At 40.0% G+C, this 72,089-nt stretch overlaps 1 long non-coding RNA gene across 1 annotated transcript; it reads left to right on the forward strand.

Annotated features, from left to right (window-relative positions):
- The first annotated feature begins 22,706 nt into the window (after positions 1-22,706).
- LOC139749695 (uncharacterized) lies at positions 22,707-49,576 on the forward strand. Its single transcript, XR_011713020.1, has 3 exons — positions 22,707-22,829; positions 29,044-29,087; positions 49,406-49,576. It is a non-coding gene; the product is annotated as an uncharacterized lncRNA (long non-coding RNA).
- Positions 49,577-72,089: the final 22,513 nt, after the last annotated feature.

The following is a 72,089-nucleotide window of genomic DNA, read 5'->3' on the forward strand; positions in this document are numbered from 1 at the left end:
CTCGTCTGTTTTCTTGCGCTACTTTTTTTTTTTTTTTTTTTTTTCCAAAAGAAGGAACAGAGAAGGGGGCCAGGTGAGGATGTTCCCTCAAAGGCCCAATCCTCTGTTCTTAACGCTACCTCGCTATCGCGGGAAATGGCGAATAGTATGAAAAAAAAAAAAAAAAAATATATATATATATATATATATATATATATATATATATATATATATATATATATATATATATATATATATATATATATATATATGTATATATATATATATATATATATATATATATATATATATATATATATATATATATATATATATATATATATATATATTTTTATTTTCTTTGCTTTGTCGCTGTCTCCCGCGTTTGCGAGGTAGCGCAAGGAAACAGACGAAAGAAATGGCCCAACCCACCCCCATACACATGTATATACATACGTCCACACACGCAAATATACATACCTACACAGCTTTCCATGGTTTACCCCAGACGCTTCACATGCCTTGATTCAATCCACTGACAGCACGTCAACCCCGGTATACCACATCGCTCCAATTCACTCTATTCCTTGCCCTCCTTTCACCCTCCTGCATGTTCAGGCCCCGATCACACAAAATCTTTTTCACTCCATCTTTCCACCTCCAATTTGGTCTCCCTCTTCTCCTCGTTCCCTCCACCTCCGACACATATATCATCTTGGTCAATCTTTCCTCACTCATTCTCTCCATGTGCCCAAACCATTTCAGAACACCCTCTTCTGCTCTCTCAACCACGCTCTTTTTATTTCTACACATCTCTCTTACCCTTACGTTACTTACTCGATCAAACCACCTCACACCATATATTGTCCTCAAACATCTCATTTCCAGCACATCCATCCTCCTGCGCACAACTCTATCCATAGCCCACGTCTCGCAACCATACAACATTGTTGGAACCACTATTCCTTCAAACATACCCATTTTTGCTTTCCGAGATAATGTTCTCGACTTCCACACATTCTTCAAGGCTCCCAGAATTTTCGCCCCCTCCCCCACCCTATGATCCACTTCCGCTTCCATGGTTCCATCCGCTGCCAGATCCACTCCCAGATATCTAAAACACTTCACTTCCTCCAGTTTTTCTCCATTCAAACTCACCTCCCAATTGACTTGACCCTCAACCCTACTGTACCTAATAAACTTGCTCTTATTCACATTTACTCTTAACTTTCTTCTTTCACACACTTTACCAAACTCAGTCACCAGCTTCTGCAGTTTCTCACATGAATCAGCCACCAGCGCTGTATCATCAGCGAACAACAACTGACTCACTTCCCAAGCTCTCTCATCCCCAACACACTTCATACTTGCCCCTCTTTCCAAAACTCTTGCATTCACCTCCTAACAACCCCATCCATAAACAAATTAAACAACCATGGAGACATCACGCACCCCTGCCGCAAACCTACATTCACTGAGAACCAATCACTTTCCTCTCTACCTACACGTACACATGCCTTACATTCTCGATAAAAAATTTTCACTGCTTCTAACAACTTGCCTCCCACACCATATATTCTAAATACCTTCCACAGAGCATCTCTATCAACTCTATCATATGCCTTCTCCAGATCCATAAATGCTACATACAAATCCATTTGCTTTTCTAAGTATTTCTCACATACATTCTTCAAAGCAAACACTTGATCCACACATCCTCTACCACTTCTGAAACCACATTGCTCTTCCCCAATCTGATGCTCTGTACATGCCTTCACCCTCTCAATCAATATCCTCCCATATAATTTACCAGGAATACTCAACAAACTTATACCTCTGTAATTTGAGCACTCACTCTTATCCCCTTTGCCTTTGTACAATGGCACTATGTACGCATTCCGCCAATCCTCAGGCACCTCACCATGAGTCATACATACATTAAATAACCTTACCAACCAGTCAACAATACAGTCACACCCTTTTTTAATAAATTCCACTGCAATACCATCCAAGCCTGCTGCCTTGCCGGCTTTCATCTTCCGCAAAGCTTTTACTACCTCTTCTCTGTTTACCAAATCATCTTCCCTAACCCTCTCACTTTGCACACCACCTCGACCAAAACACCCTATATATGCCACTCTATCATCAAACACATTCAACAAACCTTCAAAACACTCACTCCATCTCCTTCTCACATCACCACTACTTGTTATCACCTCCCCATTTGCGCCCTTCACTGAAGTTCCCATTTGCTCCCTTGTCTTACGCACTTTATTTACCTCCTTCCAGAACATCTTTTTATTCTCCCTAAAATTTAATGATACTCTCTCACCCCAACTCTCATTTCCCCTATTTTTCACCTCTTGCACCTTTATCTTGACCTCCTGTCTCTTTCTTTTATACATCTCCCACTCAATTTCATTTTTTCCCTGCAAAAATCGTCCAAATGCCTCTCTCTTCTCTTTCACTAATACTCTTACTTCTTCATCCCACCACTCACTACCCTTTCTAATCAACCCACCTCCCACTCTTCTCATGCCACAAGCATCTTTTGCGCAATCCATCACTGATTCCCTAAATACATCCCATTCCTCCCCCACTCCCCTTACTTCCATTGTTCTCACCTTTTTCCATTCTGTACTCAGTCTCTCCTGGTACTTCCTCACACAAGTCTCCTTCCCAAGCTCACTTACTCTCACCACCCTCTTCACCCCAACATTCACTCTTCTTTTCTGAAAACCCATACAAAACTTCACCTTAGCCTCCACAAGATAATGATCAGACATCCCTCCAGTTGCACCTCTCAAAACATTAACATCCAAAAGTCTCTCTTTCGCGCACCTGTCAATTAACACGTAATCCAATAACGCTCTCTGGCCATCTCTCCTACTTACATAAGTATACTTATGTATATCTCGCTTTTTAAACCAGGTATTCCCAATCATCAGTCCTTTTTCAGCATATAAATCTACAAGCTCTTCACCATTTCCATTTACAACACTGAACACCCCATGTATACCAATTATTCCCTCAACTGCCACATTACTCACCTTTGCATTCAAATCACCCATCACTATAACCCGGTCTCGTGCATCAAAACCACTAACACACTCATTCAGCTGCTCCCAAAACACTTGCCTCTCATGATCTTTCTTCTCATGCCCAGGTGCATATGCACCAATAATCACCCATCTCTCTCCATCAACTTTCAGTTTTACCCATATTAATCGAGAATTTACTTTCTTACATTCTATCACATACTCCCACAACTCCTGTTTCAGGAGTATTGCTACTCCTTCCCTTGCTCTTGTCTTCTCACTAACCCCTGACTTTACTCCCAAGACATTCCCAAACCACTCTTCCCCTTTACCCTTGAGCTTCGTTTCACTCAGAGCCAAAACATCCAGGTTCCTTTCCTCAAACATACTACCTATCTCTCCTTTTTTCACATCTTGGTTACATCCACACACATTTAGGCACCCCAATCTGAGCCTTCGAGGAGGATGAGCACTGCCCGCGTAACTCCTTCTTCTGTTTCCCATTTTAGAAAGTTAAAAAAAAAAATACAAGGAGAAGAGGATTTCTGGCCCCCCGCTCCCGTCCCCTCTAGTCGCTTTCTACGACACGCGAGGAATGCGTGGGAAGTATTCTTTCACCCCTATCCCCAGGGATAATATATATATATATATATATATATATATATATATATATATATATATATATATATATATATATATATATATATATATATATATATATATACACACACACACACACACACACATACACACACACACACATACATATATATACATATGAAAAATGTAAGAAACAATTTAGAAAACTGAAACTTCTAGCTTGAAATGAAATGAAAAAAATGGATGTCACATAATGGTTCAACCTCTGGCTATGGAAAAAGGAAATGTATAATTTGTTTACACAAACGTCAATAGTAGTTCTCATCAATTTGACCACTGTGTCAATAAGCTTCAATGTCTAAGCTACATTTTTTCCAATTTCACTATTTTCTTGTCAAAGCACCATGTATGAAAACTACCACTCCAGTAACACAACTATACACACTTACTTCCCCTTTATTTATCTATTATTGTTTAATAATGTTTTATCACAGTTAATTCAAAGAATATTTATATATATTCATATCAATATATATATATATATATATATATGAGAGTTGGGGTGAGGGAGTATCATTAAATTTTAGGGAGAATAAAAAGATGTTCTGGAAGGAGGTAAATAAAGTGCGTAAGACAAGGGAGCAAATGGGAACTTCAGTGAAGGGCGCAAATGGGGAGGTGATAACAAGTAGTGGTGATGTGAGAAGGAGATGGAGTGAGTATTTTAAAGGTTTGTTGAATGTGTTTGATGATAGAGTGGCAGATATAGGGTGTTTTGGTCGAGGTGGTGTGCAAAGTGAGAGGGTTATGGAAAATGATTTGGTAAACAGAGAAGAGGTAGTGAAAGCTTTGCGGAAGATGAAAGCCGGCAAGGCAGCAGGTTTGGATGGTATTGCAGTGGAATTTATTAAAAAAGGGTGTGACTGTATTGTTGACTGGTTGGTAAGGTTATTTAATGTATGTATGACTCATGGTGAGGTGCCTGAGGATTGGCGGAATGCGTGCATAGTGCCATTGTACAAAGGCAAAGGGGATAAGAGTGAGTGCTCAAATTACAGAGGTATAAGTTTGTTGAGTATTCCTGGTAAATTATATGGGAGGGTATTGATTGAGAGGGTGAAGGCATGTACAGAGCATCAGATTGGGGAAGAGCAGTGTGGTTTCAGAAGTGGTAGAGGATGTGTGGATCAGGTGTTTGCTTTGAAGAATGTGTGTGAGAAATACTTAGAAAAGAAATGGATTTGTATGTAGCATTAATGGATCTGGAGAAGGCATATGATAGAGTTGATAGAGATGCTCTGTGGAAGGTATTAACAATATATGGTGTGGGAGGAAAGTTGTTAGAAGCAGTGAAAAGTTTTTATCGAGGATGTAAGGCATGTGTACGTGTAGGAAGAGAGGAAAGTGATTGGTTCTCAGTGAATGTAGTTTTGCGGCAGGGGTGTGTGATGTCTCCATGGTTGTTTAATTTGTTTATGGATGGGGTTGTTAGGGAGGTAAATGCAAGAGTTCTGGAAAGAGGGGCAAGTATGAAGTCTGTTGGGGATGAGAGAGCTTGGGAAGTGAGTCAGTTGTTGTTCGCTGATGATACAGCGCTGGTGGCTGATTCATGTGAGAAACTGCAGAAGCTGGTGACTGAGTTTGGTAAAGTGTGTGGAAGAAGAAAGTTAAGAGTAAATGTGAATAAGAGCAAGGTTATTATGTACAGTAGGGTTGAGGGTGAAGTCAATTGGGAGGTGAGTTTGAATGGAGAAAAACTGGAGGAAGTGAAGTGTTTTAGATATCTGGGAGTGGATCTGGCAGCGGATGGAACCATGGAAGCGGAAGTGGATCATAGGGTGGGGGAGGGGGCGAAAATTCTGGGGGCCTTGAAGAATGTGTGGAAGTCGAGAACATTATCTCGGAAAGCAAAAATGGGTATGTTTGAAGGAATAGTGGTTCCAACAATGTTGTATGGTTGCGAGGCGTGGGCTATGGATAGAGTTGTGCGCAGGAGGGTGGATGTGCTGGAAATGAGATGTTTGAGGACAATGTGTGGTGTGAGGTGGTTTGATCGAGTGAGTAACGTAAGGGTAAGAGAGATGTGTGGAAATAAAAAGAGCGTGGTTGAGAGAGCAGAAGAGGGTGTTTTGAAGTGGTTTGGGCACATGGAGAGGATGAGTGAGGAAAGATTGACCAAGAGGATATATGTGTCGTAGGTGGAGGGAGCAAGAAGAAGAGGGAGACCAAATTGGAGGTGGAAAGATGGAGTGAAAAAGATTTTGTGTGATCGGGGCCTGAACATGCAGGAGGGTGAAAGGAGGGCAAGGAACAGAGTGAATTGGAGCGATGTGGTATACCGGGGCTGACGTGCTGTCAGTGGATTGAATCAAGGCATGTGAAGCGTCTGGGGTAAACCATGGAAAGCTGTGTAGGTATGTATATTTGCGTGTGTGGACGTATGTATATACATGTGTATGGGGGGGGGGGGTTTGGGCCATTTCTTTCGTCTGTTTCCTTGCGCTACCTCGCAAACGCGGGAGACAGCGACAAAGTATAAAAAAAAAAATATATATATATGGGAGGGTATTGATTGAGAGGGTGAAGGCATGTACAGAGCATCAGATTGGGGAAGAGCAGTGTAGTTTCAGAAGTGGTAGAGGATGTGTGGATCAGGTGTTTGCTTTGAAGAATGTATGTGAGAAATACTTTGAAAAGCAAATGGATTTGTATGTAGCATATCTGGATCTGGAGAAGGCATATGATAGAGTTGACAGAGATGATCTGTGGAAGGTATTAAGAATATATGGTGTGGGAGGCAAGTTGTTAGAAACAATGAAAAGTTTTTATCGAGGATGTAAGGCATGTGTACGTGTAGGAAGAGAGGAAAGTGATTGGTTCTCATGAATGTAGGTTCGCGGCAGGGGTGTGTGATGTCTCCATGGTTGTTTAATTTGTTTATGGATGGGGTTGTTAGGGAGGTAAATGCAAGAGTTTTGGAAAGAGGGGCAAGTATGAAGTCTGTTGGGGATGAGAGAGCTTGGGAAGTGAGTCAGTTGTTGTTCGCTGATGATACAGCGCTGGTGGCTGATTCATGTGAGAAACTGCAGAAGCTGGTGACTGAGTTTGGTAAAGTGTGTAAAAGAAGAAAGTTAAGAGTAAATGTGAATAAGAGCAAGGTAATTAGGTACAATAGGGTTGAGGGTCAAGTCAGTTGAGAGGTAAGTTTGAATGGAGAAAAACTGGAGGAAGTAAAGTGTTTTAGATATCTGGGAGTGGATCTGGCAGCGGATGGAACCATGGAAGCGGAAGTGTATCATAGGGTGGGGGAGGGGGCGAAAATCCTGGGAGCCTTGAAGAATGTGTGGAAGTCGAGAAGATTATCTCGGAAAGCAAAAATGGGTATGTTTGAAGGAATAGTGGTTCCAACAATGTTGTATGGTTGCGAGGCGTGGGCTATGGATAGAGTTGTGCGCAGGAGGATGGATGTGCTGGAAGTGAGATGTTTGACGACAAAGTGTGGTGTGAGGTAGTTTGATCGAGTAAGTAACGTAAGGGTAAGAGAGATGTGTGGAAATAAAAAGAGCGTGGTTGAGAGAGCAGAAGAGGGTGTTTTGAAATGTTTTGGGCGCATGGAGAGAATGAGTGAGGAAAGATTGACCAAGAGGATATATGTGTCGGAGGTGGAGGGAACGAGGAGAAGTGGGAGACCAAATTGGAGGTGGAAAGATGGAGTGAAAAAGATTTTGTGTGATCGGGGCCTGAACATGCAGGAGGGTGAAAGGAGGGCAAGGAATAGAGTGAATTGGATCGATGTGGTATACCGGGGTTGACGTGCTGTCAGTGGATTGAATCAAGGCATGTGAAGCGTCTGGGTAAACCATGGAAAGCTGTGTAGGTATGTATATTTGCGTGTGTGGACGTATGTATATACATGTGTATGGGGGTGGGTTTGGCCATTTCTTTCGTCTGTTTCCTTGCGCCACCTCGCAAACGTGGGAGACAGCGACAAAGCAAGAAAAAAAATATATATATGTATATATCTCTGGGGATAGGGGAGAAAGAATACTTCCCATGCATTCTCACGTGTCGTAGAAGGCGACTAAAGGGGACGGGAGCGAGGGGCCAGGAACCCTCCACTCCTTGTATTTTAACTTTCTAAAAGGGGAAACAGAAGGAGTCACGCGAGGAGTGCTCATCCTCCTCAAAGGCTCAGATTGGGGTGTCTAAATGTGTGTGGATGTAACCAAGATGAGAAAAAAGGAGAGATACGTAGCAAGTTTGAGGAAAGGAACCTGGATGTTTTGGGTCCGAGTGAAACGAACTTCAAGGGTAAAGGGGAAGAGTGGTTTGGGAATGTTTCGGGAGTAAAGTCAGGGGTTAGTGAGAGGACAAGAGCAAGGGAAGGAGTAGCAGTACTCCTGAAACAGGACTTGTAGGAGTATGTGACAGAGTGTAAGAAAGTAAATTCTAGATTGATATGGGTAAAACTGAAAGTTCATGGAGAGAGATGGGTGATTATTGGTGCATATGCACCTGGGCATGAGAAGAAAGATCATGAGAGGCAAGTGTTTTGGGAGCAGCTGAATGAGTGTGTTAGTGGTTCTGATGCACTAGGCCGGGTTATAGTGATGGGTGATTTAAATGCAATAGTGAATAATGTGGCAGTTGAGGGAATAATTGGTATACATGGAGTGTTCAGCGTTGTAAATGGAAATGGTGAAGAGCATGTAGATTTATGTGCTGAAAAAGGACTGGTGATTGGGAATACACGTCTAAAAAGCGAGATATACATAAGTATACGTATGTAAGTAGGAGAGATGGCCAGAGAGCGTTATTGGATTAAGTGTTAATTGATAGACGTACGAAAGAGAGACTTTTCTGATGTTAACGTGCTGAGAGGTGCAACTGGAGGGATATCTGATCATTATCTTGTGGAGGCTAAGGTGAAGATTTGTATGGGTTTTCAGAAAAGAAGAGGGAATGTTGGGGTGAAGAGAGTGATGAGAGTAAGTGAGCTTGGGAAGGAGGCTTGTGTGAGGAGGTTCCAGGAGAGACTGAGTACAGAATGGAAAAAGGTGAGAACAATGGAGGTAAGGGTAGTGGCGGAGGAATGGGATGTATTTAGGGAAGCAGTAATGGCTTGCGCAAAAGATGCTTGTGGCATGAGAAGAGTGGGAGGTGGGTTGATTAGAAAAGGTAGTGGGTGGTGGGATGAAGAAGTAAGATTATTAGTGAAAGAGAAGAGAGCGGCATTTGGACGATTTTTTCAGGGAAAAAATGCAAATGAGTGGGAGAGGTATAAAAGAAAGAGGCAGGAGGTCAAGAGAAAGGTGCAAGTGGTGAAAAAAAGGGCAAATGAGAGTTGGGTTGAGAGAGTATCATTAAATTTTAGGGAGAATAAAAAGATGTTTTGGAAGGAGGTAAATAAAGTGCGTAAGACAATGGAGCAAATGGGAACTTCAGTGAAGGGCGCAAATGGGGAGGTGATAACAAGTAGTGGTGATGTGAGAAGGCGATGGAGTGAGTATTTTGAAGGTTTGTTGAATGTGTTTCATGATAGAGTGGCAGATATAGGGTGTTTTAGTCGAGGTGGTGTGCAAAGTGAGAGGGTTAGGGAAAATGATTTGGTAAATAGAGAAGAGGTAGTAAAAGCTTTGTGGAAGATGAAAGCCGGCAAGGCAGCAGGTTTAGATGGTATTGCAGTGGAATTTATTAAAAAAGGGGGTGACAGTATTATTGAGTGGTTGGTAAGGTTATTTAATATATGTATGATTCATGGTGAGGTGCCTGAGGACTGGCGGAATGCGTGTATAGTGCCATTGTACAAAGGCAAAGGTGATAAGAGTGAGTGATCAAATTACAGAGGTATAAGTTTGCTGAGTATTACTGGTAAATTATATGGGAGGGTATTGATTGAGAGGGTGAAGGCATGTACAGAGCATCAGATTGGGGAAGAGCAGTGTGGTTTCAGAAGTGGTAGAGGATGTGTGGATCAGGTGTTTGCTTTGAAGAATGTATGTGAGAAATACTTAGAAAAACAAATGGATTTGTATGTAGGATTTATGGATCTGGAGAAAGTATATGATAGAGTTGATAGAGATGGTCTGTGGAAGGTATTAAGAATATATGGTGTGGGAGGCAAGTTGTTAGAAGCAGTGAAAAGATTTTATCGAGGATGTAAGGCATGTGTACGTGTAGGAAGAGAGGAAAGTGATTGGTTCTCAGTGAATGTGGATTTACGGCAGGGGTGTGTGATGTCTCCATGGTTGTTTGATTTGTTTATGGATGGGGTTGTTAGGGAGGTGAATGCAAGAGTTTTGGAAAAAGGGGCATGTATGCAGTCTGTTGTGGATGAGAGAGCTTGGGAAGTGAGTCAGTTGTTGTTCGCTGATGATACAACGCTGGTGGCTGATTCATGCAAGAAACTGCAGAAACTGGTGACTGAGTTTGGTAAAGTGTGTGAAAGAAGAAAGTTAAGAGTAAATGTGAATAAGAGCAAGGTTATTAGGTACAGAAGGGTTGAGGGTCAAGTCAACTGGGAGTTAAGTTTGAATGGAGAAAAACTGGAGGAAGTAAAGTGTTTTAGATATCTCGGAGTGGATTTAGCAGCGGATGGAACCATGGAAGCGAAAGTGAATCAGAGGGTGTGGGAGGGGGCGAAAATTCTGGGAGCCATGAAGAATGTTTGGAAGTCGAGAACATTATCTCGGAAAGCAAAAATGGGTATGTTTTTAAGGAATAGTGGTTCCAGCAATGTTGTATGGTTGCGAGGCGTGGGCTATGGATAGAGTTGTGCGCAGGAGGGTGGATGTGCTGGAAATGATATGTTTGAGGACAATGTGTGGTGTGAGGTGGTTTGATCGAGTAAGTAACGTAAGGGTAAGAGAGATGTGTGGAAATAAAAAGAGCGTGGTTGAGAGAGCAGAAGAGTGTGTTTTGAAATGGTTTGGGCACATGGAGAGAATGAGTGAGGAAAGATTGACCAAGAGGATATATGTGTCGGAGGTGGAGGGAACGAGGAGAAGAGGGACACCAAATTGGAGGTGGAAAGATGGAGTGAAAAAGATTTTGTGTGATCGGGGCCTGAACATGCAGGAGGGTGAAAGGAGGGCAAGGAATAGAGTGAATTGGATCGATGTGGTATACCGGGGTTGACGTGCTGTCAGTGGATTGAATCAAGGCAAGTGAAGCGTCTGGGGTAAACCATGGAAAGATGTGTAGGTATGCATATTTGCGTGTATGGACGTATGTATATACATGTGTATGGGGGTGGGTTGGGCCATTTCTTTCGTCTGTTTCCTTGCGCTACCTCGCAAACGCGGGAGACAGCGACAAAGCAAAAAAAAAAAAAAAATATATATATATATATATATATATATATATATATATATATATATATATATATATATATATATATATATATATATATATATATATATATTTCTATATATATATATATATATATATATATATATATATATATATATATATATATATATATATATATATATATATATATATATATATATATATATATATATATATTTCTTTATATATATATATATATATATATATATATATATATATATATATATATATATATATATATATATATATATATATATATATATATATACATATATATTTCTTTTTTTTCATACTATTCGCCATTTCCCGCATTTGTGAGGTAGCGTTAAGAACAGAGGACTGGGCCTTCGAGGGAATATCCTCACCTAGCCCCCATCTCTTTTCCTTCTATTGGAAAATAAAAAAAAACGAGAAGGGAGTATTTCCAGCCACCCGCTCCCTCCTCTTTTTGTCGCCTTCTACGACAAGCAGGGAATACTTGGGAAGTATTCTTTCTCCCCTATCCCCAGGGAAAATTCATATACATATATATATATATATATATATATATATATATATATATATATGTATATATATATATATATATATATATATATATATATATATATATATATATATATATATATATATATATATATATATATATATATATATATATATTTGTTTATGGATGGGGTTATTAGGGAGGTAAATGCGAGAGTTTTGGAAAGATGGGCAAGTATGAAGTTTGTTGGGGATGTGAGAGCTTGGGAAGTGAGTCAGTTGTTGTTCGCTGATGATACAGCACTGGTGGCTGATTCATGTGAGAAACTGCAGAAGCTGGTGACTGAGTTTGGTAAAGTGTGTGGAAGAAGAAAGTTAAGAGTAAATGTGAATAAGAGCAAGGTTATTAGGTACAGTAGGGTTGAGGGTCAAGTCAATTGGGAGGTGAGTTTGAATGGAAAAAAACTGGAAGAAGTGAAGTGTTTTAGATATCTGGGAGTGGATCTGGCAGCCGAAGGAACCATGGAAGCGGAAGTGGATCATAGGGTGGGGGAGGGGGCGAAAATTCTGGGGGCCTTGAAGAATGTGTGGAAGTCGAGAACATTATCTCGGAAAGCAAAAATGGGTATGTTTGAAGGAATAGTGGTTCCAACAATGTTGTATGGTTGCGAGGCGTGGGCTATGGATAGAGTTGTGCGCAGGAGGATGGATGTGCTGGAAATGAGATGTTTGAGGACAATGTGTGGTGTGAGGTGGTTTGATCGAGTGAGTAACGTAAAGGTAAGAGAGATGTGTGGAAATAAAAAGAGCGTGGTTGAGAGAGCAGAAGAGGGTGTTTTGAAGTGGTTTGGGCACATGGAGAGGATGAGTGAGGAAAGATTGACCAAGAGGATATATGTGTCGGAGGTGGAGGGAGCAAGGAGAAGAGGGAGACCAAATTGGAGGTGGAAAGATGGAGTGAAAAAGATTTTGTGTGATAGGGGCCTGAACATGCAGTAGGGTGAAAGGAGGGCAAGGAATAGAGTGAATTGGAGCGATGTGGTATACCGGGGTTGACGTGCTGTCAGTGGATTGAATCAAGGCATGTGAAGCGTCTGGGGTAAACCATGGAAAGCTGTGTAGGGATGTATATTTGCGTGTGTGGACGTATGTATATACATGTGTTTGGGGGGGGGGTTTGGGCCATTTCTTTTGTCTGTTTCCTTGCGCTACCTCGCAAACGCGGGAGACAGCGACAAAGTATAAAAACAAAAAATATATATATATATATATATATATATATATATATATATATATATATATATATATATATATATATATATATATATATATATATATACGTGTGTGTGGCCTTTCATCATCTGTTTTATGGGTTTAGGTCGGTAAAGGGCGATGAAGTATAAGAGACATATATATACATACATATATGTTCCTATGAATCACGTGGAAAAAGAAACACGATAATTTCCCAAGGGCACCTCCGTGTAATAATCATATCATCAAGGGAGCTATAAGAGAGAAATAACAGTCGGTTGATATATAACGAAGAGACATAGCTAAGATGATTTTGGTAAACATATGACCGTCCATGACAGACAACAAGAGTATCATAAACTTATTATGAGTACAAGAAGGTGGATTGTTTACAAATCTTATCAACAATAAAGTTATCCAAATTGTATAGACCTTCACTAATATTAAGGTTATAATTCTTTGTATATCTAATAATAGAAGATTCACTGATATATCTCGTGGTACTGGAGTTAGAGTTAATAACTAAGATGTCATTACTCCAGTCAGTAAAATGATTATAGCTTTTACCAGGATTAAACAAGGCATTTGATTCTTGTCCTGTTCTTATACTATGTCTATGTTGCTTAATTCTAACAGAAAGATCCTAACCAGTCTTCCCAATATAAAACTTATTACAATTTCTACATGGCACTTAATAGATGCATCCAGGTAACCTTTCTGGTGAGCTGCTGATTAAGATATTGTTTATAGTATTATTGTTGCTAAAGGTAACTTTTACATTATAGGATTTAAGCAAAATGGGAAGTAAAGTAAAATTATCAAAAGGGAGAACTAAAGATATATATCTATATTAGAAACATGGATAAATAGGAGAGATGGGAGGGAAATAATTCCTTCCAGGTATGTATTTATATATATATATATATATATATATATATATATATATATATATATATATATATATATATATATATATATATATATTTCTTTCTTTCATACTATTCGCCATTTCCCGCGTCAGCGAGGTAGCGTTAAGAACAGAGGACTGGGCCTCTGAGGAAACATCCTCATCCAGCCCCCTTCTCTGTTCCTTCCTTTGGGGAAAAAAAAAAAAAAAAAAAGAGAGAGGGGAGGATTTCTAGCCCCCTGCTCCCTTCCCTTTTAGTCGCCTTCTACGACACGCAGGGAATACGTGGGAAGTATTCTTTCTCCCCTATCCCCATATATATATATATATATATATATATATATATATATATATATATATAATATATATATATATATATATATATATATATATATATATATATATATATATATATATATTGTCGCTGTCTCCCGCGTTTGCGAGGTAGCGCAAGGCAAACAGACGAAAGAAATGGCCCAATCCACCCCCATACACATGTATATACATACGTCCACACACGCAAATATAAATACCTACACAGCTTTCCATGGTTTAACCCAGACGCTTCACATGCCCTGATTCAATCCACTGACAGCACGTCAACCCCGGTATACCACATCGATCCAATTCACTCTATTCCTTGCCCTCCTTTCACCCTCCTGCACGTTCAGGCCCCGATCAAACAAAATCTTTTTCACTCCATCTTTCCACCTCCAATTTGGTCTCCCACTTCTCCTCGTTCCCTCCACCTCCGACACATATATCCTCTTGGCCAATCTTTCCTCACTCATTCTCTGCATGTGCCCAAACCATTTCAAAACACCCTCTTCTGCTCTCTCAACCAAGCTCTTTTTATTTCAACACATCTCTCTTACCCTTACGTTACTTACTCGATCAAACCACCTCACACCACACATTGTCCTCAAACATCTCATTTCTAGCACATCCATCCTCCTGCGCACAACTCTATCAATAGCCCACGCCTCGCAACCATACAACATTGTTGGAACCACTATTCCTTCAAACATACCCATTTTCGCTTTCCGAGATAATGTTCTCGACTTCCACACATTCATGGCTCCCAGGATTTTCGCCCCATCCCCCACCCTATGATCCACTTCCGCTTCCATGGTTCCATCCACTGCCAGATGCACTCCCAGATATCTAAAACACTTTACTTCCTCCAGTTTTTCTCCATTCAAACTTACCTCCCAATTGACTTGACCCTCAACCCTACTGTACCTAATTACCTTGCTCTTATTCACATTTACTCTTAACTTTCTTCTTTCACACACTTTACCAAACTCAGTCACCAGCTTCTGCAGTTTCTCACATGAATCAGCCACCAACGCTGTATCATCAGCGAACAACAACTGACTCACTTCCCAAGCTCTCTCATCCCCAACAGACTTCATACTTGCCCCTCTTTCCAAAACTCTTGCATTCACCTCCCTAACAACCCCATCCATAAACAAATTAAACAACCATGGAGACATCACACACCCCTGCCGCAAACCTACATTCACTGAGAACCAATCACTTTCCTCTCTTCCTACACGTACACATGCCTTACATCCTCGATAAAAACTTTTCACGGCTTCTAACAACTTGCCTCCCACACCATATATTCTTAATACCTTCCACACAGCATCTCTATCACCTCTATCATATGCCTTTTTCAGATCCATAAATGCTACATACAAATCCATTTGCTTTTCCAAGTATTTCTCACATACATTCTTCAAAGCAAACACCTGATCTACACATCCTCTACCACTTCTGAAACCACACTGCTCTTCCCCAATCTGATGCTCTGTACATGCCTTCACCCTCTCAATCAATACCCTCCCATATAATTTACCAGGAATACTCAACAAACTTATACCTCTGTAATTTGAGCACTCACCCTTATCACCTTTGCCTTTGTACAATGGCACTATGCACGCATTCCGCCAATCCTCAGGTACCTCACCATGAGTCATACATACATTAAATAACCTTACCAACCACTCAATAATACAGTCACCCCCTTTTTAATAAATTCCACTGCAAAACCATCCAAACCTGCTGCCTTGCCGGCTTTCATCTTCCGCAAAGCTTTTACTACCTCTTCTCTGTTTACCTAATCATTTTCCATAACCCTCTCACTTTGCACACCACCTCGACCAAAACACCCTATATCTGCCACTCTATCATGAAACACATTCAACAAACCTTCAAAATACTCACTCCATCGCCTTCTCACATCAACACAACTTGTTATCACCTCCCCATTTGCGCCCTTCACTGAAGTTCGCATTTGCTCCATTGTCTTACGCACTTTATTTACCTCCTTCCAGAACATTTTTTATTCTCCCTAAAATTTAATGATACTCTCTCACCCCTACTCTCATTTGCCCTCTTTTTCACCTCTTGCACCTTTCTCTTGACGTCCTGTCTCTTTCTTTTATACATCTCCCACTCAATTGCATTTTTCCCCTGGAAAAATCGTCCAAATGCCTCTCTCTTCTCTTTCACTAATAATCTTACTTCTTCATCCCACCACTCACCACCCTTTCTAATCAACCCACCTCCCACTCTTCTCATGCCACAAGCATCTTTTGCGTAATCCATCACTGATTCCCTAAATACATCCCATTCCTCCCCCACTCCCCTTACTTCCTTTGTTCTCACCTTTTTCCATTCTGTACTCAGTCTCTCCTGGTACTTCCTCACACAAGTCTCCTTTCCAAGCTCACTTACTCTCACCACCCTCTTCACCCCAACATTCATTCTTTTTTTCTGAAAACCCATACAAATCTTCACCTTAGCCTACACAAGATAATGATCAGACATCCCTCCAGTTGCACCTCTCAGCAAATTAACATGCAAAAGTCTCTCTTTCGCGCGCCTGTCAATTAACACGTAATCCAATAACGCTCTCTGGCCATCTCTCCTACTTACATACGTATACTAATGTATATCTCGCTTTTTAAACCAGGTATTCCCAATCACCAGTCCTTTTTCAGCACATAAATCTACAAGCTCTTCACCATTTCCATTTACAACACTGAACACCCCATGTATACCAATTATTCCCTCAACCGCCACATTACTCACCTTTGCATTCAAATCACCCATCACTATAACCCGGTCTCGTGCATCAAAACCACTAACGCACTCATTCAGCTGCTCCCAAAACATTTGCCTCTCATGATCTTTATTCTCATGCCCAGGTGCATATGCACCAATAATCACCCATCTCACTCCATCAACTTTTAGTTTTACCCAAATTAATCGAGAATTTACTTTCTTACATTCTATCACATACTCCCATAACTCCTGTTTCAGGAGTACTGCTACTCCTTCCCTTGCTCTTGTCCTCTCACTAACCCCTGACTATACTCCCAAGACATTCCCAAACCACTCTTCCCCTTTACCCTTGAGCTTCGTTTCACTCAGAGCCAAAACATTCAGGTTCCTTTCCTCAAACATACTACCTATATCTCCTTTTTTTCACATATTGGTTATATCCACACATATTTAGACACCCCAGTCTGAGCCTTCGAGGAGGATGAGCACTCCCAGCGTGACTCTTTCTTCTGTTTCCCATTTTAGAAAGTTAAAAAACACAAGGAGGGGAAGATTTCTGGCCCCCCTCTCCCGTCCCCTCTAGTCGCCTTCTACGACACGCGAGGAATGCGTGGGAAGTATTCTTTCACCCCTATCCCCAGGGATATATATATATATATATATATATATATATATATATATATATATATATATATATATATATATATATATATATATTTTTTTTTTTTTTTTTGCTTTGTCGCTGTCTCCCGCGTTAGAGAGGTAGCGGAAGGAAACAGACGAAAGAAATGGCCCAACCCACCCCCATACACATGTATATACATAGGTCCACACACGCAAATATACATACCTACATAGCTTTCCATGGTTTACCCCAGACGCTTCACATGCCCAGATTCAATCCACTGACAGCACGTCAACCCCGCTATACCACATCGATCCAATTCACTCTATTCCTTGCCCTCCTTTCACCCTCCTGCATGTTCAGGCCACGATCACATAAAATCTTTTTCACTCCATCTTTCCACCTCCAATTTGGTCTCCCACTTCTCCTCGTTCCTTCCAAATCCGACACATATATCCTCTTGGTCAATTTCTCCTCACTCATTCTCTTTATGTGCCCAAACCATTTCAAAACACCCTCTTCTGCTCTCTCAACCACTCTCTTTTTATTTCCACACATCTCTCTTACCCTTACGTTACTTACTCGATCAAACCACCTCACACCACTCATTGTCCTCAAACATCTCATTTCCAGCACATCCATCCTCCTGTGCACAAGTCTATCCATAGCCCACGCCTCGCAACCATACAACATTGTTGGAACCACTATTCCTTCAAACATACCCATTATTCTTTCCGAGATAATGTTCTCGACTTCCACACATTCTTCAAGGCTCCCAGGATTTTCGCCCCCTCCCCACCCTATGAACCACTTTCGCTTCCATGGTTCCATCCGCTGCCAGATCCACTCCCAGCTATCTAAAACACTCCCAATTGACTTCACCCTCAACCCTACTGTACCTAATTACCTTCCTCTTATTCACATTTAATCTTAACTTTCTTCTTTCACACACTTTACCAAACTCAGTCACCAGCTTCTGCAGTTTCTCACATGAATCAGCCACCAGCGCTGTATCATCAGCGAACAACAACTGACTCACTTCCCAAGCTCTCTCATCCCCAACAGACTTCATACTTGCCCATCTTTCCAAAACACTTGCATTCACCTCCCAAACAACCCCATCCATAAACAAATTAAACGACCATGGAGACATCACACACCCCTGCCGCAAACCTACATTCACTGAGAACCAATCACTTTCCTCTCTTCCTACACGTACACATGCCTTACATCCTCGATAAAAACTTTTCACTGCTTCTAACAACTTGCCTCCCACACCATATATTCTTAATACCTTCCACAGAGCATCTCTATCAACTCTATCATTTGCCTTTTCCAGATCCATAAGTGCTACATACAAATCCATTTGCTTTTCTAAGTATTTCTCACATATATTGTTCAAAGCAAACACCTGATCCACACATCCTCTACCACTTCTGAAACCACGCTGCTCTTCCCCAATCTGATGCTCTGTAAATGCTTTCACCCTCTCAGTCAATACCCTCCCATATGATTTACCAGGAATACTCAACAAACTTATACCTTTATAATTTGAGCACTCACTCTTATCTCCTTTACCTTTGTACAATGGCACTATGCACGCATTCCGACAATCCTCAGTCACCTCACCATGAGTCATACATACATTAAATTACCTTACCAACCACTCAATCATACAGTCACCCCCTTTTTTAATAAATTCCACTGCAATACCATCCAAACCTGCTGCCTTGCCGGCTTTCATCTTCCGCAAAGCTTTTACTACCTCTTCTCTGTTTACCAAATCATTTTCCCTAACCCTCTCACTTTGCACACCACCTCGACCAAGACACCCTATATCTGCCACTCTATCATCAAACACATTCAACAAACCTTTAAAATACTCACTCCATCTCCTTCTCACATCCCCACTACTTGTTATCACCTACCTATTTGCGCCCTTCACTGAAGTTCCCATTTGCTCCCTTGTCTTACGCACTTTATTTACCTCCTTCCAGAACATCTTTTTATTCTCCCTAAAATTTAATGATACTCTCTCACCCCAACTCTCATTTAGCCTCTTTTTCACTTCTTGCACCTTTCTCTTGACCTCTTGTCTCTTTCTTTTATACATCTCCCACTCAATTGCATTTTTCCCCTGCAAAAATGATCCAAATGCCTCTCTCTTCTCTTTCACTAATAATCTTACTTCTTCATCCCACCACTCACCACCCTTTCTAATCAACCCACCTCCCACTCTTCTCATGCCACAAGCATCTTTTGCGCAATCCATCACTGATTCCCTAAATACATCCCATTCCTCCCTCACTCCCCTTACTTCCATTGTTCTCACCTTTTTCCATTCTGTACTCAGTCACTCCTGGTACTTCCTCACACAAGTCTCCTTTCCAAGCTCACTTACTCTCACCACCCTCTTCACCCCAACATTCACTCTTCTTTTCTGAAAACCCATACAAATCTTCACCTTAGCCTCCACAAGATAATGATCAGACATCCCTCCAGTTCCACCTCTCAGCACATTAACATCCAAAAGTCTCTCTTTCGCGCGCCTGTCAATTAACACGTAATCCAATAACGCTCTCTGGCCATCTCTCCTACTTACATAAGTATACTTATGTATATCTCGCTTTTTAAACCAGGTATTCCCAATCACTAGTCCTTTTTCAGCACATAAATCTACAAGCTCTTCACCATTTCCATTTACAACACTGAACACCCCATGTATACCAATTATTCCCTCAACTACCACATTACTCACCTTTGCATTCAAATCACCCATCACTATAACCCGGTCTCGTGCATCAAAACCACTAACACACTCATTCAGCTGCTCCCAAAACACTTGCCTCTCATGATCTTTCTTCTCATGCCCAGGTGCATATGTACCAATAATCACCCATCTCTCTCCATCAACTTTCAGTTTTACCCACATTAATCGATAATTTACTTTCTTACATTCTATCACATAATCCCATAACTCCTGTTTCAGTAGTACTGCTACTCCTTCCCTTGCTCTTGTCCTCACACTAACCCCTGACTTTACTCCCCAGACATTCCCAAACCACTCTTCCCCTTTACCCTTGAGCTTCGTTTCACTCAGAGCCAAAACATCCAGGTTCCTTTCCTCAAACATACTACCTATCTCTCCTTTTTTCACATCTTGGTTACATCCACACACATTTAGACACCCCAGTCTGAGCCTTCGAGGAGGATGAGCACTCCCCGCGTGACTCCTTCTTCTGTTTCCCATTTTAGAAAGTTGAAAAATACACGAAGGGGAGGATTTCTGGCCCCCCGCTCCCGTCCCCTCTAGTCGCCTTCTACGACACGCGAGGAATGCGTGGGAAGTATTCTTTCACCCCTAACCCCAGGGATAATATATATATATAGACATATATTTTTTTTTTTTTGCTTTGTCGCTGTCTCCCGCTTTTGCGAGGTAGCGCAAGGAGACAGATGAAAGAAATGGCCCAACCCACCCCATACACATGTATATACATACGTCCACACACGCAAATATACATACCTACACTGCTTTCCATGGTTTACCCTTAGACACTTCACATGCCCTGATTCAATCCATTGACAGCACGTCAACCCCGGTATACCATATCGATCCAATTCACTCTATTCCTTGCCCTCCTTTCACCCTCCTGCATGTTCAGGCCCCGATCACACAAAATCTTTTTCACTCCATCTTTCCACCTCCAATTTGGTCTCCCACTTCTCGTTCCCTCCACCTCCGACAAATATATCCTCTTGGCCAATCTTTCCTCACTCATTCTCTCCATGTGCTCAAACCATTTCAAAACACCCTCTTCTCCTCTCTCAACCACGATCTTTTTATTTCCACACATCTCTCTTACCCTTACGTTACTTACTCGATCAAACTACCTCACACCACACATTGTCCTCAAACATCTCATTTCCATCACATCCATCCTCCTGCACACAACTGTATCCATAGCCCACGCCTCGCAACCATACAACATTGTTGGAACCACTATTCCTTCAAACATATGCATTTCTGCTTTCCGAGATAATGTTCTCGACTTCCACACATTCTTCAAGGCTCCCAGGATTTTCACCTCCTCCCCCACCCTATGATCCACTTCCGCTTCCATGGTTCCATCCGCTGTCAGATCCACTCCCAGATATCTAAAACACTTTACTTCCTCCAGTTTTTCTCCATTCAAACTTACCTCCCAATTGACTTGACCCTCAACCCTACTGTACCTAATTACCTTGCTCTTATTCACATTTACTCTTAACTTTCTTCTTTCACACACTTTACCAAACTCAGTCACCAGCTTCTGCAGTTTCTCACATGAATCAGCCACCAGCGCTGTATCATCAGCGAACAACAACTGACTCACTTCCCAAGCTCTCTCATCCCCAACAGACTTCATACTTGCCCCTCTTTCCGAAACTGTTGCATTCACCTCCCTAACATATATATATACACACACATACATACGCACATATACACACACACACACATATACATATATAAACATATGAAAAATGTAAGAAACAATTTAGAAAACTGAAACTTCTAGCTTGAAAAGAAATGAAAAAATGAATGTCACATAATGGTTCAACCTCTGGCTATGGAAAAGGGAAATGTATAATTTATTTACACAAATGTCAATAGCAGTTCTCATCAATTTAACCACTGTATCAATAAGCTTCAGTGTCTAAACTACATTTTTTCCAATTTCACTATTTTCTTGTCAAAGCACCATGTATGAAAACTATCACTCCAGTAACACAACTATAAACATTTACTTCCCCTTTATATATATATATATATATATATATATATATATATATATATATATATATATATATATATATATATATATATATATATATATATATATATATATATATATATATATATATATATATATATATATATATATATATACATAAATATATATATATATATATATATATATATATATATATATATATATATATATATATATATATATATATATATATATATATATATATATATATATATATAAATATATATATATATATATATATATATATATATATATATATATATATATATATATATATATATATATATATATATATATATATATATATATATATATATATATATATATATTGGTTTGAACTTATTCATATATAATGGCCTACCTATGTACATGTATATGTATAGATGAAGGTGCTGCGCACCATCCTCCTCTTTCCAGCGTCCGGCAGCCACTGATACATAGCCTTCCACACAACCCTCGAATACTGACGTCACCATAACAGCTGCGTAAGGGGCGACAGGTGTTGTGTCTGCACACGTCATCAAAGCCTTGCACCCGACACTAATCCCATGACGTCACTGGCTGGGGTATATATCGCGGTGGAACCACCGACTAGATACATTGACGGGAACTCACCAGTGATCACAGTTAACATGAAGCCTCAACTTCTTTTCATGGCCGCGCTGGTTGTCTGTGCTACAGCCCTCGTACACTCAACAAAGATGAAGGTAAACTCTGCCTTTACTGACTGGAAGTTTGTCTCTCTGTTTATATCTGTTTCAGTTGTTTTGACTCTGTTGTGGCATTGCTTATCTTCACTCTGTGAGTTTTTTTACGTGATTCAGTCAGTGTGTTTGGTTCTTTTGGTTCATCCAGTGGGTTTCGACTCAGTTTTTGTGTTTGATTCTCTGATTCAACCATTGGGGTTTGTTTCTTTTGATTCACCCAACGCATTTGGTTCTATTGATTCATCCAGTGGGTTTGGTTCTCTTGACTCATCCAGTAGGTTTGGTTCTTTTGAGTCATGTAATGATTTTGGTTCTTTTGATTCAGCCAGGAGGGTTGATTCTATTGTCTCAGTTATTGAGTTTTGTTTCCTTCATTCAATCAGTGGATTTGGCTCTCTTAACTCAGCCGGTGAGTTTGCTTATGTTGATTTAGCTGGTGAGTTTTATCCCCTTGACGCAGCCAATGATTTTTTTTTTTTTAAACTCTTGACTTAGTAACTTTGTTCTCTAGACTCGGCCAGTGAGTTTGGTACTCTCAACTCAGCCAACACGTTTTCTTCTCTTCAGTAAGCCAGGAAATTTGTTCTTTTATCTCAGCCAGTGAATTTGGTTCTCTTGATTCAACCAGTCATATTAGTTCTCTTGACTTAGTGGATGCGTTCGGTTATCTTACTAAGACTGTGAGCTTGATTTTCTCGACTCATCCAGTGAGGTTGTGTCTTTTGACTTTTTGATTTCCCTTTCTATATGGCTGCATTTCATCCTCATAAAGTTTCGTGTTTTCTGATAACTTAGATATCAGTATGAAATCACCTCTTTATGTATGGATAGTGTCGTAACTTCGATGATAAAACTATGATAACCTCCATGGTCCAGGAATCATGGTTAATATGATAACTTTGTTGGAAACACTATGATAACCTCATTACTCCAGCCTCCCCCGTCCATTAACCATAGCTAATGTAATAACCTTGATGGATCAGGAACAATAGCCGAGGTGATATCATTGACGATAAAACTATGATGACCTTTCTTGTCTAGAAACCATGGTTAATGTGATGATTTTGATGGTAACTCTTTAATAACTTCCCTGGTCGAGGAACCATGGCTGATGTGATAACTTTCGTGGTCTAGGAACCATGGCTAATGTGATAACTTTGATGTTCTTACTATGATAACCTCCTCGGTTCCGAAACCATGGCTGATATGACAACTTTGATGATAATACTATGATAGCTTCCCTGTTCCAGGAACCAAGGTTGCAGTGATAACTTTGATCGTAAAATTATAATAACCACCCTGATACAGGAACCATGCTTAATGTGATCACTTTGATGGTAAAACTGTGATAACCTTTTTGGAGCAGACTTCACATCTGGTGTAATAGCTTTCCTGGTAACATTAAGATAATCTCCGTCCAAAATCCACATCTGGTGTGGTAACTTTCCCAATAACATTAAGATAATCTCCTTGGTCCAGAATCTACATCTGGTGTAATGACTTTCCTGGTAACATTAGGATGGTCTTGCTCTAGAATCCGCATCTGGTGTAATAACTTTCCTGGTAACATGAAGATAATCTTGGTCCAGAATCCACATCTGGTGTAATAAGTTTCCTAGTATCATTAAGACAATCTCCCTTGTTCAGAACCCACAGCTGGTTTGATAATTTCCCTGGCAACATTAACATGATTTCCCTTATCCAGAATCCACAGCTGATGTGATAACTTCTACTAATGGAAAATAAATTAAGCTTCACAATAAAACGATTTAAGGTTAGGTTAAGGAACACCTGCTCACATACCAGAAGTCGACAAACGACCTATTAATCTTTTTACAGAAATTTCCAAAAGAAGGTTATTTAGTAACAGGAAAGTTGAACTTGGAGAGGAGAATTCCTTTCCAGTCGCTATGAGCAAAACTACCTAGAAGTGCTAGATACTGACCTAATTCAAGACGCTGAAAACTATGTTATTGTAAATGGAGGAAAGTTTGGTACAATTGATCACCGAAATATCATTTTCAAGGTATCTTTCATCACTGCTTGTAATGCTATGCAACACAAAACTCATGTAGTATACCAAGTTGCAAACTCTCCTGATGTTTGTATTGCTCTTGACAGAAAAAATTTGGATGATATAGACGATGAAATCTATATGGACGTAGTATGGAAATGCTTCAGTAAAACATTTAAAGTACGAAAGGGAATTCATGTGCCAATGACGATGGCATATAAGAACTCAGAGAGAACAATAACCATAATGATTAAGTTTTGTAATTTTCCGTGATGATAGTAATCCATACCGGTGAAAGAAAACGTCAGTATAAAGTGTATATTGCACAAAATATCTAAAGAAACTCATGATTTCATAGATATGTTAGAAGGAAGAGAATCATTACCCACATACTCGAGTCGTATATTTCAGTAAAAGATGACTGGGATCAAGACAGTGAAACCTTGGCAAAGATCCTAAACAAATGCTTTCTCATCAGTAACTATCAATGAAGATGCGTCTTATATCCAGGTTCATATTCCATTGCTAGAAGAGGAAAATTATTTGCAGCATCCAACTTCAAGGTATATGATAAATACTGAAAGGAAAGAGTCGTTAAACGGCAGGTCTAGGTAAGTTTTATCCTAAGACATGAAATAAGGTTAAAATGTATATCGTTAAGCCCTTGAACAATATTTTCAATATATCTCTTGCTATCATATTGAAGACCACCACTTGATAAACAATTCTTAGCATGATTTCTGACGAAATCATTCATGCATAAAAAATCTGATTGATAAATTTTTTATTTAATATATATATATATATATATATACATTATCGACATTTAACATAGATGATGAAAGTAAAGTGGTTGATGTAGAGTCCCGCATCAAAGATTTTTTAACAAAAGCTAAGTCAAATGTTACAGACGGAGCTGTACCTAGACAGTTAGAATATTGATTGACTGGCTGTAAAAAAAGAAAAAAAATAGTAATAGTAAAGCCTCAGAATAGTTAAACATAACAAGGCATTAGATTTAAGACCAGTCCCCTTTCTCGTGCTTAACAATGACAATGATGGTCTACAAAAATTTCTTTCCATATAAAAAAGATATCTGCTTCTTATGTATTTTTGCAAGATGAATCCAAATTTTTTTTCAGAATTTTTGTTCCGTTATACTCGCGTATCATTACATACAGTGTTTTTGTACCAGTGCTCTACGGAGCATTTGAAACAAAAACTTTAACAAAACACAGCTATTTTCATTGTTTATGAAGTGCAATAGTTTCTTTCTGAAAGCACAGTCCTGGATAAATGAGTCACCAGTGGCCTACAGGAGCACGACTGGAAATGTTGCCCAATCCTGAGTAGCAGTTCTCTGTCAGTGGGAGACTAAACCTTAATGTGTAAACAGGGTCTTTTCCACTCTGTTGGCAAATTGTGCTTTTGAGTACTCGAGTGTTGTGCTGATACCCCATCCACCATAATATGTCGAGAAACTGTGTAAATAATCCGCATTCTTTCTGCTGCATCTGCGGTAAAGTGACATCTATATCGCAAAAGCGTTTTTCACATTCCTCATTAAAAAAATACTATGAGTATCACTTTGGTTGTCAAGTTGATGATCAGGTTAAAAGTTGGGCCTCCCACATATGTTGTGTCGCATGCGTCAGGCTTCTCACAGCATGGGTAAAAGGTTCATGTAGTGTGACTTTTGCCATTTCTATGGCTTGTAGAGAACCCAAAGATCACGCTTAGGATTGCTACTTATACCTGATTAATATATATGGGATAACATTAAAATCCAAATATACCTTTAGATATTCTAATTTACCATTTGCTATAAGGCCAGAAAGTCACAGTCAGGAATTACCTGTGCCAGAGCCTCTAAGAAACATGACAATGAGTGACGATGAGTCTAGTAATGAGAAAGTGGACCAAGCAGAGGACCATATGGATTCAACATTTGAAGCGAGATGTTCTAACAAATAAACCACATTTGCAGAGAACAGGAGGCCTTAATGGTCTCATCCGCGATTTAAATGTGTCTAAGAAGCAAGCAGAACTCTTGGGGCTCAGGTTAAAGGGCTGAAATCTTCCCTAAAATTAAATCAATGTTTGTTTTTATCGTGATCGCCACGTAACTTTCGAAGATTTTTTTTCTCCCTTGAATTTTACAGTGATGGTATTTTGCAACCATGTTCTTTTTTATGCTGGCACTTGGCTAGTAATGTAAAACAGGTGAGTGGCACTTCTTTATTGATTCACCAAAAGTAAGCTTGAAAGCGGGTCTACTCCATACCGGAAATAAGTTCCCTCCGTTCCTCTGGCTCACGCAGCTAACATGATGGAATCTTATGAAAACTTGAAACTTCTATTAGAACCTAACCTAACCTAATATACTAATATACTAATATAATAAGAGGAATATACTATGTAGCGACCTAAAGGTTCTGGCACTTTTACTAGGAATGTAACTTGGTTATACGAAGTTCTTTTGCTTCCTCTCTGAGTGGGACAGCCAGGACAAGAAAAATCATTACGTAAAGAAAGTGTGGCCAAAACGAACATCACTGACTCCATGGAAGAAGAATATCATCATTCCTCCTCTTCTTGGTCCTGAGGAAATCTATCTGCCTCAATTGCACATTATGCTCGTCAAAGGTATGGTTATATCTGGCAATAGATTCACATATTTGAAGAATCAATTCCCCCGAATCAGGGAAGCAAAAATCATGGAGGGTATTTTTGTAGGACCACAGATGAGGGAACTGCTTCGAGATGAAAATTTAATTGAAAAGCTAAGTGAAATTGGAAAAAGATTTTTGGGAATCACAGATCAGAAAACTACTGTGATGTTGTAAAATATCTGTTGACTTCATACAAAGCTTTTGGATACAATATGAGTCAAAAAAATTCTCTTTTTGGACTTTTCGTGGCAATCAGGGATGGGCATGGCAAAAGATTTCATCCGGACATTTTGATCATGGAAAAGATGTACCAAAGACCAAAGAAAGTGGAGCCCCTCTGTGTTGGCAGATTATTAAGAAGGATGTTCTGAGGCCAAATATAACCGTAAATCAAACTCTTATACATTTCAGAGGTAACTTTTTAAGTGTAATACCATTCGTATTTATGAATGATTATTATATACTTATTGTAAAGCTTAATTGCTCTTTCAGTGTAAAACCATGCCTGATAAAAAGCATCTAAAGTCCACCAATTTTAGTTCGTGGGACAAAATATAGGTAAAATCTAGATAACCAGTTTTATTGGGCTTCGTTATATGATATTTATCTTCGCACACGATGTCAAGTTCGGAAATTAATCCATAACAGAAACTAAACGTCTGCAGCTTCAAGGTGGCATAGAAAAAATGATGTATTAGACTCAGACGATAATTGAATTTCAGTTACTGATATTACAAACATTCAAACACCGGTACTAAAACCGAGGAGAAAAAACATTATCAGTTCTGTTGAGCTACACAACTGTTAAAAGGTAGGCGTTACAGTCTTTAATGACTTACACTAAATAAAAAGTGGATGCAACCAGTTAAAATGGCGAATAAAGTTTTTAGATTCATAGGTAAGGTTTTCAAACAAAATGTATGGAAATGATTCTTACTATGTAATCTAATGTTGCTTTCCTATATTGAATACTGTGTTCAATTTAAATTATCCTGCTTGAAAAAATGAACAGACAGAATGGAGACAGTACAGTGACGAACATCCAAGATGATATCCAGAATGAAAAACAAATTATAAGGGAATCGACTAAACGAAATAAGCTAATAAAACTTAGAATAGAAGAGGTTAAGAGGAGATTTAATGAGGCTTTTTAAGGTTATCAAACACTGCTTCATACAAGATTTGTTTAATTTTATTCAAAAAATAGAAAAGGAATCTTGCAGAGGCATTTCACGTTGAATAGATACTCATTCTGTAACATGACTGTTTTCGCATGTGATTAGAATAGTTAAAAACAGTGTCATAGACACGATTAAGAAAAGACCTGATGAACACACGATTCCATTTCACGACTGACATTACATACGCCTCATCAATCACAATACGCGTTTTTCCTTTTGCTTCGCTAATCTTGGACTTATTTCTGTCTCACTTTAACGAGCAGCCTTAAAATGACCCGATAGTCTGTCCTTGTTCGCATTCCCTTGTATTCCTTTGTAATAACTTGACATTTGATTTTCTGTTTCAGGACCAGTCGTTCTTCCCAAGGGAGATCTTATGATGAATGTCAAGGTATGTACTTTAATCTCTTTCTTACCCACATTCAAAGAACTCATACACACACACACACACACACACACACACACACGAGAGGTGGGGGGTGGGGGGGGATGGTACTAAGCCGTCATGCTTACACGCGCCGCCTGGAATCAAACACACAGGTTCGAATTCAGGTCCCTGCAATCGGTGCACAGCCATTCACCTTCCCTTAGTGGCTGGGCGATAGTATCGGTTAAGATGTGTGAACACGTGTGCATGCATACAAAGAAGTAAACACATGGTACACATATAGAAGTTTCAGAGACGAGGCAACACGAAAGTAGAACTCTCACCCCATAATAAACTAAAAGTAATTATATCATTTTCGCTTTTCTGTTATAATTGATCACCGTTTCCCGTGTCAGAGGGGAACCAACAAGATACAGACGAAGAAAGACCCATCCACTGACTTATACACATATACCCACATGCACATACATATATGTACATAAACATATCACATACATCTATACTTATATATACTTACACGTTACGCATGCATATACATATTTACACATGTAGATATTCATACTTGCTCGCCCTCATCCATTCCCGGTGCCACCCCACCCCACAGGAACAACAATTCCATTTCTTGCGTTAGCGTGGTAGAGTTAGGATAAACAGGTCTCATCCGCTTACACTCATTCCCTAGCTGTCATATGTAATGCACCGAAACCACAGTTCCATATCCAGATCCAGACTCCACAAACCTTTCCATGGTTTACCTCGGACGTTTCACATGCCCTGGTTCAGTCTATTGACAGCATGTCGACCGCCCCCCCACCTCAAAAGAAAAAAAAAAATCAGTACAATGATCGTAATTTTCTACAAGACTTGGTAAAAAAATTTGATTCTTGCCCTTTTCTTATACTACATATTTATTTCTTAAGTATAATAGATAGATCCTTACCAGTATACCCATTATAAAACATATTACAGCTTTTACAAGGTATTATGTAAATAGAGCCTCCAAAATTTTCTGGCGAATCTTTTATTAAGATAATCTTAATATCAATGTTATTGCTGAAGGCTACATTCACATTATGGGTTTTAAGAAAGTTTAGGAGTAACAAAATTTTCACATTCATATTTGCTCGCCTTAATCCATTCACGGTGCCATTCAGCCCCAGAGGAAACAGCATCGCAACGACCTGCGTCAGCGGGGTAGCGCTAGGAAACAGACAAAGAAAGACGAAATCCGCTCACATCAATCTTCTAGCTGTTATGTGTAATGCACAAAAGCCACAGATCCCTATCCACATCCAGGCCAAAGATGCCTTTCCATGGTTTACGCTGGACGTTTCATATGCTCTAGTTGAGCCCAGTGACGGCACTTTGACCCAAGTGTACCATATCATTCAAAATTCATTCTATTCCGTGCACACTTTTGCCCCTCCTGCATGTTCAGTCCCCGATAGCTCAAAATCTTTTTCACTCTATTCTTCCACCTCCAATTTGTTTTCCCGATTCTCCTGATGCATATATATCCTTTGTCAACCTTTCCTCACTCATTCTTTCCATATATCAAAACCATTTCAATACACCCTCTTCTGCTCTCTCAGCCACATTCTTATTTACTACATATCTCTCTTACCCTTTCATAAATACTAGAAAAAATCACGTCACATCTCAATTGCCCTCAAACATTTCATTTCCAACACATCCACCCTCTTCCGCGGAGCCCTATCTATAGCCCATGCCTTACAACCACACAATATTGTTGAAACTTGCATTCCTTCAAACATACGTATTTCTGTCTCCGACATAACGGTCTCTTTTTCCACATATTCCTCATCGCTTCCAGAACCTTCTTCCTCCCTCCAACCCTATGACTTCCGTTTTCATGGTTCAATTCGCTGCCAAGTCTACTCCCAAATATCTTAAACACTTTCTTCCTCCAATTTTTCTCGTTGTACATTTACATCCCAGCTAACTTGTCCCTCAGCCCACCTGAAGCGAATAATCTTGCTTTTATTCACATTAACTCACAAATTTCTCCTTTCACACACTCCTCCATCAGAGTCAGCTACCAGTACAGTACCATCGGTGAACAACAACGACACTTCCCACGCCCTCCTATCCCCAACATACTGGATACTCGCCCCTCCTTCAAAGACCCATTAACATTCTCCTGTACCCTAGCCATAAAAAAGTAAAAAACCATGGTGACATCACACACCCTTGCCTCAGACTTTCCTTTACTGGAAACCATTCATTTTTCTCTCTTCCATCTCGTGCACACGATTTACACCCTTGATAAAAGTTTTCCACTCCTTTTAGAAGTTTACCTTTCAAAATATATGTATTAAAGACCTTCCACAAGGCTTACTGTAAACCCTGTCATATGCCCTCTCAAGATCCATAAATACCAAACACAAATCCTTCTGTTTTTGTAAGTATTTCTGAGTTTCACTTTTCAAATCAAACACATGACCCAAACATCCTCTATCACTTCTGAAACCAAACTGCTCCTCCCCAATATGATGCTCTGTACATGCCCACAGCCTCTCAATCAATACCCTCCCATACAATTTACCAGGTAGACGCAACAAACCTATGCCTATACAATAGCATTATACATGCATTGTCGCCAATCCTCAGCCACTTCACCTTTTGTGACTTTATCAACTTGTCTTATGATAATCTTGTACTTCTCACGTAGATTAACAATAAACAAGCCAAAATTCAAGGCAAACATATAACCACGTTACGAAGAACCAGTGGTGTTATTCATCTAAGATATAGAGTAACACAACGCAATATACGGCAACACAATTTCATATGACAGCGACAGAATAGGTGTGAGGGGATGCGGCCTCTCTCGTCTCTTCTTGGTGCTGGTTTGCTACCGCAAGAAGCAGTAATCCAACAAACACACACACACACACACACACACACACACACACACACACACACACACACATATATATATATATATATATATATATATATATATATATATATATATATATATGAGAGTATATGAGCTTAGGAAGGAGACTTGTGTGAGGAAGTATCAAGAAAAACTGAGTACAGAATGGAAAAAGGTGAGAACAAAGGACATAAGGGGAGTTGGGGACGAATGGGATGTATTTAGGGAAGCAGTGATGGCTTGCACAAAAGATGCTTGTGGCATGAGAAGCGTGGGAGGTGGGCAGATTAGAAAGGGTAGTGAGTGATGGGACGAAGAAGTAAGATCATTAGTGAAAGAGAAGAGAGGCATTTGGACGGTTTTTGCAGGGATATAATGCAAATGATTGGAATATGTACAAAAGAAAGAGGCAGGAGGTCAAAAGAAAGGTGCAAGAGGTGAAAAAGAGGGCATATGGGAGTTGGGGTGAGAGAGTATCATAAAATTTTAGGGAGAATAAAAGGATATTTTGGAAAGAGGTAAATACAGTGCGTAAGAGAAGGGTACAAATGGGAACTTCAGTGAAGGGGCTAAAGGGAAAGTGATAACAGGTAGTGGTGATATGAGAAGGAGATGGAGTGAATATTTTGAATGTTTGTTGAATGTATTTGATAAAGTGGCATATATAGGGGTGTTTTGGTCGAGGTGGTGTGCAAAGTGAGATGGTTAAGGAGAATGATTTGGTAAACAGAAAAGAGATAGTAAAAGCTTTGCGGAAGATGAAAGCCGGCAAGGTAGCGGGTTTGGATGGTACTGATGTGGAATTTATTAAAAAAAAAGGGGGATGACTGTATTGTTGACTGGTTGGTAAGGTTATCTAATGTATATATGACTCATAGTGAGGTGCCTGAGGATTGGCGGAAAGCTTCCATAGTGCCATTATACAAAGGCAAAGGGGATAAAAGTGAGTGCTCAAATTACAGAGGTATAAGTTTGTTGAGTTCCTGGGAAATTATATGAGAGGGTATTGATTGAGAGGGTGAAGGCATGTACAGAGCATCAGACTGGGGAAGAGCAGTGTGGTTTCAGAAGTGGTAGAGGATGTGTGGATCAGGTGTTTGCTTTGAAGAATGGATGTGAGAAATACTTAGAAAAGAAAATGGATTTGTGTGTATCATTTATGGAAGGCATATGATAGAGTTGACTGAGATGCTCTTTGGAAGGTATTAGGAATATATTGTGTGGGAGGTAAGTTGTTAGGAGAAGTGAAAAGTTTTTGTCGAGGGTGTAAGTCATGTGTAAGTGTAGGAAGAGAGTAAAGTGATTGGTTCTCAGTGAATGTAGGTCTACGGCAGGGGTGCAAGATGTCTCCATGGTTGCTTAATTTGTTTATGGATGAGATTGTTAGGGAGGTATATGCAAGAGTTCTGGAAAGAGGGGCAAGTATGAAGCCTGTTGTGGATGAGAGAGCTGGGGAAGTGAGTCAGTTGTTGTTCGCTGATTATACAGCGCTGGTGGCTGATTCGTGTGAGAAACTGCAGAAGCTGGTGACTGAGCTTGGCAAAATGTGAGAAAGAAAAAAGCTGCGAGTAAATGTGAATAAAAGCAATGAGATAAATAATAGGGTGGGGGAGGGGGCGAAAGTTCTGGGAGCGTTGAAGAATATGGGAAAGTCAAGAACATTATCACGGAAAGCAAAAATGGGTATTTTTGAATGGATAATGGTTCCAACAATGTTATAAGGTTGCGAGGCGAGGGCTATGGATAGAGTTGTGCGGAGGAGGGTGGATGTGCTGTAAATGAGATGCTTAAAGGCATTATGTGGTATGAGGTGGTTTGATCAAGTAAGTAATAATAGGGAAAGAGAAGCGTGTGGTAATAAAAAGAGTGTGGTTGAGAGAGCAGAAGAGGATGTTTTGAAATGGTTTGGTCACATAGAGAGAATGAGTGAGGAAAGATTGACCAAGAGGATATATGTGTCAGAGGTGGAGGGAACGAGAAGTGAGAGACCAAATTGGAGGTGGAGAGATGGAGTGATATAGATGAGTGATCGGGGCCTGAACATGCAAGTGGGTGAAAGGTGTGCAAGGAATGGTGTGAATTGGAACGATGTTGCATACCGGGGTCGACGTGCTGTCAATGGATTGAACCATTGCATGTGAAGCGTCTGGGGTAAACCAAGGAAAGTTCTGTGTGGCCAAGATGTGGAAAGGGAGCTGTGGTTTCGGTGAATTATTACATGGTAGCTAGAGACTGAGTGTGAACGAATATGGACTTTTTTGTCTTTTCCCAGGGCTACCTCGAGCACATGAAGGGGCAGGGGGTTGTTATTTCATGTATGGCGGGGTGGTAATGGGAATGAATGTCGGCAGACAGTCTGAATCATGTAACTGTGTAAATATGTATGTCTGTTTCGTCTGTTTCCTTGCGCTACCTTGCTAACGCGGGAGACAGCTACAAAGCAAAATGAATGAATAAATAAATGATATGTGTATATATATATATATATATATATATATATATATATATATATATATACATTCTTTTATTATTTTCCTTGTCTCTGTCTACCGCGTTTGCGAGGTAGCGCAAGGAAACAGACGAAAGAAAGGGCCCAACCACCCCCAAACACATGTATATACATACACGTCCACACACGCAAATATACATACCTATAAATCTCAATGTACACATATATATACACACACAGACATATACATATATAAACATTTACATAATTCATACTGTCTGCCTTTATTCATTCCCATCGCCACCTGGCTACACATGGAATAACAACCCCCTCCCCCCTCATGTGTGCGAGGTAGCGATTGGAAATGACACCAAAGGCCCCATTCGTTCACAGTCAGTCTCTAGCTGTCATGTAATAATGCAACGAAACCACAGCTACCTTTCCACATCCAAGCCCCATACAACTTTTCATGGTTTACCTCAGACGCTTCACATGCCATGGTTCAATCCATTGATAGCACGTCGACCCCGGTATACTACATCGTTCCAATTCACTCTATTCTTTGCACGCCTTTCACCCCCCTGCATGTTCAGGCCCCGAACACTCATAATCTTTTTCACTCAATCTTTCCACCTCCAGTTTGGTCTCCCACTTCTCCTCGTTCCCTCCACTTCTGACACATATATCCACTTGGTCAGTCTTTCCTCACTCATTCTCTCCATGTGACCAAACCATTTCAAAACACCCTCTTCTGCTCCATCAACCACACTCTTTTTATTTCCACACATCTCTCTTACCCTTATATTACTTACTCGATCAAAGGACCTCACACCACATATTGTCCTCAAACATCTCATTTCCAGCACATCCACCCTCCTGCGAACAACTCTATCCCTAGCCCACACCTCGCAACCACACAACATTGTTGGAATCACTATTCCTTAAAAACATACCCATTCTTGCTTTCCGAGATAATGTTCTCGACTTCCAAACATTCTTCAAGGCTCACAGAATTTTCGCCCCCTCCCCCACTCTATGATTCACTTCCGCTTCCATGGTTCCATCCACTGCCAGATCCACTCCCAGATATCTAAAACACTTTACTTCCTCCAGTTTTTCTCCATTCAATCATACCTCTCAAGTGACTTGACACTCAACCCTACTGTACCTAATAACCTTGCTCTTATTCACATTTACTCTTAACTTTCTTCTTTCACACACTTTACCAAACTCCGTCACCAGCTTCTGCAGTTTCTTACATGAATCAGCCACCAGGGCTCTATCATCAGCGAACAACAACTGACTCACTTCCCAAGCTCTCTCATCCACAACAGACTGCATACTTTCCCCTCTTTCCAAAACTCTTGCATTCACCTCCCTAACAACCCATCCATAAACAAAGTAAACAACCATGGAGACATCACACACCCCTGCCGCAAACCTACATTCACTGAGAACCAATCACTTTCGTCTCTTCCTACACATACACATGCCTTACATCCTCGATAAAAACTTTTCACTTCTTTTAACAACCTGCTTCCCACACCACATATTCCTAAAACCTTCCACAGAGCATCTCTATCAACTCTATCATATGCCTTCTCCAGATCCATACATGCTACATACAAATCCATTTGTTTTTCTAAGTATTTCTGACATACATTCTTCAAAGCAAACACCTGATCCACACATCCTCTACCACTTCTGAAACCACACTGCTCTTCCCCAATCTGATGCTCTGTACATGCCTCCACTCTCTCAATCTATACCCTCCCATATAATTTCCCAGGAATACTCAACAAAATTATACCTCTGTAATTTGAGCACTCACTCTTATCCCCTTTACCTTTGGACAATGGCACTATGCAAGCACTCCGCCAATCCTCAGGCACCTCTCCATGAATCATACATAAATTAGATAACCTTACCAACCAGTCAACAATACAGTCACCCCCTATTTTAATAAATTCTACTGCAATACCATCTAAACCTGCTGCCTTGCCGGCTTTCATCTTCCGTAAAGCTTTTACTACCTCTTCTCTATTTACCAAATCATTTTCCCTAACCCTCTCACTTTGCACACCACCTCGACCAAAACACCCTATATCTGCCACTCTATCATTAAACACATTCAACAAACCTTCAAAATACTCACTCCATCTCCTTCTCGCATCACCATTACTTGTTATCACCTCCCCATTAGCCAACTTCACTGAAGTTTCCATTTGCTCCCTTGTCTTACGCACTTTATTTACCTCCTTCCAAAATATCTTTTTATTCTCCCTAAAATTTAATGATACTCTCTCACCCCAACTCTCATTTGCCCTCTTTTTCACCTCTTGCACCTTTCTCTTGACCTCTTGCCTCTTTCTTTTATACCTCTCCCACTCATTTGCATTCTTTCCCTGCAAAAATCGTCCAAATGCTTCTCTCTTCTCTTTCACTAATAATCTTACTTCTTCATCTCACCACTCACTACCTTTTCTAATCAACCCACCTCCCACGCTTCTCATGCCACAAGCATCTTTTGCGCAAGCCATCACTGCTTTCCTAAATACATCCCATTCCTCCCCACTCCCCTTACCTCCTTTGTTCTCACCTTTTACCATTCTGTAATCAGTCTTTCCTGGTACTTCCTCACACAAGTCTCCTTGCCAAGCACACTTACCCTCACCACTCTCTTCACCCCAACATTCTCTCTTCTTTTCTGAAAACCCCCACAAATCTTCACCTTCGCCTCCACAAGATAATGATCAGACATCCCTCCAGTTGCACCTCTCAGCACATTACCATCCAAAAGTCTCTCTTTCGTGCATCTATCAATTAACATGTAATCCAATAACGCTTTCTGGCCATCTCTCCTTCTTACATACGTATATTTATGTATATCTCGCTTTTTAAACCAGGTATTCCCAATCACCAGTCCTCTTTCAGCACATAGATCTACAAGCTCTTCACCATTTCCATTTACAAGACTGAACACTCCATGTATGCCAATTATTCCCTCAATTGCCACATTACTCTCCTTTGCATTCAAATCACCCATCACTATAACCCGGTCTTGTGCATCAAAACCACTAACACACTCATTCAGCTGCTCCCAAAACACTTGCCTCTCATGATCTTTCTTCTCATGCCCAGGTGCATATGCACCAATAATCACCCATCTCTCTCCATCAACTTTCAGTTTTACCCATATCAATCTAGAATTTACTTTCTTACACTCTATCACATACTCCCACTAGTCCTGATTCAGGAGTAGTGCTACTCCTTCCCTTGCTTTTGTCCTCTCACTAGCCCCTTAGCTTGTTCCCAAGACATTCCGAAACCACTCTTCCCCTTTACCCTTGAGCTTCGTTTCACTCAGAGCCAAAACATCCAGGTTCCTTTCCTCAAACATACTACCTATCACTCCTTTTTTCTCATCTTGGTTACATCCACACACATCTAGACACCCCAATCTGAGCCTTCGAGGAGGATGAGCACTCCTCGCGTGACTCCTTCTTCTGTTTCCCCTTTTAGAATGTTAAAATACAAGGAGGGGATTGTTTCTGGCCCCTTGCTACCTTCCCTTTTAGTCGCCTTCTACGACATGTGAGGAATGCGTGGGAAGTATTCTTTCTCCCCTATCCCCAGGGATATATATATATATATATATATATATATATATATATATATATATATATATATATATATATATATATATATATATATATATATATATTGAATTTTTGTGAAATGTATATGATGATAGAGTGGCAGAAATAGAGGGTTAGGGAGAATGATTTGGTAAACAGAGGAGAGGTAGTAAAAGCTTTACGGAAAATGAAAGCCGCCAAGGCAGCGGAATTGGATGGTATTGCAGTGGAATTTATTAAAAAAGGGGTTGGCTGTATTGTTGACTGGTTGGTAAGGTTATTTAATGTATGTATGATTCATGGTGAGGCGCCTGAGGATTGGCGGAATGCTTTCATAATTCCATTGTACAAAGAAAATGGGGATAAAAGTGAGTGCTCAAAATACAGAGGTATAAGTTTGTTGAGCAGTCCTTGAAAATCATATGGGAGGGTATTGATTGAGAGGGTGACGGCATGTACAGAGTATCAGATTGGGGAAGAATAGTGTGGTTTCAGAAGTGGTAGAGGATGTGTGGATCAGGTGTTTGCTTTGAAGAGTGTATGTGAGAAATACTTAGAAAAGCAAATGGATTTGTATTAGCATTTATGGATCTGGAGAAGGCATATGATAGAGTTCATAGAGATTGTCTGTGGAAGGTATTAAGAATATATGGTGTAAGAGGCAAGTTGTTAGAAGCAATGAAAAGTTTTTATCGCGGATGTAAGGCATGTGTACGTGTAGGAAGAGAGGAAAGTGATTGGCTCTCAGTGAATGTTGGTTTGCGGCAGTGGTGCGTGATGTGTCCATGGTTGTTTAATTTGTTTATGGATGTGGTTGTGTATGCATGAGTTTTGGAAAGAGGGGCTAGTATGCAGTCTGTTGTGGATGAGAGAGCTTGGGAAATTAGTCAATTATTCGCTGATGATACAGCGCTGTTGTCTGATTCGGTTGGGAAACTGGAGAAGCTGGTGACTGAGTTTGGTGAAGTGTGTGAAAGAAGAAAGCTGAGAGTAAATATGAATAAGAACAAGGTTATTAGGTACAGTGGGGTTGAGGGACAAGTCAACTGGGAGGTAAGTCTGAATGGAGAGAAACTGGAAGAAATGAAGTGTTTTAGATATCTGGGAGTGGATTTGGTAGCGGATGGAACCATGGAAGCGGAAGGGAATCATAGGGTGGGGGATTGGGCAAAAGTTCTGGAAGCGTTGAAGAATGTGTGGAAGTCGAGAAGGTTATCTTGGAAAGCAAAATTAGGTATGTTTGAAGGAATAGTGGTTCCAACAATGTTATATGGTTGCGAGGCGTGGGCTATAGATAGAGTAGTGCGCAGGAGGGTGGATGTTCAGGAAATGAGAAGTTTGAGGACAATATGTGGTGTGAGGAGGTTTGATCGAGTAAGTAATGAAAAGGTAAGAGAGATGTGTGGTAAAAGAAAGAGTGTGGTTGAGAGAGCAGAAGAGGGTGTTTTTAAATGGTTTGGTCACATGGAGAGAACGAGTGAGGAAAGATTGACAAAGAGGATATATTTGTCAGAGGTGAAGGGAACGAGAAGTTTGAGACCAAAAAATTCCACCTCCAATTTGGTCTCCCACTTCTTGTAACCTTTACGTCTGATACATATATCCTATTTCTAAATTTTTCCTCACTCATTTTCTCTTCTGGTCTCTCAACCACACTCTTTTTTTTAGCAATCATCTCTTACCCCTTTCATTATCTAGTCGATCAACCTACTTCACAGCACATATTGTCCTGAAACATCTCATATTCAACACATCTACCCTCCTCTGCACAACTCAAACTATAGATCTCGCCTCGCATCCATATAACTTTACTGGAACTACTATTCGTTCATTCATAACCATTTTTGCTTTCTAAGATAACTTGCTCGCCTTCCATACGTTCTTCAACGCTCCCAGAACTTTCACCCCCTCCCCCACCCTGTGACTCACTTCCGCTTCCATGGTTCCATCAGCTGCCAAATCCACTCCCAGATATCTAAAGAACTTCACTTCCTACAGTCTCTCCCTATTCAAACTTACCTCCCAATTGACTTGTCCTTCAACCGTAGTGTACCTAATATCCTTGCTCTTATTCACATTTACTCTCAGCTTTCTTCTTTCACACACTTTACTAAACTCAGTCACCAGCTTCTGTAGTTTCTCACATGAATCAGCCACCAGCGCTGTATCAACAGCGAACAATAACTGACTCACTTCCCAAGCCTTCTCATCCAAAACTCATTACATACTTTCCCCTTTCTCCAAAACTCTTGCATTCACCTCCCTAACAAACACATCCATAAACACATTAAACAACCATGGAGACATAACGCATCTCTGCCGCAAACCGACATTTACTGAAAATCAATCATTTTCCTCTTCCTATTCGTAAACATGCCTTACATCTTCGACAAAAACTTTCCATTGCTTCTAGCAACTTGACTCCCACACTATATACTCTTAATATATATATATATATATATATATATATATATATATATATATATATATATATATATATATATATATATATATATATATATATATATATTATTCATTTATTTACTCATTTTCCTTTGTCGCTGTATCCCGCGTTAGCGATTCAGCGCAAGGAAACAGACGAAAGAATGGCCCAACCCACCCACATACATATGTATATACATACACGTCCACACACCTATACATCTCAACGTATACATATATATATATATATATATATATATATATATATATATATATATATATATATATATATATATATATATATATATATATATATATATACACACACAGACATAAACATACATACACATGTACATAATTCATACTGTCTGCCTTTATTCATACCCATCACCACCCCGCCACACATGAAATAACAACCCCCTCACCCCTTATGTGCGCGAGGTAGCGCTAGGAAGACAACAAAGGCCCCATTCGCTCACCCTCAGTCTCTAGCAGTCATGTAATAATGCACCGACACCGCAGCTACCTTTCCACATCCAGCCCCCACAGAACTTTCCATGGTTTACCCCAGACGCTTCACATGCCCTGGCTCAATCCATTGACAGCACGTTGACCCCGAATACCACATAGTTCCAATTCACACTATTCCTTGCACGTCTTTAACCCTCCTGCATCTTCAGGCCCCGATAACTAAAAATCTTTTTCACTCCATCTTTCCACCTACAACTTGGTCTCCCACTTCTCCTCGTTCCCTCCAACTCTGACACATATATCCTCTTGGTCAATCTTTCCTCACTCATTCTCTCCATGTGACCAAACCATTTCAAAACACCCTCATCTGCTCTCTCAACCGCACTCTTTTCATTTCCACACATCTGTCTTACCCTATTATTACTTACTCGATTAAACCACCTCACACCACATATTGTCCTCAAACATCTCATTTCCAGCACATCTACCCTCCTGCGCAAAACTCTATCCACAGCCAACGCTTCGGAACCATATAACGCTGGAACCACCATTCCCTCAAACATACACATATTTGATTTCCGATATAATATTATCGACTTCCACACATTCTTCAATGCTCCAAGAATTTTCGCCCCCTCGACCACCCTATGATTCACTTCCGTTTCCATGGTTCTATCCGCTGCCAAATCCCCTTTCAGATATCTAAAACACCTCACTTCCTACAGTTTTTCTCCATTCAAACTTACCTCACAATTGACTTGACTCTTAACCCTACTGTACCTTAAAACCTTGTTCGTATTCATATCTACTCTCAACTTTCTTCTTTCACACACACTTTACCAAACTGAGTCACCAGCTTCTGCAGTTTCTCACACGAATCAGCCACCAGCGCTCTATCATCAGCGACCAACAACTGACTCACTTCCCAAGCTCTCTCATCCACAACAGACTGCATACTTTCCCCTCTTTCCAGAACCCTTGCATTCACCTCCCTAACAGCACCATCCATAAACAAATTAAACAACCATGGAGACATCACACACCCCTGCCGTAAACCTATATTCACTGAGAACCAATTACTTTCCTCTCTTCCTACACGTACACATGTCTTACATCCTTGATAAAATCTTTTCAATGCTTCTAAGAACTTGCCTCCCACACCATATATTCTTAATACCTTCCACAGAGCATATCTATCAACTCTATCATATGTCTTCTCCAGATCCATAAATGCTACATGCAAATCAATTTGCTTTTCTAAGTACCTCTCACATACATTCTTCAAAGCAGACACCTGATCCACACATCTTCTACCACTTCTGAAACCATACTGCTATTCCCCAATCTGATGCTCTGTAAATGCCTTCAACCACTGAATCAATACCCTCCCATATAATTTATCAAGATACTCAACAAACTTATACCTCTGTAATTTGAGCACTCACCTTTGTCCCCTTTGACTTTGTTCAATGGCACTATGCAAGCATTCCGCCAATCCTCAGGCACCTCACCATGAATCATACACACATTAAATAACCATAACAACCAGTCAACAATACAGTCACCCTGTTTTTTGATAAATTCCACTGCAATGCCATATATATATATATATATATATATATATATATATATATATATATATATATATATATATATATATATATGTACGTGTAGGAAGAGAGGAAAGTGATTGGTTCTCAGTGAATGTAGGTTTGCGGCAGGGGTGTGTGATGTCGCCATGGTTGTTTAATTTGTTTATGGATGGGGTTGTTAGGGAGGTGAATGCAAGAGTTTTGGAAAGAGGGGCAAGTATGAAGTCTGTTGGGGATAAGAGAGCTTGGGAAGTGAGTCAGTTGTTGTTCGCTGATGATACATCGCTGGTGGCTGATTCATGTGAAAAACTGCAGAAGCTGGTGACTGAGTTTGGTAAAGTGTGTGAAAGAAGAAAGTTAAGAGTAAATGTGAATAAGAGCAAGGTAATTAGGTACAGTAGGGTTGAGGGTCAAGTCAATTGGGAGGTAAGTTTGAATGGAGAAAAACTGGAGGAAGTAAAGTGTTTTAGATATCTGGTAGTGGATCTGGCAGCGAATGGAACCATGGAAGCGGAAATGGATCATAGGGTGGGGGAGGGGGCGAAAATCCTGGGAGCCTTGAAGAATGTGTGGAAGTCGAGAACATTATCTCGGAAAGCAAAAATGGGTATGTTTGAAGGAATAGTGGTTCCAACAATGTTGTATTGTTGCGAGGCGTGGGCTATGGATAGAGTTGTGCGCAGGAGGATGGATGTGCTGGAAATAAGATGTTTGAGGACAATGTGTGATGTGAGGTGGTTTGATCGAGTAAGCAACGTAAAGGTAAGAGAGATGTGTGGAAATAAAAAGAGCGTGGTTGAGAGAGCAGAAGAGGGTGTTTTGAAATGGTCTGGGCACATGGAGAGAATGAGTGACGAAAGATTGACCAAGAGGATATATGTGTCGGAGGTGGAGGGAACGAGGAGAAGTGGGAGACCAAATTAGAGGTGGAAAGATGGAGTGAAAAAGATTTTGTGTGATCGAGGCCTGAACATGCATGAGGGTGAAAGGAGGGCAAGGAATAGAGTGAATTGGATCGATGTGGTATACCGGGGTTGACGTGCTGTCAGTGGATTGAATCAGGGCATGTGAAGCGTCTGGGGTAAACCATGGAAAGCTGTGTAGGTATGTATATTCGCGTGTGTGGACGTATGTATATACATGTGTATGGGGGTGGGTTGGGCCATTTCTTTCGTCTGTTTCCTTGCGCTACCTCGCAAACGCGGGAGACAGCGACAAAGCAAAATAAATATAATATATATATATATATATATATATATATATATATATATATATATATATATATATATATATATATTTATACTATTCGCCATTTCCCGCGTTAGCGATGTAGCGTTAAGAACAGAGGACTGAGCCTTTGAGGGAATATCCTCACTTGGTTCCCTTCCCTGTTCCTTCTTTTGGAAAATTATATATATATATATATATATATATATATATATATATATATATATATATATATATATATATATATATATATATATATATATATACATATATATCAATCCTGAGGATAGGGGATTAAGAATACTCCCTAAGTATTCCCTGCGTGTCGTAGAAGGCGACGAAAAGGGGAGGGAGCGGGGGGCTGGACATCCTCCCCTCTCGTTTTTCTTTTTTTAATTTTCCAAAAGAAGGAACAAGAGGGGGCCAGGTGAGGATATTCTAAAAAAGGCCCAGTCCCCAGTTCTTAACGCTACCTCGCTAACGCGGGAAATGGCGAATAGTTTAAAAGAAAAAAAGAATATATATATATATATATATATATATATATATATATATATATATATATATATATATATATATATATATATATATATATATATACTTAAGAGGCCACAGAGAAAATGAAACAAGATAAGTGCACTTTCTTATAATAGTCATATCACCAGGGGAGACACAAGAGGGAAATATAAGTCAGTTGATATACAACGAAGTGACGTAGCTCGGACGCCATTTGGTAAACATGCGATTATCCAAGACAGACAACGATGGTGTCATAAAATTATTATTTTACAAATTTTATAAACAATAAAGTTATCCATTTTGAATAGACCATCACAAATGTTTAAGTTTATAATTCTTTGTGTATTTGATAATAGAAGTTTCAATGATATTTCTCGTGGTAATAGATTTAGAGTTAATAACTGCGATGGCATTACTCCAGTCAATTCAATGATCATAGTTTTTAACGTGATTAAACAAGGCATTTGATTCTTGTCCCGTTCTTATAATATATCTATGTTTTTTTAAGTCTAACAGAAAGATCCTAACCAGTTCGACCAACATAAAACGTATCACAATTTCTAAATGGCACTTTATAGATGCACCTAGGAGGATTTTCTGGTGAGTTCCTGATTAAAATATTCTTTATAGTATTATTGTTGCTGCAGGCAACTTTTACATTCAAGGATTTAAGCAACATAGGAAGTAAAGTGAAACTAACATTAAAAGGGAGAACTAAAAGATTCTTGATGCCAGTAGGAGGTTTGGGCTAAACTCTAAAAAGTGATTTCTTTGCTTGCTTAAGGGTTTCAATGAAAGATCCAGGGTACTTTAACTTAGATCCAATAAAATGTATATCCTCTCAAACTCATCATTAATATTCTCTGGACTGCAAGTACATAATGCTCTAAGAAACATAGAATGAAATGATGATAGTTTAACTCTGTCACTCTTGAGATGAGTAATAATGAGTATATGAGCATACATTGGTAGGTTCTTTTGTATATGCTAAATTTAAACTTGTTTCCTTGCCTATGAATCATGCGATATGAAATAGGTAAGATACCATTATTTCCATTTCTATAGTAAATTTGATGGAAGGTACTGAATTGTTAAATAACGGAAGAAATATTTGAAAAATATTCATTTGTCATCTTTTGTCATCAGAAGTTTTGCTGAATATCCTTGATGATAGAGTAGCTAGATATAGGGTGTTTTGGTCGAGGTGGTGTACGAAGTGAGAGGGTTATGGAGAATGATTGGGTAAACAGAGAAGACGTAGTAAAATCTTTGTGGAAGATGGAAGCTGGCATGGCAAAGGTTTTGGTTGGCATTGCAGTGGAATTTATTATAAGAGAGGTGACTGTGTTGTTGCCTGGTTGGTAAGGATATTCAATGTATGTATGAATCGTGCTGAGGTGCTTGAGGATTGGCAGCATACATGCATAGTGCCGTTGTATAAAGGCAAAAGGGATAAAGGTGCGTGCTCGAATTACAGAGGTACGCGTTTGTTGGGTATTCCTGGGAAATTATATGGGAGGGTATTCATTGAGAGGGTGAAGGCATGCACAGAGAATTAAATTAGGGAAGAGCAGTGTAGTTTCAGAAGTGGTAGAGAATGAGTGGATTAGATGTTTGTTTTGAAGAATGTAAGTGAAAAATACTTAGAAAAGCAAAATAAATTGTATGTAGCATTTATGGGTCCAGAGAAGGCATATGATAGAGTTGATAGAGATGCTCTGTGGACGGTATTAAAAATACATGGTGTGGGAGGCAAGTTGTTAGAGAACGTGAAAAGTTTTTATCGAGGATGTATAGCATGTGTACGAGTAGGAGGAGGGGAAAGTGATTGGTTCTCAGTGAATGTAGGTTTGCGGCAGAGGTGCGTGATGTCTTCATGGTTGTTTAACTTGTTTATGGATTGGGTTGTTAGGGAGGCGAATGCAAGAGTTTTGGGAAGAGGTGCAAGTATGCAGTCAGTTGTGGATGAGAGAGCTTGGAAAGTGAGTCAGTTGTTGTTCGCTGATGACACAGCATTGGTGGATGATTCGGGTGAGAAACTGCAGAAGCTGGTGACTGAGTTTGTAAAGTGTGTGAAAGAAGAAAGTTAAGAGTACATGTGAATAAGAGCAAGTTCATCAGGTATAGTAGGGTTGAGGGACAAGTCAACTGGGAGGTAGGTTTGAATGGAGAAAAACTGGAGGAAGTGAAGTGTTTTAGATATCTGGGAGTGGATTTGTTAGCGGATGGAGCCATGGAATTGAAAGTGAATCATAGGGTGGGGGAGGGGGCGAAAGTTCTGGGAGCGTTGAAGAATGTGTGGAAGTCGAGAACATTATCGCGGAAAGCAAAAATGGGTATGTTTGAAGGAATAGTGGTTCCAACAATGTTGTATGGTTGCGAGGCGTGGGCTATGGATAGAGTTGTGCGCAGGAGGATGGATGTGCTGGAAATGAGATGTTTGAGGACAATGCGTGGTGTGAGGTGGTTTGATCGAGTAAGTAACGTAAGGGTAAGAGAGATGTGTGGGAATAAAAAGAGCGTGGTTGAGAGAGCAGAAGAGGGTGTTTTGAAATGGTTTGGGCACATGGAGAGAATGAGTGAGGAAAGATTGACCAAGAGGATATATGTGTCGGAGGTGGAGGGAACGAGGAGAAGTGGGAGACCAAATTGGAGGTGGAAAGATGGAGTGAAAAAGATTTTGTGTGATCGGGGCCTGAACATGCAGGAGGGTGAAAGGAGGGCAAGGAATAGAGTGAATTGGATCGATGTGGTATACCGGGGCTGAAGTGCTGTCAGTGGATTGAATCAGGGCATGTGAAGCGTCTGGGGTAAGCCATGGAAAGCTGTGTAGGTATGTATATTTGCGTGTGTGGACATATGTATATACATGTGTATGGGGGTGGGTTGGGCCATTTCTTTCGTCTGTTTCCTTGCGCTACCTCGCAAACGCGGGAGACAGCGACAAAGCAAAATATATATATATATATATATATATACATATATTCTTTCTTTCAAACTATTCGGCATTTCCCGCGTTAGCGAGGTAGCGTTAAGAACAGAGAACTGGGCCTTTGAGGGAATATCCTCACCTGGCAACCTTCTCTGTTACTTCTTTTGGAAAATTAGATAAAAAAAAATAATGAAAGGGGAGGATTTCCAGACCCCAACTCCCTCCCCTTTTAGTCGCCTTCTACGACACGCAGGGAATACGTGGGAAGTATTCTTTCTTCCCTATCCCCAGGGATAATATATATATATATATATATATATATATATATATATATATATATATATATATATATATATATATATATATATATATATATATATATATATATGTCAAATGTGGAGATGAGATGGATAACAAATATAGATTTCAAATACAAAATACTGGATGTGGAAGACTTCCAGCAACACGGTAGATTAACATTGGGATCACCTCTGAACGCAGTCATGTCATACCTTTTCATAGCAACTGTGGGACAGCTCTGGCAGGATCGTGGGTTGAGAAACTTGGTGGTTCTGATACGTGGACGATGTCGTAATGACAACACCGAATACAGCTAACCTACAGGTCAAACTCAGACGACTGAACGAGGTCAGTTGTTGGATAAAGTTTGTAACCGAGGAAGAGGATCATGGAAAACTTCCCTTCATAAATCCAGTAATCTAGAGGACTGATTAGGGCCCAAGCCTCTTAGTGTATAGAAGGCCCACCAACGGAGACTATTCTATTCTGCTACTTTCACGTCACAACGACATCATACACATCATAAAAACCCCCAATAGGCAGGATCGAACCCGGGACCCCTGCGCAACAGGGGAAAGGGCTATTGTTAGGCTATGATCGCCCCTTAAAAGGGAAATGACTATTCGAATACTATGTACTCGAATATCCTTCGTCTCTCGTTGGTAAGCAACGGGGTCTACACCGATTATTTGCCTTCAGGCTCACATCCAACAGATAGCATTTTACCGAACCTAACTCTATAACTCAAAGGTATATGAATGCGAACAAAGTGCATATGAACGCACACTTTCATAGAACAGACAAACCTCCAACAACCAGGATCGAACCCGGTACCCCTGTGCAACAGGCGAAAGCGCTACTGCTAGGCTATGATCTCTACTTAATAGGGAAATGACTGTTCGAATACTCTGTACTCGAATACCACTCGTTTCACTTTGGTGAGCAACGGGGTCTACTCCGGTCATATTCCATCAGGCTCCTACAGACAGCAGATAGGATTTTACCGAACCTAGCTGTATGTTTTGTGAAAGTGCGCGTTCATATGAACTTTGTTCCTATTCATGTACCTCTACGTTGTACTGTTAGGTTCGGTAAAAAGCTATGTTCTGGCTTTTCTCATGCTTGCTCTTTTTCGTAATATGTTTTAAAGTTATAAAGCATAGGAACAGATTATCGAGTGAAGAGAAACGTGGTGCATCTAAAAGTTTGAGATAAAGTTTATAGACTGTAGGGCTGCTTGATATGAGCTTTTGAGAAAATAAATGTGTTTTGGATGAGGTTCGTACAAAGTGGAAGTGTTTGGGAGAAGGTCTTTAGAAAGTAGAAGCATCTGGGATAAAGTCATTAGAAAGTAGAAATGTTTATGAAAGTCTCGAGAAAGTGGACGTGCTTGGGATGAGTTTCCTAGAAAGTGGAAGGTGTTTATGATAGGGTCTGTAAAAGTTGAAGTGTTTGCTCCAATGTCTTCAGAAAGTGGTAGATTCTGGGATATGATTTTTAGAAATCAGAAGTGTCTGAGACGTGGTCGTTAGAAAGAGGAAGTGTCTGGGACAACGTGTTTATTAAGTGGATGAGTGAGGTGCAAAGCATTATTACCAATCAGGTTGAAACACAAGTCAAATTCTGGAACTGTATGAGCATTCCTACCATCACACATGTTTCCCGAGATATTCATGTCCTAAGATGGAGACACTATACAATATAATGAGTTATTTTGTAGCTGGTTTGAGCATATGGAAGCAAGGAAACAGTTTCGGTACTTGTACAGAAGAAAGGATAATTACAGGAAGTTAGATTCTAATTGTATAAAGGATTCAAGTCCAGGGAGTAACAGGAGCATTTATTTTAGGTGTCGGAGGAGATGTTTGCGCATATTGAGGTACAGTGGAGATTTGACAACAACGACATGACAAAAGTTGACGAAAACGTCTTTGCGGATCAAGAAATAATGAACCTTCAAGATAAGACATATTCTGATCTTCAATTCGGGTAAGTTAACTTTCTTATTTCTCTTATTAAGCAAAGATAAGAAACCCTTGAATTAGTCTTGATATAACACATAATATATCAATATGGCTGGCTCTATCAATAGGTATAAGGGATTAAAGAAGTGCAAATATTCTAAACATAATCAAATTATTGTAGGCACCCAGCTGGTAACAAAATTAGAAGATAGTTTTCTCTGGAAACTTACGTAGTTACACGTAATGTGGCGCACTATTAGTTATCTATCTATCTATCTATCTCTCTATCTACCTATGTATTGATCAATATATCTATCTCTCTATCTACCTATATCTATTTATTCATTCATCTATATATATGTTATACTTTGTCGATGTCTCCCACGTTACCGAGTTGGCGCAAGGAAACAGACAAAAGAATGGCCCAACAGACCCACATACACATGTATATACATACACGTCCACACACGCACATATACATACATATAAATTTCAACGTATACATACATATACATACACAGACATATACATATATACACAAGTACATAATTCATACTTACTGCTTTTATTCATTCCCGTCACCAACCCCGCCACTCATGAAATGACAGCCCCCTCCCCCCGCATGAGAGCGAGGTAGCGCTAGGAAACGACAACAAAGGCCACATTCCTTCACACTCAGTCTCTAGCTGTCATGTATAATGCACCGAAACCACGGCTCCCTTTCCACATTCAAGCCCCACAAAACTTTCCATAGTTTACCTCAGATACTTCACATACCCGGGTTCAATTCACTGACAGCACGTCGACCCGGGTATACCACATCGTTCCAATTCACTCTATTCCTCGCACGCCTTTCATCCTCCTGCACGTTCAGGTCCCGATCGCTCAAAATCTTTTTCACTCCATTCCTCCACCTCTAATTTGGTCTCCAACTTCTCGTTCCCTCCACCTCTGACACATATGTCCTCTTTGTCAATCTTTAATCACTCATTCTCTCTATCTGACCAAACCATTTCAAAACACCCTCTTCTGCTCTCTCAACCACACTCTACTTATTACCACATATCTCTCTTACCCTTTCATTACTTACTCGATCAAACCACCTCACACCACATACTGTCCTCAAACATCTCATTTCCAGCACATCCACCCTCCTCCGCACAACTCTATCTAGAGCCCACGCCTCGCAACCACATAACGTTGTTGGAACCGCACTTCCTTCAAACATACCCATTTTTGCTTTCCGAGATAATGTTCTCGACTTCCACACATTTTTCAAAGCTCCCAGGAAATTTCACCCACTCCCCCACCCTGTAACTCCCTTCCGTTTAAATAGTTCCATGCGCTGAAAAATCTACTCCCAGATATCTAAAACACTTCACTTCCTCCAGTTTTTCTCCATTTATACTTACCTCCAAATTTACTTGTCCCTCAACCCCACTGTACCCAATAACCTTACTCTTATTCACTCTTACTCTCAACTTTCTTCTTTCACACACTTTACCAAACTCAGTCACCAGCTTCTCCAGTTTCTCACATGAGTCAGTATATATATATATATATATATATATATATATATATATATATATATATATATATATATATATATATATTTTTTAATTTGCTTTGTCGCTGTCTCCCGCGTTTGCGAGGTAGCGCAAGGAAACAGACGAAAGAAATTGCCCAACGCACCCCTATATACATGTATATACATACACGTCCACAGACGCAAATATACATACCTTTACATCTCAATGTGCACAAATATATACACAGACAGACATAAACATATATATACATGTACATAATTCATACTGTGTGCCTTTATTTATTCCCATCGCCACCTCGCCACACATGGAATAACATCTACCTACACCGTCATGTGTGCGAGGTAGCGCTAGGAAAAGACAACAAAGGCCCCATTCGTTCACACTCAGTCTCTAGCTGTCATGTAATAATTCGCGAAACCACAGCTCACTTTCCACATCCAGGTCCAACAGAACATTCCATGGTTTACCCCAGACGCTTCACATGTCCTGATTCAATCCATTGACAGCACGTCGACCCCGGTATACCACATCGATCCAATTCACTTTTTTCCTTGCCCGCCTTTCACCCTCCTGCATGTTCAGGCCCCGATCACTCAAAATCTTTTTCACTCCATCTTTCCACCTCCAGTTTGGTCTCCCACTTCTCCTCGTTCCCTCCACCTCCGACACATATATCCTCTTGGTCAATCTTTCCTCACTCATTCTCTCCATGTGCCCAAACCATTTCAAAACACCCTCTTCTGCTCTCTCAACCACGCTCTTTTTTTTCCACACATCTCTCTTACCCTTACATTACTTCCTTGATCAAACCATCTCGCACCACATATTGTCCACAAACATCTCATTTCCTGCACATCCACCCTCCTGCGCACAATTCTATCCATAGCCCACGCAACGCAACCATACAACATTGTATGAACCACTATTCCTTCAAATATACCCATTTCTGCTTTCCTAGATAATGTTCTCGACTTCCAAACATTCTTCAAGGCTCCCAGAATTTTCGCCCCCTACCCCACCCTATGATTCACTTCCGCTTCCATGGTTCCATCCGGTGCCAGATCTACTCCCAGATATCTAAAACACTGTACTTCCTCCAGTTTTTCTCCATTCAAACTTATCTCCCAATTGACTTGACCCTCAACCCTACTGTACCTAATAACCTTGCTCTTATGCACATTTATACTTAACTTTCTTCTTTCACACACTTTACCAAACTCAGTCACCAGCTTCTGCAGTTTCTCACATGAATCAGCCACCAGCGCTGTACCATCAGCGAACAACAACTGACCCACTTCCCAAGCTCTCTCATCCACAACAGAATGCATATTTGCCCCTCTTTCCAAAACTCTTGTATTCACCTCCGTAACAACCCCATCCATAAACAAATTAAACAACCATGGAGACATACACACGCCTGCCGCAAACCTACATTCATTGAGAACCAATCACTCTCCTCCCTTCCTACACGTACACATGCCTTACATCCTCGATAAAAACTTTTCACTGATTCTAACAACTTGTCTCCAACACCATATATTATTAGTACCTTCCACAGAGTATCTCTATCAACTCTATCTTATGCCTTCTCCAGATCCATAAATGGTACATACAAATCCATTTGCGTTTCTAAGTATTTCTCACATAACTTCTTCAAAGCAAACACCTGATATATATATATATATATATATATATATATATATATATATATATATATATATATATATATATATATATATATATATATATATTTTTTTTTTTTTTCCATACTATTCGCCATTTCCCGCATGAGTGAGGTAGCGTTAAGAACAGAGGACTGGACCTTTGAGGGAATATCCTCACCTGACCCCATTCTCTGTCCCTTCTTTTGGAAAATAAAAAAAAAAGAAAAAAAAACTAGAGGGAAGGATTTCTAGCCCCCCGTTCTCTTCCCTTTTAGTCGCCTTCTACGACACGCAGGGAATACGTGGGAAGTATTCTTTCTCCCGTATCCCCTAGGGATGATATATATATATATATATATATATATATATATATATATATATATATATATATATATATATATATATATATATATATATATATAAATATATATATCTAGGAAGAGAGGAAAGTGATTGGTTCTTAGTGAATGTAGGTTTGCGGCAGGGGTGTGTGATGTCTCCATGGTTGTTTAATTTGTTTATGGATGGGGTTGTTAGGGAGGTAAATGCAAGAGTTTTGGAAAGAGGGGCAAGTATGAAGTCTGTTGGGGATGAGAGAGCTTGGGAAGTGAGTCAGTTGTTGTTCGCTGATGATACAGCGCTGGTGGCTGATTCATGTGAGAAACTGCAGAAGCTGGTGACTGAGTTTGGTAAAGTGTGTGGAAGAAGAAAGTTAAGAGTAAATGTGAATAAGAGCAAGGTTATTAGGTACAGTAGGGTTGAGGGTCAAGTCAATTGGGAGGTGAGTTTGAATGGAGAAAAACTGGAGGAAGTGAAGTGTTTTAGATATCTGGGAGTGAATCTGGCAGCGGATGGAACCATGGAAGCGGAAGTGGATCATAGGGTGGGGGAGGGTGCGAAAATTCTGGGGGCCTTGAAGAATGTGTGGAAGTCGAAAACATTATCTCGGAAAGCAAAAATGAGTATGTTTGAAGGAATAGTGGTTCCAACAATGTTGTATTGTTGCGAGGCGTGAGCTATGGATAGAGTTGTGCGCAGGAGGATGGATGTGCTGGAAATGAGATGTTTGAGGACAATGTTTGGTGTGAGGTGGTTTGATCGAGTGAGTAACGTAAGGGTAAGAGAGATGTGTGGAAATAAAAAGAGCGTGGTTGAGAGAGCAGAAGAGGGTGTTTTGAAGTGGTTTAGGCACATAGAGAGAATGAGTGAGGAAAGATTGACCAAGAGGATATATGTGTCGGAGGTGGAGGGAACGAGGAGAAGAGGGAGACCAAATTGGAGGTAGAAAGATGGAGTGAAAAAGATTTTGTGTGATCGGGGCCTAAACATGCAGGAGGGTGAAAGGAGGGCAAGGAATAGTGAATTGGAGCGATGTGGTATACCGGGGTTGACGTGCTGTCAGTGGATTGAATCAAGGTATGTGAAGCGTCTGGGGTATACCATGGAAAGCTGTGTAGGTATGTATATTTGCGTGTGTGGACGTAAGTATATACATGTGTATGGGGGTGGTTGGGCCATTTCTTTCGTCTGTTTCCTTGCGCTACCTCGCAAACGCGGGAGACAGCGACAAAGTATAATAAAAAAGAAAATATATATATGTATATACCCTTTTTTCAAACAATTTGGGGGACACTCGGCAGGATCGGGGGTTAAAATTTGGTTTCTGATACGTGGACGATGTTAATGACAACCCCGAATCAGCTAACCTACGGGTCAAACTCGACACTAACAGGTCTTTGTTGGAAAAATTTGTAACCGGGGAAGGGGTTTGGGAAAACTTCCCTTCAAAATTCCAGAATCTAGGGGACTGATTAGGGCCCAACCTCTTATGAAATAAAAGGCCCACCAAGGGAGACTATTCATTCTGTTTATTTTCCCCGTCACAACGACATCAAAACACATAATAAAAAACCCCCAATGGGCAATCGAACCCACCCCTCGCAACGGGGAAAAGGGCTTTTGGGGGCTATGACCCCCTTAAAAGGGAAATGACTTTTCCCAAACAGTACTCAAATTACCCCTTCGCTCTCTTTGGGAAAGAAAGGGGGTCACACCGTTTATTTGCCTTCACTCACATCAACAAACATTTTACCGAACCTAACTCTATAACTAAAAGGGTATATGAATTGCGAACAAAGTGCATATGAACGCACACTTTCATAAAAAAGACAAACCTCCCAACCGGGTCGAACCCGGCCCCCCCGTGCAACACGAAAAACGCTACTGTAGGCTCTGATCTCTACTTAATAGGGGAAAAGACTGTTCGAAAACTCTTACTCGAATTAAACCCCTCGTTTCATTTTGGGGACAACGGGTCTACCCGGGCATATTCCATCACCCCCCCCCAGACAGCAAATAATTTTTCCGAACCTACTGTTTGTTTTTGAAATTCCTTCCCTATAACTTTGTTTTCCCATTTATTACCTCTACGTTTTATTTTTATTCGGGAAAAAGCTATTTTTGGCTTTTTTTAAACTTTCTCTTTTTCCCTAATGTTTTAAAGGTTTTAAAGCATAAACAATTTTCGGGGAAAGAAACGGGTGGGGATTTAAAATTTGGTTTTTAAAAAATTTAAATTAGGGGGGGGATAGGGGCTTTTGGAAAAAAATGTGTTTTGGATGAGGGTTTGTACAAAAAAGTGTTTGGGGGAAAGGGTTTTTGAAAAAAAAGACTAAAAAGTCTTGAAATAAAATGTTTTTGAAAAGTCTCGAGAAAATGGGCTCTTGGGGGGAGTTTTCCCAAAGTGGAAGGGGTTTTTATTGGGGCTTTAAAAATTTAATGTTTGCTCCAATGTCTTTAGAAAGGGGGATTTTGGGGTATGAATTTTTTAAAAAAAAAAGTGTTCTTTTTGGGCCTTAAAAAAGGGAATGTCTGGGGCAAAGGTTTTTAATGGATGATGAGGTTAAAGCATTAATTTCCAAACATTTAAACACAAATCAAAAAAATTTTTTTCGGAACTGTATCATTTCCACCATCACACATGTTTTCCCCAGATATTTATGTCCTAAATCGAGACACTATACAAAAAATGAGGTTTTTTTTGCTGGGGTTTTAAAATAAGCAAGGGAAACATTTTTTGGGACTTTAAAAAAAGGTTTTAAATTTCAGAAGTTAATTCTTAAATTTTTTAAAGGGTTTAAGTCCCGGGGGGTAAAAAGCATTTTTTTTAGGGGTCGGGGAGATGTTTTTCCATATTTAGGTACAGTGGAGATTTTTACAACAACGACATGAAAAAAAGTTTACAAAACGTCTTTTCGGATCAAGAAATAATGAACCTTCAAGTTTAAACAATTTTTCTGATCTTTAATTCGGGGAATTAACTTTCTTTTTCCTTATTCAAAGGTTTAAAAACCCTTTTGTCCGGGGTATTTAAACAAATATATCAATATGGCTGGGTCTAACAAAGGTATAAGGGTTTAAAGAATTGCAAATTTTCTAAACATAATCAAATTTTTTGTAGGGAACCCCCTTAAAAAATTAGAGAAATTTTCTCTGGAAACACTATTTTCACGGAAATTTTTGCACTATTAGTTATCATCTATCATCTATCTCTCTATCTACCCATGTATTTTAACAATTTTTTCACCTCCCATCTAAACCAAAATTTTATTTTTTCATTTATCTATATATATGTTATATTTTTTCGATGTCCCCACGTTTTCCCAGTTGGCCAAAAGGGAAAAAGCAAAAAATGGCCCAACAAACCCCCATCACATGTATATACATAACTCCACACAAAAAAGCACTATACATACATATAAATTTAACGTATACATTTCATAACATACACAGACAAAAAATACACAAGTACATAATTATACTTACTTTCTTTTTTTCATTCCCGCACCAACCCCGCCACCCATGAAATGAAGCCCCCCCCCCCCGCATGAAGCGGGGTAGCGCTGGGAAACGACAACAAAGGCCACACCCTTTCACACTCCCCTCACTGCATGTATAATCCCAAAACCCAAGGCTCCCTTTCCACATTCAACCCCCACAAAATTTTCCCCAATTTTTACCTAAATTTCTTCACATCCCCGGGGTTTCAATTCACTACCACCCCGCCCCCGGTATACCCCCATCTTTCCAAATTTTCCTCTATTCCTCGACGCCTTTCATCCTCCTCACGCGGGTCCCGATCGCTCAAAATTTTTTTCACCTCCACCTCAAATTTTGGTCCCCAATTTCTCTTCCCCCTCCCCGGGGGCACATATGCCCTTTTTTTGTCAATTTTTTCCCACTCTTTCTCCCCTGCCCCAAACCATTTAAAAACACCCTCTTCTGTTTCTCTCCCACACCTATTTTTTACCACATATCTCTCTTCCCAAATCATTATTTACCGATCAAACCACCTCCCCACCAAATACTTTTCCTCAAAAAATTCTTTCCAGCACACCCCCCTCCTCGAACAACTCAATCCATACCCACGTCCGAAACCATACAACATTTTTGGGAACTATTTTCCTTCAAAAAAACCCCTTTTTTGTTTTCCCGAGATAATTTTCTCAATTTTAAAACACATTCTTAAAGGGCTCCCGGGATTTTCGCCCCCCCCCCACCCATGATTCACTTCCGCTTCCAGGGTTCCATCCGTTTGCCAAAATTCCACCCCCAGATATCTAAAACACTTTACTTCCCTATTTTTTCTCCTTTCAAACTTACCCCCCTTTTGACTTGACCCTCAACCCTACTGTGCCTAAAAATTCTTGCTTTTTCACATTTACTTTTAAATTTTTCCCTTCTTTCACCCCTTTTTAAACCAAACTCATCACCACTTCTGCATTTCTCACAAGTCAGTATTTTTAAAAATATTTTATAAAATATATTATAAATATATTTTATATTTTTATATAAATATATTTTTTTTTTAAATTTTGGCTTTGTCGCGTTTTCCCGCTTTGCGGGGTTTCGAAAGGGAAAACAGACAAAAAAATTCCCCAAAAGCCCCCCCATATACTTTATATACATACACGTCCACAACCCCAAAATAACTTCCCTTTTTAATCCAATGTCCCACAAAATTTAAACAGACAGACATAAACATATATATACAGTACATAATTCATACTGTGTGCCTTTTTTTATTCCCTCGCCCCCCTCGCCCCACTTTGGGAAAAACATCTACCTTCACCGGCAGTGTTTCGGGGAGCGCAAAAAAGACAACAAAGGCCCCACGTTCACACTTTAGTCTCTAGCTTTTCATTAATAATTTGCGAAAAACCCCACTCAATTTTCCCCAAACCAGGCCAACAAACTTCCAGGGTTTTCCCCAAACGCTTAAAATTCCTGTTTTAATCCATTTACAACGTGACCCCGGGAAAACCCATCGACCAACAAATTTTTTTCCCTTTCCCCCCTTTCACCCCCCCTGCAGTTCAGGGCCCCCCCCACTCAAAAACTTTTTTCACTCCATTTTTCCACCTCCCTTTGGGGCTCCCACTTCTCCTCGTTTTCCCCCACCCCGCACATAATCCTCTTTCAATCTTTCCCCTCATTCTCTCCTTTTGCCCAAAACCTTTCAAAACACCCTCTTTGCCTCCAAACCAAAACCCCTTTTTTTTTCCCCACCCTTACCCTTTCATTCTTCCTTGGGTTCCAAAAAAATCCGCCCACATTTTGCCACAAACTTCTCATTTCCCGCACTTTCCCCCTCCTGCGCACAATTCAACCATAGCCCCCCAACGCAACCATACAACATTGTTGGGAACCCCATTCCTTCAATTTTACCCTTTTTTGCTTTCCTTGATAATGTTTTTCACTTCCAAAAATTCTTCAAGGGTCCCAAATTTTCGCCCCCTACCCCACCCATGATTCCCCTTCCGCTTTCCCTGGTTCCAAACCGGGGCCAGATCTACTCCCAAAATTTAAAAAACTTTTCTTCCTCCCTTTTTCTCCTTCAAAAATTATCTCCCAAAGGGCTTTACCTCAACCCTACTTACCTAATAACCTTGCCTTTTCACAATTTTTTTTTTAAATTTCTTTTTCACACCTTTACCAAATCAGTCACCAGCTTCTCAGTTTTTTCAATGAAAACACCCCCGCTGACCACAGCGAAAAAAAAACGACCCACTTCCCAAGCTCTCTCATCCAAACAAATGCTTTTTTCCCCTCTTTTCCCAAAAACCCTTTTTATTCACCTCCGTAACAACCCCATTTCCCTAAACAAAATTTAAAAAAAACCCTAGACATACCACCCTCCGCAAACCTTCATTTATTGGAACCAATACCTCCCCCCCTTCCCCACACGACCATCCTTACATCCCCCGAAAAAAAACTTTTCCTGTTTTTAACAACTTTTCTCCAAAAACCATTATTATTTTGGACCTTCCACAGATATTTCTATCAACTCTATCTTATGCCTTCTCCAATTTCCCTAAATGGTACATACAAATCCATTTTCGGGTTTTTAAGTATTTCCACTAACCCTTTTTCAAACAAAAACCTTTTTTTTATAATATTTAAAATAATAATTTTATATATTAAATTTATATATAATATAATTTTTAATAAATTTATATATTAATATATATATATTTTTTTTTTTTCCATACTATTCGCCAATTTTTCCCATATGAGGTACGTTAAGAAAGAGGACTGGACCTTTTAGGGGAAATCCTCAAAACCCACCCCTTCCTGTCCCTTCTTTTGGGAAAAAAAAAAAAAAAAGAAAAAAAAAATAAGGGGAAGGGGTTTCTTGCCCCCGTTTTCTTCCCTTTTGTCCCCCCTTCTCCCCAGGGAAACGTAATATTCTTTTTTTCCCTTTCCCCAGGGTTTTATTTTTTTATATATATATAAAATATTTTAAATTAAAAATAAAATAAAATAATTTTTTTATATATATATTTATAATATTATTTATAAATATATTTTTTCAGGAAGAAAAATTTTTGGTTTTTATGTTTTTAGGTTTTCGGCATTTTATGGTTCCCTGGGTTTTTTTAATTTTTTATGGGTGGGGGGTTTGGGGGGGTAAATGCAAGAGTTTTGGGAAGAGGTGCAAGTATGCAGTCAGTTGTGGATGAGAGAGCTTGGAAAGTGAGTCAGTTGTTGTTCGCTGATGACACAGCATTGGTGGATGATTCGGGGGAGAAACTGCAGAAGCTGGTGACTGAGTTTGTAAAGTGTGTGAAAGAAGAAAGTTAAGAGTACATGTGGATAAGAGCAAGTTCATCAGGTATAGTAGGGTTGAGGTACAAGTCAACTGGGAGGTAGGTTTGAATGGAGAAAAACTGGAGGAAGTGAAGTGTTTTAGATATCTGGGAGTGGATTTGTTAGCGGATGGAGCCATGGAATTGAAAGTGAATCATAGGGTGGGGGAGGGGGCGAAAGTTCTGGGAGCGTTGAAGAATGTGTGGAAGTCGAGAACATTATCGCGGAAAGCAAAAATGGGTATGTTTGAAGGAATAGTGGTTCCAACAATGTTGTATGGTTGCGAGGCGTGGGCTATGGATAGAGTTGTGCGCAGGAGGATGGATGTGCTGGAAATGAGATGTTTGAGGACAATGCGTGGTGTGAGGTGGTTTGATCGAGTAAGTAACGTAAGGGTAAGAGAGATGTGTGGGAATAAAAAGAGCGTGGTTGAGAGAGCAGAAGAGGGTGTTTTGAAATGGTTTGGGCACATGGAGAGAATGAGTGAGGAAAGATTGACCAAGAGGATATATGTGTCGGAGGTGGAGGGAACGAGGAGAAGTGGGAGACCAAATTGGAGGTGGAAAGATGGAGTGAAAAAGATTTTGTGTGATCGGGGCCTGAACATGCAGGAGGGTGAAAGGAGGGCAAGGAATAGAGTGAATTGGATCAATGTGGTATACCGGGGCTGAAGTGCTGTCAGTGGATTGAATGAGGGCATGTGAAGCGTCTGGTGTAAGCCATGGAAAGCTGTGTAGGTATGTATATTTGCGTGTGTGGACATATGTATATACTTGTGTATGGGGGTGGGTTGGGCCATTTCTTTCGTCTGTTTCCTTACGCTACCTCGCAAACGCGGGAGACAGCGACAAAGCAAAATATATATATATATATATATATATATATATATATATATATATATATATATATATATATATATATATATATATATATATACATATATTCTTTCTTTCAAACTATTCGGCATTTCCCGCGTTAGCGAGGTAGCGTTAAGAACAGAGAACTGTGCCTTTGAGGGAATATCCTCACCTGGCAACCTTCTCTGTTACTTCTTTTGGAAAATTAGATAAAAAAAAATAATGAAAGGGGAGGATTTCCAGACCCCAACTCCCTCCCCTTTTAGTCGCCTTCTACGACACGCAGGGAATACATGGGAAGTATTCTTTCTTCCCTATCCCCAGGGATAATATATATATATATATATATATATATATATATATATATATATATATATATATATATATATATATATATATATATATATATGTCAAATGTGGAGATGAGATGGATAACAAATATAGATTTCAAATACAAAATACTGGATGTGGAAGACTTCCAGCAACACGGTAGATTAACATTGGGTTCACCTCTGAACGCAGTCATGTCATACCTTTTCATAGCAACTGTGGGACAGCTCTGGCAGGATCGTGGGTTGAGAAACTTGGTGGTTCTGATACGTGGACGATGTCGTAATGACAACACCGAATACAGCTAACCTACAGGTCAAACTCAGACGACTGAACGAGGTCAGTTGTTGGATAAAGTTTGTAACCGAGGAAGAGGATCATGGAAAACTTCCCTTCATAAATCCAGTAGTCTAGAGGACTGATTAGGGCCCAAGCCTCTTAGTGTATAGAAGGCACACCAACGGAGACTATTCTATTCTGCTACTTTCACGTCACAACGACATCATACACATAATAAAAACCCCCAATAGGCAGGATCGAACCCGGGACCCCTGCGCAACAGGGGAAAGGGCTATTGTTAGGCTATGATCGCCCCTTAAAAGGGAAATGACTATTCGAATACTATGTACTCGAATATCCTTCGTCTCTCGTTGGTAAGCAACGGGGTCTACACCGATTATTTGCCTTCAGGCTCACATCCAACAGATAGCATTTTACCGAACCTAACTCTATAACTCAAAGGTATATGAATGCGAACAAAGTGCATATGAACGCACACTTTCATAGAACAGACAAACCTCCAAGAACCAGGATCGAACCCGGTACCCCTGTGCAACATTCGAAAGCGCTACTGCTAGGCTCTGATCTCTACTTAATAGGGAAATGACTGTTCGAATACTCTGTACTCGAATACCACTCGTTTCACTTTGGTGAGCAACGAGGTCTACTCCGGTCATATTCCATCAGGCTCCTACAGACAGCAGATAGGATTTTACCGAACCTAGCTGTATGTTTTGTGAAAGTGCGCGTTCATATGAACTTTGTTCCTATTCATGTACCTCTACGTTGTACTGTTAGGTTCGGTAAAAAGCTATGTTCTGGCTTTTCTCATGCTTGCTCTTTTTCGTAATATGTTTTAAAGTTATAAAGCATAGGAACAGATTATCGAGTGAAGAGAAACGTGGTGCATCTAAAAGTTTGAGTTAAAGTTTATAGACTGTAGGGCTGCTTGATATGAGCTTTTGAGAAAAGAAATGTGTTTTGGATGAGGTTCGTACAAAGTGGAAGTGTTTGGGAGAAGGTCTTTAGAAAGTAGAAGCATCTGGGATAAAGTCATTAGAAAGTAGAAATGTTTATGAAAGTCTCGAGAAAGTGGACGTGCTTGGGATGAGTTTCCTAGAAAGTGGAAGGTGTTTATGATAGGGTCTGTAAAAGTTGAAGTGTTTGCTCCAATGTCTTTAGAAAGTGGTAGATTCTGGGATATGATTTTTAGAAATCAGAAGTGTCTGTGACGTGGTCCTTAGAAAGAGGAAGTGTCTGGGACAACGTGTTTATTAAGTGGATGAGTGAGGTGCAAAGCATTATTACCAATCAGGTTGAAACACAAGTCAAATTCTGGAACTGTATGAGCATTCCTACCATCACACATGTTTCCCGAGATATTCATGTCCTAAGATCGAGACACTATACAATATAATGAGTTATTTTGTAGCTGGTTTGAGCATATGGAAGCAAGGAAACAGTTTCGGTACTTGTACAGAAGAAAGGATAATTACAGGAAGTTAGATTCTAATTGTATAAAGGATTCAAGTCCAGGGAGTAACAGGAGCATTTATTTTAGGTGTCGGAGGAGATGTTTGCGCATATTGAGGTACAGTGGAGATTTGACAACAACGACATGACAAAAGTTGACGAAAACGTCTTTGCGGATCAAGAAATAATGAACCTTCAAGATAAGACATATTCTGATCTTCAATTCGGGTAAGTTAACTTTCTTATTTCTCTTATTAAGCAAAGATAAGAAACCCTTGAATTAGTCTTGATATAACACATAATATATCAATATGGCTGGCTCTATCAATAGGTATAAGGGATTAAAGAATTGCAAATATTCTAAACATAATCAAATTATTGTAGGCACCCAGCTGGTAACAAAATTAGAAGATAGTTTTCTCTGGAAACTTACGTAGTTACACGTAATGTGGCGCACTATTAGTTATCTATCTATCTATCTATCTCTCTATCTACCTATGTATTGATCAATATATCTATCTCTCTATCTACCTATATCTATTTATTCATTCATCTATATATATGTTATATTTTGTCGATGTCTCCCACGTTACCGAGTTGGCGCAAGGAAACAGACAAAAGAATGGCCCAACAGACCCACATGCACATGTATATACATACACGTCCACACACGCACATATACATACATATAAATTTCAACGTATACATACATATACATACACAGACATATACACAAGTACATAATTCATACTTACTGCTTTTATTCATTCCCGTCACCAACCCCGCCACTCATGAAATGACAGCTCCCTCCCCCCGCATGAGAGCGAGGTAGCGCTAGGAAACGACAACAAAGGCCACATTCCTTCACACTCAGTCTCTAGCTGTCATGTATAATGCACCGAAACCACGGCTCCCTTTCCACATTCAAGCCCCACAAAACTTTCCATAGTTTACCTCAGATACTTCACATACCCGGGTTCAATTCACTGACAGCACGTCGACCCGGGTATACCACATCGTTCCAATTCACTCTATTCCTCGTACGCCTTTCATCCTCCTGCACGTTCAGGTCCCGATCGCTCAAAATCTTTTTCACCTCCACCTCTAATTTGGTCTCCAACTTCTCGTTCCCTCCACCTCTGACACATATGTCCTCTTTGTCAATCTTTAATCACTCATTCTCTCTGTGACCAAACCATTTAAAAACACCCTCTTCTGCTCTCTCAACCACACTCTATTTATTACCACATATCTCTCTTACCCTATCATTACTTACTCGATCAAACCACCTCACACCACATACTGTCCTCAAACATCTCATTTCCAGCACATCCACCCTCCTGCGAACAACTCAATCCATAGCCCACGTCTCGCAACCATACAACATTGTTGGAACTACTATTCCTTCAAACATACCCATTTTTGCTTTCCGAGATAATGTTCTCATCTTACACACATTCTTCAAGGCTCCCAGGATTTTCGCCCCCTCCCCCACCCTATGATTCACTTCCGCTTCCATGGTTCCATCCGCTGCCAGATCCACTTCCAGATATCTAAAACACTTTACTTCCTCTAGTTTTTCTCCATTCAAACTTACCTCCCAATTGACTTGACCCTCAACCCTACTGTGCCTAATATTCTTGCTCTTATTCACATTTACTCTTAACTTTCTTCTTTCACACGCTTTACCAAACTCAGTCACCAGCTTCTGCAGTTTCTCACATGAGTCAGTATATATATATATATATATATATATATATATATATATATATATATATATATATATATATATTTATTTTTTAATTTGCTTTGTCGCTGTCTCCCGCGTTTGCGAGGTAGCGCAAGGAAACAGACGAAAGAAATTGCCCAACGTACCCCTATATACATGTATATACATACACGTCCACAGACGCAAATATACATACCTTTACATCTCAATGTGCACAAATATATACACAGACAGACATAAACATATATATACATGTACATAATTCATACTGTGTGCCTTTATTTATTCCCATCGCCACCTCGCCACACATGGAATAACATCTACCTACACCGTCATGTGTGCGAGGTAGCGCTAGGAAAAGACAACAAAGGCCCCATTCGTTCACACTCAGTCTCTAGCTGTCATGTAATAATTCGCGAAACCACAGCTCACTTTCCATATCCAGGTCCAACAGAACATTCCATGGTTTACCCCAGACGCTTCACATGTCCTGATTCAATCCATTGACAGCACGTCGACCCCGGTATACCACATCGATCCAATTCACTTTATTCCTTGCCCGCCTTTCACCCTCCTGCATGTTCAGGCCCCGATCACTCAAAATCTTTTTCACTCCATCTTTCCACCTCCAGTTTGGTCTCCCACTTCTCCTCGTTCCCTCCACCTCCGACACATATATCCTCTTGGTCAATCTTTCCTCACTCATTCTCTCCATGTGCCCAAACCATTTCAAAACACCCTCTTCTGCTCTCTCAACCACGCTCTTTTTTTTCCACACATCTCTCTTACCCTTACATTACTTCCTTGATCAAACAATCTCGCACCACATATTGTCCACAAACATCTCATTTCCTGCACATCCACCCTCCTGCGCACAATTCTATCCATAGCCCACGCAACGCAACCATACAACATTGTTGGAACCACTATTCCTTCAAATATACCCATTTCTGCTTTCCTAGATAATGTTCTCGACTTCCAAACATTCTTCAAGGCTCCCAGAATTTTCGCCCCCTACCCCACCCTATGATTCACTTCCGCTTCCATGGTTCCATCCGGTGCCAGATCTACTCCCAGATATCTAAAACACTTTACTTCCTCCAGTTTTTCTCCATTCAAACTTATCTCCCAATTGACTTGACCCTCAACCCTACTGTACCTAATAACCTTGCTCTTATGCACAATTATTCTTAACTTTCTTCTTTCACACACTTTACCAAACTCAGTCACCAGCTTCTGCAGTTTCTCACATGAATCAGCCACCAGCGCTGTACCATCAGCGAACAACAACTGACCCACTTCCCAAGCTCTCTCATCCACAACAGAATGCATATTTGCCCCTCTTTCCAAAACTCTTGTATTCACCTCCGTAACAACCCCATCCATAAACAAATTAAACAACCATGGAGACATACACACGCCTGCCGCAAACCTACATTCATTGAGAACCAATGACTCTCCTCCCTTCCTACACGTACACATGCCTTACATCCTCGATAAAAACTTTTCACTGATTCTAACAACTTGTCTCCAACACCATATATTATTAGTACCTTCCACAGAGTATTTCTATCAACTCTATCTTATGCCTTCTCCAGATCCATAAATGGTACATACAAATCCATTTGCGTTTCTAAGTATTTCTCACATACCTTCTTCAAAGCAAACACCTGATATATATATATATATATATATATATATATATATATATATATATATATATATATATATATATATATATATATATATATATATATATATTTTCCATACTATTCGCCATTTCCCGCATGAGTGAGGTAGCGTTAAGAACAGAGGACTGGACCTTTGAGGGAATATCCTCACCTGACCCCATTCTCTGTCCCTTCTTTTGGAAAATAAAAAAAAAAGAAAAAAAACTAGAGGGAAGGATTTCTAGCTCCCCGCTCTCTTCCCTTTTAGTCGCCTTCTACGACACGCAGGGAATACGTGGGAAGTATTCTTTCTCCCGTATCCCTAGGGATGATATATATATATATATATATATATATATATATATATATATATATATATATATATATATATATATATATATATATATATATAATATATATATCTAGGAAGAGAGGAAAGTGATTGGTTCTTAGTGAATGTAGGTTTGCGGCAGGGGTGTGTGATGTCTCCATGGTTGTTTAATTTGTTTATGGATGGGGTTGTTAGGGAGGTAAATGCAAGAGTTTTGGAAAGAGGGGCAAGTATGAAGTCTGTTGGGGATGAGAGAGCTTGGGAAGTGAGTCAGTTGTTGTTCGCTGATGATACAGCGCTGGTGGCTGATTCATGTGAGAAACTGCAGAAGCTGGTGACTGAGTTTGGTAAAGTGTGTGGAAGAAGAAAGTTAAGAGTAAATGTGAATAAGAGCAAGGTTATTAGGTACAGTAGGGTTGAGGGTCAAGTCAATTGGGAGGTGAGTTTGAATGGAGAAAAACTGGAGGAAGTGAAGTGTTTTAGATATCTGGGAGTGAATCTGGCAGCGTATGGAACCATGGAAGCGGAAGTGGATCATAGGGTGGGGGAGGGGGCGAAAATTCTGGGGGCCTTGAAGAATGTGTGGAAGTCGAAAACATTATCTCGGAAAGCAAAAATGAGTATGTTTGAAGGAATAGTGGTTCCAACAATGTTGTATTGTTGCGAGGCGTGAGCTATGGATAGAGTTGTGCGCAGGAGGATGGATGTGCTGGAAATGAGATGTTTGAGGACAATGTTTGGTGTGAGGTGGTTTGATCGAGTGAGTAACGTAAGGGTAAGAGAGATGTGTGGAAATAAAAAGAGCGTGGTTGAGAGAGCAGAAGAGGGTGTTTTGAAGTGGTTTGGGCACATAGAGAGAATGAGTGAGGAAAGATTGACCAAGAGGATATATGTGTTGGAGGTGGAGGGAACGAGGAGAAGAGGGAGACCAAATTGGAGGTAGAAAGATGGAGTGAAAAAGATTTTGTGTGATCGGGGCCTAAACATGCAGGAGGGTGAAAGGAGGGCAAGGAATAGTGAATTGGAGCGATGTGGTATACCGGGGTTGACGTGCTGTCAGTGGATTGAATCAAGGCATGTGAAGCGTCTGGGGTATACCATGGAAAGCTGTGTAGGTATGTATATTTGCGTGTGTGGACGTAAGTATATACATGTGTATGGGGGTGGTTGGGCCATTTCTTTCGTCTGTTTCCTTGCGCTACCTCGCAAACGCGGGAGACAGCGACAAAGTATAATAAAAAAGAAAATATATATATGTATATATGGTTCCATGTGTGGAGGGGTGGCGATGGGAATAAATAAAGGCGGTCAGTATGAATTATGTACATGTGTATATATGTATATGTCTGTGTGTGTATATATATGTGTACATGGGAATGTATTGGTATGTATATTTGCGTGTTTGGACGTGTATGTATATACATGTGTATGTGTGGGGTTGGGCCATTCTTTCATCTGTTTCCTTGCACTACCTCGCTAACGCGGGAGACAGCGAGAAAGCAAAATAAATATAGATAAAAATAGTATATATATATATATATATATATATATATATATATATATATATATATATATATATATATATATATATATATATATATATTACATATATATTTTTTTTTTTGCTTCGTCGCTGTCTCCCGCGTTTGCGAGGTAGCGCAAGGAAACAGACGAAAGAAATGGCCCAACCCACCCCCATACACATGTATATACATACTTCCACACACGCAAATATGCATACCTACACAGCTTTCCATGGTTTACCCCAGACGCTTCACATGCCCTGATTCAATCCACTGACAGCACGTCAACCCCGGTATACCACATCGCTCGAATTCACTCTATTCCTTGCCCTCCTTTCACCCTCCTGCATGTTCATGCCCCGATCACACAAAATCTTTTTCACTCCATCTTTCCACCTCCAATTTGGTCTCCCTCTTCTCTTCGTTTCCTCCACCTCCGACACATATATCCTCTTGGTCATTCTTTCCTCACTCATTCTCTCCATGTGCCCAAACCATCTCAAAACACCCTCTTCTGCTCCCTCAACCACGCTCTTTTTATTTCCACACATCTCTCTTACCCTTACGTTACTTACTCGATCAAACCACCTCACACCACACATTGTCCTCAAAGATCTCATTTCCAGCACATCCATCCTCCTGCGCACCACTTTATCCATAGCCCACGCCTCGCAACCATACAACATTGTTGGAACCACTATTCCTTCAAACATACCCATTTTTGCTTTCCGAGATTATGTTCTCGACTTCCACACATTCTTCAAGGCTCCCAGAATTTTCGCCCCCTCCCCCATCCTATGATCCACTTCCGCTTCCATGGTTCCATCCGCTGCCAGATCTACTCCCAGATATCTAAAACACTTTACTTCCTCCAGTTTTTTTCCATTCAAACTCACCTCCCAATTGACTTGACCCTCAACCCTACTGTACCTAATAACCTTGCTCTTATTCACATTTACTCTTAACTTTCTTCTTTCACACACTTTACCAAACTCAGTCACCAGCTTCTGCAGTTTCTCACATGAATCAGCCACCAGCGCTGTATCATCAGCGAACAACAACTGACTCACTTCCCAAGCTCTCTCATCCCCAACAGACTTCATACTTGCCCCTCTTTCCAAAACTCTTGCATTCACCTCCCTAACAACCCCATCCATAAACAAATTAAACAACCATGGAGACATCACACACCCCTGCCGCAAACCTACATTCACTGAGAACCAATCACTTTCCTCTCTTCTTACACGTACACATGCCTTACATCTTCGATAAAAACTTTTCACTGCTTCTAGCAACTTGCCTCCCACACCATATATTCTTAATACCTTCCACAGAGCATCTCTATCAACTCTATCATATGCCTTCTCCAGATCCATAAATGCTACATACAAATCCATTTGCTTTTCTAAGTATTTCTCACATTATATATATATATATATATATATATATATATATATATATATATATATATATATATATATATATATATATATATATATATGATTGTGTGATTATTGGTGCAAATGCACCTGGGCATGAGAGAAAAGATCATGAGAGGCAAGTGTTTTGGAAGCAGCTGAGTGAGTGTGTTAGTAGTTTTGATGCAAGTGTCTGGGTTATGGCGATGGATGATTTGAATGCAAAGTTCAGTAATGTGGTAGTTGAAGAAATGATTGGTGTACATGGGTTGTTCAGTGCAGTAAATGGAAATGGTAAAGAGATTGTGGATTTGTGTGCTGAAAAAGGGTTGGTGATTGGGAATACATGGTTTAAAAAGAGATATACAAATAAGTATACGTATGTAAGTAGGAGAGATGGCCAGAAAGCGTTATTGAAATACGTGTTAATTGATTGGCGAGCGAAGGAGACCCTTGGATGTTATTGTGCTGAGAGGTGCAACTGGAGGGATGTCTGATCATTATCTTGTGGAGGCAAAGGTTAAGATTTGTAGAGGTTTTCAGAAAAGATGAGAGAATGTTGGGGTGAAGTGAGTGGTGAGAGTAAGTGAACTTGGGAAAAAGACTTTTGTGAAGAAGTACCAGGAGAAACTGAGTGCAGAATGGGAAAAGGTGAGAGCAAAGGACGTAAGGGGAGTGGGGGAGGAATAGGATGTATTTAGGGAAGCAGTGGTGGATTGCGCAAAAGATGCTTGTGGCATGAGAAGCGTAGGAGGTGGGCAGATTCGAAAGGTTAGTGAGTGCTTGGATGAAGAAATAGGATTATTAGTTAAAGAGAAGAGAGAAGCTTTTGGACGGTGTTTTGCAGGGAAATAGTGTAAATAACTGAGAGATGTATAAAAGAAAGAGGCAGGAGGTCAAGAAAAAGGTGCAAGAGTTGAAAAAGAGGGCAAACGAGAGTTGGGGTGAGGGAGTATCTTTAAATTCTAGGGAGAATAAAAAGATGTTTTGGAAGGAGATAAATAAAGTGCGTAAGACAAGAGAAGAAATGGGAACATCGGTGAAGGAGGCTAATGGGGTGGTGATATGAAAAGATGGAGTGAGTATGTTGATGGTATGTTGAATGTGTTAGATGACAGAGTGGCAGATATAGGGTGTTTTGGACGATTTGTTGTGCAAATTGAGAGGGTTATGAAGATTAATTTGGTAAACAGAGAAGAGGTAGCAAAAGCTTTGCGGAAGTTGAAAGCTGGCAAGGCAGTGGGTTTGTATGGTATTGCAGAGGAATTTATTGAAAAAGAGGGTGACAGTGTTGTCGACTGGATGGTAAGGATATTAGATATATGTATTACTCATGGTGAAGTGCCTGAGGATTGGCGAAATGCTTCCATAGTTCCATTGTACAAAGGCAAAGGGGTAAAGGTGAGTGCTGAAATTATAAATGTATAAGTTTGTTGAGTATTCCTGGAAAATCATATGAGAAGGTATTGATTGAGAGGGTGAAGGCATGTACAGAGCATCAGATTGGGAAGGAGCAGTGTGGTTTCAGAAGTGATAGAGGATATGTGAATCAGGTGTTTGCTTTGAATAATGTATAAGATAAATAAGTAGAAAAGCAAATGGATTTGTATGTAGCATTTATGGATCCCGAGAAGGCATATGATAGAGTTGATAGGGATGCTCTGTGGAATTTATTAAGAATATATTGTGCGGGAGGAAAGTTGTTAGAAGCAGTGAAAAGTTTTTATCGAGAATGTAAGGCATGTGAGCCAGTGGGGAGAGAAGAAAGTGATTGGTTCTGATTGGATGTAGGTTTGCGGCAGGGATGCGTGATGTCACCATGGCCGTTTAAAATTTTATGGATGGGATTGTTAGTGAGATGAATGGAAGAGTCTTGGAGATGTGGGCTGGTATGCAGTCTGTTGTGGATGAGAGAGCTTGGGATAGGATTTAGTTGTTTGCTGATGATACAGCACTGCTGGCAGATTCGTGTGAGAAACTGCAGAAGCTGGTGACTGAGTTTGCTACAGTGTGTGAAAGAAGAAAGCTGAGAGTAAATGTGAATAAGAGCTAGGTTATTAAGTACTGTCATGTTGAGGGACAAGTCAATTGGGAGGTAAGGTTGAGTGGAGAAAAACTGGAGGAAATGAAGTGTTTTAGATATCTGGGAGTGGATTTGGCAGCGGATGGAACCATGGAAACGGAAGTGAGTCACGGGGTGGGGGAGGGGGCGAAAGTTCTAGAAGCGTTGAAAAATGGGTGGAAGGCAAGAACATTATCTCGGTAAGCAAAATTGGGTATTTTTGAAGTAGTAGTGGTTCCAACAATGTTATATGGTTGCGAGGCGTGGGCTATAAATAAAGTTGTGCGGAGGAGGGTGGATGTGTTGGAAATGAGATGTTTAAGGACAGTGTGTGGTGTGAGGTAGTTTGATCGAGTAAGTAATGAAAGGGTAAGAGATATGTGTGGTAGTAAAAAGAGCATGGTTGAAAGAGCAGAAGAGGGTGTATTGAAATGGTTTGGTCACATGTAGAAAATGAGTGAGGAATGATTGTCAGAGGATATATGTGTCAGAGGTGGAGGGAACGAGAAGTGGGAGACCAAATTGTAGGTGGAA

Source organism: Panulirus ornatus, chromosome 8 (genome assembly GCF_036320965.1).
Source record: "Panulirus ornatus isolate Po-2019 chromosome 8, ASM3632096v1, whole genome shotgun sequence".
NCBI lineage: Eukaryota > Metazoa > Arthropoda > Malacostraca > Decapoda > Palinuridae > Panulirus > Panulirus ornatus.